The 72,089-nt window shown below is 44.0% G+C and overlaps 2 protein-coding genes across 3 annotated transcripts; both read left to right on the forward strand.

The window, feature by feature from the left end:
• The first annotated feature begins 6,630 nt into the window (after positions 1 to 6,630).
• On the forward strand, positions 6,631 to 24,385 carry LOC124009860 (cathepsin Z). Its single transcript, XM_046322066.1, has 6 exons — positions 6,631 to 6,784; positions 18,305 to 18,468; positions 18,859 to 19,038; positions 21,008 to 21,155; positions 21,484 to 21,649; positions 23,908 to 24,385. Exons 1-6 carry the CDS (start codon positions 6,645 to 6,647, stop codon positions 24,019 to 24,021), a joined length of 912 nt encoding a protein of 303 aa, XP_046178022.1. The 5' UTR covers positions 6,631 to 6,644; the 3' UTR covers positions 24,022 to 24,385.
• A 5,129-nt stretch (positions 24,386 to 29,514) lies between these two features.
• Positions 29,515 to 54,943, forward strand: LOC124009878 (metallophosphoesterase 1-like). Of its 2 annotated transcripts, none has more exons than XM_046322097.1 (9): positions 29,515 to 31,147; positions 31,398 to 31,506; positions 33,193 to 33,296; positions 37,449 to 37,529; positions 40,064 to 40,175; positions 42,271 to 42,348; positions 49,733 to 49,855; positions 53,028 to 53,168; positions 53,658 to 54,943. In XM_046322097.1, the coding sequence occupies exons 1-9, from the start codon at positions 30,891 to 30,893 to the stop codon at positions 53,844 to 53,846; spliced, it is 1,194 nt and encodes a 397-aa protein (XP_046178053.1). In that variant the 5' UTR covers positions 29,515 to 30,890; the 3' UTR covers positions 53,847 to 54,943. The 2 variants fall into 2 exon arrangements, with proteins under 2 accessions (XP_046178053.1, XP_046178052.1); XM_046322096.1 differs by having other exon boundaries at positions 53,675 to 54,943.
• The last annotated feature ends 17,146 nt before the right edge of the window (positions 54,944 to 72,089 follow it).

A 72,089-nucleotide genomic window follows, 5' to 3' on the forward strand; every position in this document is an offset into this window, starting at 1 on the left:
TCTCAACTAGCCTACCTGGTTAAATAAAGGTGTTCTCAACTAGCCTACCTGGTTAAATAAAGGTGTTCTCAACTAGCCTACCTGGTGAAATAAAGGTGTTCTCAACTAGCCTACCTGGTTAAATAAAGGTGTTCTCAACTAGCCTACCTGGTGAAATAAAGGTGTTCTCAACTAGCCTACCTGGTTAAATAAAGGTGTTCTCAACTAGCCTACCTGGTTAAATAAAGGTGTTCTCAACTAGCCTACCTGGTTAAATAAAGGTGTTCTCAACTAGCCTACCTGGTGAAATAAAGGTGTTCTCAACTAGCCTACCTGGTGAAATAAAGGTGTTCTCAACTAGCCTACCTGGTGAAATAAAGGTGTTCTCAACTAGCCTACCTGGTTAAATAAAGGTGTTCTCAACTAGCCTACCTGGTTAAATAAAGGTGTTCTCAACTAGCCTACCTGGTTAAATAAAGGTGTTCTCAACTAGCCTACCTGGTGAAATAAAGGTGTTCTCAACTAGCCTACCTGGTTAAATAAAGGTGTTCTCAACTAGCCTACCTGGTGAAATAAAGGTGTTCTCAACTAGCCTACCTGGTTAAATAAAGGTGTTCTCAACTAGCCTACCTGGTTAAATAAAGGTGTTCTCAACTAGCCTACCTGGTGAAATAAAGGTGTTCTCAACTAGCCTACCTGGTTAAATAAAGGTGTTCTCAACTAGCCTACCTGGTTAAATAAAGGTGTTCTCAACTAGCCTACCTGGTGAAATAAAGGTGTTCTCAACTAGCCTACCTGGTGAAATAAAGGTGTTCTCAACTAGCCTACCTGGTGAAATAAAGGTGTTCTCAACTAGCCTACCTGGTTAAATAAAGGTGTTCTCAACTAGCCTACCTGGTTAAATAAAGGTGTTCTCAACTGGCCTACCTGGTGAAATAAAGGTGTTCTCAACTAGCCTACCTGGTTAAATAAAGGTGTTCTCAACTAGCCTACCTGGTTAAATAAAGGTGTTCTCAACTAGCCTACCTGGTTAAATAAAGGTGTTCTCAACTAGCCTACCTGATGAAATAAAGGTGTTCTCAACTAGCCTACCTGGTTAAATAAAGGTGTTCTCAACTAGCCTACCTGGTTAAATAAAGGTGTTCTCAACTAGCCTACCTGGTTAAATAAAGGTGTTCTCAACTAAATCTAATCTGGTTTTATTTGTCACATACACATGGTTAAAGATGTTAATAGCCTACCTGGTGAAATGCTTGTTCTCAACTAGCCTACCTGGTGAAATAAAAGTAATCTAACTAGCCTACCTGGTGAAATAGCCTACCTGGTGAAATAAAGTTCTCAAAACCTACCTGGTTAAATAAAGGTGTTCTCAAACTAGCCTACCTGGTTAAATAAATGAGTGTTCTCAACTAGCCTACCTGGTTAAATACAGGTGTTCTCAACCAGCCTACCTATGTAGACAAAGTAAACTCAACTAGCCTACCTGGTAAATAAAGGTGTTCTCAACATGTGTACCTGGTGAAATAAAGGTGTTCTATATACATATGTATACCTGGTGAAATAAAGGTGTTCTCAACTAGCCTAAGGTAATTGTTTAAACTGGCCTACCTGGTTAAATAAAGGTGTTCTCAACTAGCCTACCTGGTTAAATAAATGGCTGGAGTTAGGTCAGTGTCAAATGACAGTGTGTTCTCAACAGCCACCAATGGTTAAATAAAGGTGTTCTCAACAGCCTGACCTGGTTAAATAAAGGTGTTCTCAACTAGCCTACCTGGCTTTGAAATAAAGGTGTTCTCAACTAGCCTACCTGGTGAATAAAGGTGTTCTCAACTAGCCTAGTGGTTAAAGGTGGTTGATGTCCTTGATGATCTCTTAACTAGCCTACCTGGTAAATAAAGTGGTGTTCTGGACTAGCCTACCTGGTGAAATAAAGGTGTTCTCAACTAGCCTACCTGGTGAAATAAAGGTGTTCTCAACTAGCCTACCTGGTGAAATAAAGCCCAACCAGGATGCTCTGTTCTCAACTAGCCTACCTGGTAAATAAAGGTGTTCTCAACTAGCCTACCTGGTTAAATAAAGGTGTTCTCAACTAGCCTACCTGGTTAAATAAAGGTGTTCTCAACTAGCCTACCTGGTGAAATAAAGGTGTTCTCAACTAGCCTACCTGGTTAAATAAAGGTGTTCTCAACTAGCCTACCTGGTTAAATAAAGGTGTTCTCAACTAGCCTACCTGGTTAAATAAATCATCTCAACTAGCCTTGTTGGTTAAATAAAGGTGTTTTCTCAACACCTACAATAATAAAGGTGTTCTCAACTAGCCTCCCTGGTAAATAAAGGTGTTCTCAACTAGCCTACCTGGTGAAATAAAGGTGTTCTCAACTAGCCTACTTGATGAAATAAAGGTGTTCTCAACTACGCTACCTGGTTAAATAAGGAGGTGTTCTCAACTAGCCTACCTGGTTAAATAAAGGTGTTCTCAACTATCCTACCTGGGGAATAAAGGTGTTCTCAACTAGCCTACCTGGTGAAATAAAGGTGTTCTCAGTTAGCCTACCTGGTGAGATAAAGGTGTTCTCAACTAGCCTACCTGGTGAAATAAAGGTGTTCTCAACTAGCCTACCTGGTTAAATAAAGGTGTTCTCAACATAGGTAAATTCCTCAACTGTCCAGGTGAAATAAAGGTGTTCTCAACTAGCCTACCTGGTTGAAATAAAGGTGTTCTCAACTGGCCTACCTGGTTAAATAAATTGGTGTTCTCAACTAGCCTACCTGGTTAAATAAAGGTGTTCTCAACTGGCCTACCTGGTGACTAAAGGTGTTCTCAACTGGCCTCTCAAATAACTTCATGATGACTCAACTGAGCCTACCTGGTTAAATAAAGGTGTTCTCAGTTACCTTAGCCTACCTGGTTACAGGAAAATGGTGTTCTCAACATAGCCTACCTGGTTAAATAAAGGTGTTCTCAACTAGCCTACCTGATGAAATAAAGGTGTTCTCAACTAGCCTACCTGGTTAAATAAAGGTGTTCTCAACTAGCCTACCTGGTTAAATAAAGGTGTTCTCAACTAGCCTACCTGGTTAAATAAAGGTGTTCTCAACTAGCCTACCTGGTTAAATAAAGGTGTTCTCAACTGGCCTACCTGGTTAAATAAAGGTGTTCTCAACTAGCCTACCTGGTTAAATAAAGGTGTTCTCAACTAGCCTACCTGGTTAAATAAAGGTGTTCTCAACTAGCCTACCTGGTTAAATAAAGGTGTTCTCAACTAGCCTACCTGGTTAAATAAAGGTTAAATACAATAAAGCAGCTATTGGCAAAGTTATTGGGGAAAAGAGCCACGTGTTCATGTTGACATGGCTTTTCCTATACATCAGGAGATGGACCAACATTAGAAGATGGAGGACAGTACAACCCACAGTAATAACACTATTGACCACTGAGTGAACCGTGCCCTATAATGTTCCTGTAGTGCTTGTTAGCGACCTGATGCAAATGTACCTAATGCATGTTTTTTTTTAAATGTCATTAACAGAGACAGCCAATGTGCTTCCAAGACTCAGCAACAAAAACAAGCATACATCCCAAATTGCACCCTATTCCCTATATAGTGAACTACTTTGGACCAGAACCCAATAGAAACCCCAGTCAAAAGTAGTGCACTATATAGGGAATAGGGTGCCATAGGGCTCTGGTCTAAAGTAGTGCACTATGTAGGGACTAGGGTTCCATAGGGCTCCTGTCTAAAGTAGTGCACTATGTAGGGAATAGGGTGCCATAGGGCTCTGGTCTAAAGTAGTGCACTATGTAGGGACTAGGGTTCCATAGGGCTCCTGTCTAAAGTAGTGCACTATGTAGGGAATAGGGTTCCATAGGGCTCTGGTCTAAAGTATTGCACTACATAGGGAATAGGGGTGCGATTCGGGACGCAAATCCCAAAGCCTTAATGGGAGTAGATGAGTTGAGGCTCCCATTTACCTACAGCCATAAGAGCTTTGTAATAGCCATATTAGCTGTGTGTTATCCATGCAAACCTCACACTGATAACTTCTATTGGATTAACTGGTACCTTGATTATCCAGGCAATGGAACAGAATACGGCTAATGGTGTATGACATTCTCAACATCAAGCTTGATGGAAATCATTAAAAAAAAACTTTTCTGCTGAGTTATCAAGAATCTGTATGATTCTAAGCGTTCACACAAGTTGTGTTTGGAGAAGGAGTGTGTGTTTAACTGGCCTGCTGGATCGTTGTACTGCTGGTGAAAGAGGGATATTGCAAATGTAATGATTGTTTCCGAGTCAACGTTATCAATGTCAGCTAAACAGTGCCCCCTAATGGTGCTGTAATAAATTACAGTTAGAAGGCCGAGTCCCGTCAATGTTTTCCTCTTCTGGCCTCGGAGAAAGACTGTAGGTGATCTGACCTTATCTCAATGAAACTAAACTGTAGTCTATAATGTTATGATGATGATGATTACAGAAACAGGTGCTAGGCAGGTAGCCTAGTGCTTAACGCGTTGGGCCAGTAACCAGAAGGTTTCTACATCGAATCCCAGACCTGACAATGTAAAAAAAGAAAGCTGTCATTCTGCCTCTGAGCAAGGCAGTTGACCCACTCTGGTAGGCCGTCATTGTAAATAACAATTTGTTCTTGCCTAGGTTTTTTTTTAAAGTACAAAGAAAAAAGAGAAGCAGGTTTAGAAAAAGGACCCAGTTGTCATACTTGAGTAACTGATAAGATACCTTCATAGAAAAGGGAAAGTCATCCGGTAAAATACTACTTATCTAAAAGTATTTGGTTTTAAATATAAGTATCAAAAGTAAAAGTATAAATCATTTCCAAATCAGACGGCACCCTTTTCTTGTTAATTTATATATTTATGGTTAGCCAGGGGCACACTGGGCACACTCCAACACTCAGACATCATTTACAAATAGAGCACTTGGGTTTAGTGAGTCCTCCAGATCAGAGGCTAGTAGGGATGACCAGGGATGTTCTCTGTTTAGTGAGTCCTCCAGATCAGAGGCAGTAGGGATGACCAGGGATGTTCTCTGTTTAGTGAGTCCTCCAGATCAGAGGCTAGTAGGGATGACCAGGGATGTTCTCTGTTTAGTGAGTCCTCCAGATCAGAGGCAGTAGGGATGACCAGGGATGTTCTCTGTTTAGTGAGTCCTCCAGATCAGAGGCAGGGATGACCAGGGATGTTCTCTGTTTACCTCCAGTTCGGGATGTTCTCTGTTTAGTGAGTCCTTCCTCTCTCCAGATCAATCAATCATTTAGGTTCATCTTTTCCCCTGATTAGAGTCCCTATTTCTTCCCTTGTTTTCCGGATCCTTGTCTATTGTTCACCGTGCTGTGTCTGTGTATCGCCCTGTCGTGTCCAGCCTTATCTTTTCCCTGTCTTTTCCTGAGAGTCCTATTTCTTCCCTTGTCGTGTTTCAGATGTGTTTCTGCGTGGAGAGCAGGTGTCTGAGATTCAAGTTGACCAGTCTGTTCTCGTCATTACGATGGAATTATGTCTTATGTTTAGTGAGTCCTCCAGATCAGGGATGGGTCAGTAGGGATGACCAGGGATGTTCTCTGTTTAGTGAGTCCTCCAGATCGGAGGTTAGTATGTTCCTCCAGATCAGAGGCAGTAGGGATGACCAGGGATTTAGTGAGTCCTCCAGATCAGAGGGATGACAGGGATAGGGATGACCAGGGATGTTCTCTGTTTAGTGAGTCCTCCAGATCAGAGGCAGTAGGGATGACCAGGGATGTTCTCTGTTTAGTGAGTCCTCCAGATCAGAGGCAGTAGGGATGACCAGGGATGTTCTCTGTTTAGAGTCCTCCAGATCAGCGGCAGTCCAGGGATGTTGTTTAGTGAGTCCTCCAGATCAGAGGCAGTAGGGATGACCAGGGATGTTCTCTGTTTAGTGAGTCCTCCAGATCAGAGGCAGTAGGGATGTCCAGGGATGTTCTCTGTTTACCTCCAGGGAGGTTAGTAGGGATGACTGTTCTGTTTAGTGAGTCTGCCAGATCAGAGGCAGTAGGGATGACCAGGGATGTTCTCTGTTTAGTGAGTCCTCCAGATCAGAGGCAGTAGGGATGACCAGGGATGTTCTCTGTTTAGTGAGTCCTCCAGATCAGAGGCAGTAGGGATGACCAGGGATGTTCTCTGTTTAGTGAGTCTGCCAGATCAGAGGCAGTAGGGATGACCAGGGATGTTCTCTGTTTAGTGAGTCTGCCAGATCAGAGGCAGTAGGGATGACCAGTGATGTTCTCTTCATAAGTGTGTGAATTGGACCATTTTCCTATCCTGCTAAGCATTCAAAACTTAACGAGTACTTTTGGGTGTCAGGGAAAATGTATTGAGTAAAAAGTACATAATTTTAATTATGAAAGTAGTGAAGTAAAAGTAAAAGTAGTCAATAAATATAAATAGTAATATAAAGTGCATATACCCCAAAAACGATTTAAGTAGTACATTGAAGTATTTTTACTTAAGTACTTTACACCACTGTACACAAGCAATGAATGAACATTGTAAAAGTCTACTGAACGGTAATAGCACAGAAATAACACCGGAATAAGATTATTTACAAGCCGTGACGCTAGGTGGCACCCGTTCGCCTTTACAGCATAGACGCGCATTAAACATATCAACGAAGAAGAAGTACAGCAACATGGCGTCAGCTGTCACAGTGTTTATGTTGTCATGTTTGTCCAACGTATTATTTATTTTGGAAGCAGTGGACAACGATTTCCTGAGTACGTTAGGCGCATGCTACAAACCTATCCGGGACGGTAGACCTACATCTGTCAAGTAAGTGGTCGTTGATCAGAGATATTTTTAGAAGAAAATCACCGAAATGATTTTCTCAGTCGACTACTGTGAAGTTACATAAGGGAGTGAATGTTATTCATAGTAAGAGTTACATTGAGAAAATCGTACCCATTCAATTAAAATGAATGGCCATCCCTTTAGCAAAATATACACTGAACAAAAATATAAATGCAAAATGCAGTGTTGGTCCCATGTTTCATGAGCTGAAGTTATAGATCACAGAAATTATCAATGTGCACAAATGTGTTTTTACATCCTAGTTAGTGAGCATTTCTCCTTTGCCAAGATAATTCATCCACTTGACAAGTGTGGCATATCAAGAAGCTGATTAAACAGCATGATCATTACACAGGTGCACCTTGTGCTGGGGACATTAAAAGGCCACTCTAAAATCTGCAGTTTTGTCACACAAAACAATGCCACAGATGTCAAAATGTTTGAGGGAGCGTGCAATTGGCATGCTGACTGCAGGAATGTCCACCAGAGCTGTTGCCAGAGAATTTAATGTTCATTACTCTGCCATATGCCGCCTCCAACCGCCCTCCCAACCACAGACCACGTGTAACCACGCCAGCTAAGGGCCCTCATTTACCAACGTTGCGTAGAAAAGCTTCTAAATTAACTTGTACAAAGAAAATGTAGAATGTTCGCAAGTACAAAAAAAGATGCTCGTACGCTTGGATTTACACATACCTGTAAGTATTTTTGCCTTGATAAATCAGACGCGTTCTAAAACACAGTGTAAGTACACGTGAAGTCTCATTTACATAAAAAACTGCCCTAAATGACCATTTATGGTCACAAACCTTCCCTTTAAATCTGCAAGAAATGTCAGTAGTTTCTGTCCTCCAACCAAGAAGAAGAAATCAAAGAAGACAAAGAAAAACAACTTTTCGGACGCGGAAATAGAACCTTTGATCACCAAAGTGGAAGCAAAACAAGCCAAACGTTTTGGAGCCCTCAGCAATGGCTTGTCAAATAAGAGACCAAATATTACTTGGGAGCAGGTTAAGAGCTGTGGGAAATTCTGCCTCATCTGAGTGCAGAACAGTTAATGAAATTAAAAAGAAATGGTTTGATTTGAAAATGTAAAACAAAATTATGATATAAATACAACAGAAGAAGAGCAGAGAGACTCCTCACTGTCTGCTATGGACCAGCCTACTGTCTGCTATGGACCAGCACACTGTCTGCTATGGACCAGCACGCTGTCTGCTATGGACCAGCCCACTGTCTGCTATGGACCAGCACGCTGTCTGCTATGGACCAGCACACTGTCTGCTATGGACCAGCCCACTGTCTGCTATGGACCAGCACGCTGTCTGCTATGGACCAGCACGCTGTCTGCTATGGACCAGCACGCTGGACCAGCACACTGTCTGCAATGGACCAGCCCACTGGACCAGCCCACTGTCTGCTATGGACCAGCACGCTGTCTGCTATGGACCAGCACACTGTCTGCTATGGACCAGCCCACTGTCTGCTATGGACCAGCACACTGTCTGCTATGGACCAGCCCACTGTCTGCTATGGACCAGCACACTGTCTGCTATGGACCAGCACACTGTCTGCTATGGACCAGCACACTGTCTGCTATGGACCAGCCCACTGTCTGCTATGGACCAGCACACTGTCTGCTATGGACCAGCCCACTGTCTGCTATGGACCAGCCCACTGTCTGCTATGGACCAGCACATTGGCACCGTAATTGGAGAGACCTCAGTGTCTGGCATCATTTGTGATGGTGATACTGAGGACCCTCTCCCAGACCCTGAAGGTATACCAGACACACCAACGGATGGTAACTCAAGCTTTATTTTCACAACCATATTCAGACATGGACCAAATCTAAATATTTTTAATTGACAGTAAATATAACATATACACATATATATATATATATACATACAGTGGGGAGAACAAGTATTTGATACACTGCTGATTTTGCAGGTTTCCCTACTTACAAAGCATGTAGAGGTCTGTCATTTTTATCATAGGTACACTTCAACTGTTAGAGACGGAATCTAAAACAAAAATCAAGAAAATCACATTGTATAATATTTAAGTAATTAATGTGCATTTTAGGCAGGCAATATTCGGCTCCTGATTGGTTGTGAAATGCCAGACCGATCCGCAATCTCCCGTTGGAATGTTCCAGTGGCCAAAAATCCCAAGGTGGAGAGGACTTGGGTATGCACTGGGATGGTACGTTTCATCTCCTTTTCTAAGACTGGAGAGAGTTTGGTTGCAGAGATACAATAAAATAAAATATGTCTTGGTAAACTAAGTCTACTAATAAGCCAATGCATCGCTCTCTGCAAAGATACATCTCATTGAAAAGAAGCTCCCTGCACAATGCAGCTTGTGCCAGATCCTCCACCAAGTCACAATGCAGCTTGTGCCAGATCCTCCACTAAGTCACAATGCAGCTTGTGCCAGATCCTCCACCAAGTCACAATGCCTCATGATGCAGCTGGGTCAGATCCTCCACCAAGTCACAATGCCTCATGATGCAGCTGGGCTCAGATCCTCCACCAAGTCACAATCACAATGCCTCATGATGCAGCTGGGCTCAGATCCTCCACCAAGTCACAATGCCTCATGATGCAGCTGGGTCAGATCCTCCACCAAGTCACAATGCCTCATGATGCAGCTGGGTCAGATCCTCCACCAAGTCACAATGCCTCATGATGCAGCTGGGTCAGATCCTCCACCAAGTCACAATGCCTCATGATGCAGCTGGGTGCAGCCTCCACCAAGTCATAATGCCTCATGATGCAGCTGGGTCAGATCCTCCACCAAGTCACAATGCCTCATGATGCAGCTGGGTCAGATCCTCCACCAAGTCACAATGCCTCATGATGCAGCTGGGTCAGATCCTCCACCAAGTCACAATGCCTCATGATGCCTCAGATGCACAATGCTGGGCAGATCCTCCACCAAGTCACAATGCCTCATGATGCAGATCCTCCACCAAGTCACAATGCCTCATGATGCAGCTGGGTCAGATCCTCCACCAAGTCACAATGCCTCATGATGCAGCTGGGTCAGATCCTCCACCAAGTCACAATGCCTCATGATGCAGCTGGGCCAGATCCTCCACCAAGTCACAATGCCTCATGATGCAGCTGGGTCAGATCCTCCACCAAGTCATAATGCCTCATGATGCAGCTGGGTCAGATCCTCCACCAAGTCACAATGCCTCATGATGCAGCTGGGCCAGATCCTCCACCAAGTCACAATGCCTCATGATGCAGCTGGGCCAGATCCTCCACCAAGTCATAATGCCTCATGATGCTGGGTCAGATCCTCCACCAAGTCACAATGCCTCATGATGCAGCAGATCCTCCACCAAATGTCATGATGCAGCTGGGTCAGATCTCCATGATGCCTCATGATGCTGGGTCAGATCCTCCACCAAGTCATAATGCCTCATGATGCAGCTGGGTCAGATCCTCCACCAAGTCATAATGCCTCATGATGCAGCAGATCCTCCACCAAGGCCTCATGATGCAGATCCTCCACCAAGTCATAATGCCTCATGATGCAGCTGGGTCAGATCCTCCACCAAGTCACAATGCCTCATGATGCAGCTGGGTCAGATCCTCCACCAAGTCACAATGCCTCATGATGCAGCTGGGTCAGATCCTCCACCAAGTCACAATGCCTCAGTGTTGCATTTTTATATCATTTAACAGGTTTAACTCAATTTCCTCCAACCTTACATACCACTCTCTTTCTAATTCACTTTTATTATTCAATTAGGCTTAAATGGTTTCATGTTTATAGAATTCGATAGAAAACTATTAGTAGTTTTAAAATAAATAAAATATATAAAATAAATACATGAATCAATTATGCATGTATTATATTTTTCCTTCGTAGTTTTATGATTTGGTCCAGTATGTCAATCATTTCTCTATTTTGGTGGATGGTATTTCACTATGCAGTTAGGCTTTTCACCCACAAGGTGCTGTGCGTACGCAGGGTCGAGAGGTGTGCTTCAATTTACACACATTCTCAAGTAGAAGTACACATTGCTAAATCATAACACTTTGCTTAGAAAGGATCGCACGCAGCATAAGTTTACCAACGACTTCTGTTCGTAGGCAACATGGATAAATGAGGTCCCAGGGCCTCCACTTCCTGCTTCTTCACCTGATCGTCTGAGACCAGTCACCCCGACAGCTGATTAAATTGAGGAGTTTTTCGGTCTGTAATAAAGCCCTTTTGTGGGGGAAAATGATTTCTAATTGGCTGGGAGAATGCCTTCCCAGGCCCACCTATGGCTGCGCCCCTGCCCAGTTATGTGAAATCCATAGATTAGGGCCAAATTAATTCATTATATGAACTGTAACTCAGTAAAATCGTTGAAATTGGCGCATGTTGCGTTTTTACATTTTTGTTTCAGCAAACGACCTGAACGCTTGAAAAAAAGAAAATAAGAAAAGTGCCCCTCCCCTATAAATAAAACAGGAAGTGGATAACATGTCTGCCGTTTACCCTCAACAGAGCCTTTGATATGCCATTTTATAAACTGTTCTTCCTCTTGTAATCATTACAAAGCAGGACTTTTGATCAGGGCTGCTGGCCAGAGGGTTGTGGGTTCACACCACAGAGGACAAGAGTAGGAGTGGGGTGTAGGAGTGGAGAGTAGAAGTAGGAGTAGGGGTGGAGTAGGAGTGGAGAGTAGGAGTGGGGTAGGAGTGGAGGTAGGAGTGGAGAGTAGGAGTGGAGAGTAGGAGTGGGGTGTAGGAGTGGAGAGTAGGAGTGGAGAGTAGGAGTGGAGAGGAGTGGAGGTAGGAGTGGAGAGTAGGAGTGGGGTGTAGGAGTGGAGAGTAGAGTGGAGTAGGAGTGGAGAGTAGGAGTGGGGTGTAGGAGTGGAGAGTAGGAGTGGGGTGTAGGAGTGGAGAGAGGAGTGGGGTGTAGGAGTGGAGAGGAGTGGAGAGTAGGGAGAGTAGGAGTGGGGTGTAGGAGTGGAGAGTAGGAGTGGAGTGTAGGAGTGGAGGTAGGAGTGGAAAGATCTTTATAGTAAAATCATCGTATTTGCAGATCCAATAAAAAAATGGCCTTTATTTCTTGCAAGTCTACATAATTTAACATATTAGCAGAATATATTTTAATACAAATTACCTCAATTCCAGGCTAAGAATGGACCGAGAGATAGTCCTATGTGTTCATCTTATCATGTTTCTCCAATGACAAATCACGGTGTCTTGTTTGAAACAAAACTGTCCCTGTTTGAAAATCATTTTTATCTGAGACGTCATTAGGAATCTGACCATGGTACTTTCAAAAGTAGGGCCTACCTTTCCACCCCAGACAGAGTAGGACCTACCTTTCCACCCCAGACAGAGTAGGCCTACCTTTCCACCCCAGACAGAGTAGGCCTACCTTTCCATCCCAGACAGAGTAGGACCTACCTTTCCACCCCAGACAGAGTAGGGCCTACCTTTCCACCCCAGACAGAGTAGGCCTACCGACCCCAGGCTTTATCTAGTGGCTACTCTTCTTCTGTGGTTTAACCCAACAGAGGAGGTCACACGTGTTTCCCCAAAAGCTGTCTGGGTTTAAACATATTCTATTGGACAGAAAGTTAATGGCGTAATCAGTTGATAGTGACAGAATTCGATTACTTCTCAAGCAAAGACCATTTTTTTGTCTCCTCAGCTATCGAAGGTTGTAGTTCAGCCTCAATGTCAAATAAACTAAACAATGATATTCCCTTATGCATCCCAGACAGAGTCTTTCCCAGCTTCACTATATATACAGCAGTATGATGACTAACTACACTATATATACAGCAGTATGATGACTAACTACACTATATATACAGCAGTATGTAGACTAACTACACTATATATACAGCAGTATGATGACTAACTACACTATATATACAGCAGTATGATGACTAACTACACTATATATACAGCAGTATGATGACTAACTACACTATATATACAGCAGTATGATGACTAACTACACTATATATACAGCAGTATGTAGACTAACTACACTATATATACAGCAGTATGTAGACTAACTACACTATATATACAGCAGTATGATGCCTAACTTTCACTATATATACAGCAGTATGATGACTAACTACACTATATATACAGCAGTATGATGACTAACTACACTATATATACAGCAGTATGATGACTAACTACACTATATATACAGCAGTATGTAGACTAACTACACTATATATACAGCAGTATGATGACTAACTACACTATATATACAGCAGTATGATGACTAACTACACTATATATACAGCAGTATGATGACTAACTACACTATCTATGTAGACTAACTACACTATATATACAGCAGAATGTAGACTAACTACATTATATATACAGCAGTATGTGGACACCCCTTCAAATGAGTGGATTCAAATATTTCAGCCACACCTGTTGCTGACAGGCCCTGTCCCGCTTCAGCATGACAATGCCCCCGTGCACAAAGCGAGGTCCATACTGAAATGGTTTGTCGAGATCAGTGTGGAAGACCATTGAATGGCCTGCATAGAGCCCTGACCTCAACCCCATCGGACACCTTTGGGATGAATTGGAATGCTGACTGTGAGCCAGTCCTCATCACCCAACATCGGTGTCCGACCTCACTAATGCTCTTGTGGCTGAATGGAAGCAAGTCCCCGCAGCAATGTTCCTACATCTAGTGAAAGCCTTCCCAGAAGAGTGGAGGCTGTTATAGCAGCAATGTTCCAACATCTAGTGGAAAACCTTCCCAGAAGAGTGGAGGCTGTTATAGCAGCAATGTTCCAACATCTAGTGGAAAGTCTTCCCAGAAGAGTGGAGGCTGTTATAGCAGCAATGTACCAACATTGTCATGTTTTGTCATTGATTATCATGTCTTGTCCCTGTGCTTCCCCTTCTATTCCCATTCCCTCTGCTGGTCTTATTAGGTTCTTTCCCTCTTTCTATCCCTCTCTCTCCCCCTCCCTCTCTCACTCTCTAGCTCTCTCTTCTCTCTGATCGTTCCTTCCTGCTCCCAGCTGTTCCTATTCCCCTAATCAATCATTTAGTCTTCCCACACCTGTTCCCGATCCTTTTCCCTGATTAGAGTCCCTATTTCTCTCCTTGTTTTCCGTTCCTGCCCTGTCGGATCCTTGTCTATAATTCACCGTGCTGTGTCTATGTATTGCCCTGTCGTGTCGTGTTTCCCTCAGATGCTGCGTGGTGAGCAGGTGTCTGAGTCTGCTAGGTTCAAGTGCCTTCCCGAGGCAACCTGCAGTTCTTGATCAAGTCTCCAGTCTGTTCTCGTCTTTACGAGTAGTATTATGCCTTTTGTTTTGTAAAGTATCTTTACTGGATTAAAAACTCTGTTTTCGCCAAGTCGCTTTTGGGTCCTCATTCACCTGCATAACAAACATCTAGTGGAAAGCCTTCCCAGAAGAGTGGAGGCTGTTATAGCAGCAATGTTCCAACATCTAGTGGAAAGTCTTCCCAGAATAGTGGAGGCTGTTATAGCAGCAATGTACCAACATCTAGTGGAAAGCCTTCCCAGAAGAGTGGAGGCTGTTATAGCAGCAATGTTCCTACATCTAGTGGAAAGCCTTCCCAGAAGAGTGGAGGCTGTTATAGCAGCAATGTTCCAACATCTAGTGGAAAGCCTTCCCAGAAGAGTGGAGGCTGTTATAGCAGCAATGTTCCAACATCTAGTGGAAAGTCTTCCCAGAATAGTGGAGACTGTTATAGCAGCAATGTACCAACATCTAGTGGAAAGCCTTCCCAGAAGAGTGGAGGCTGTTATAGCAGCAAAGGGGGGATCAACTCCATATTAATGCCCATGATTTTGGAATAAGATGTTCTACGAACAGGTGTCCACATACAGTCCTGGTTTTAACTTAACAGCCCTTCACTGACACAGAGGAAGGCTATTTAAAGAGTGTATGGTGGGTGGAGGAAATTACCTACAAATCTATGGATATAGCAGTTTATAGCCTAATGTCTGTCTATCAGGTAGGTCCCACCTCTTATTTCTTAAATAGGAAGACATAGGCTCCAACACAAAGCCCTCTTGATGTTAGTAGAGTCTAATTCAAATGAAGATGTTTTAAATGAATTGTACCTACTGGAATTTGCCTACTTTCAGCACCGTGAGCTGTCCATTTCTGATTGATTGTGGCAGCTACTGCTTCAAGTTTCAGAACCACAATGTCAGTTACTAGAATCTGTCTTAATGTGAGGTCAATAACTCAATAACCCAAGTGCATGTTTTGGGACTAGGCCTAATCAAACATTATTTTCAGATGAAGCCTTCGACTCTCCTCCTGAACTACCACTGTAGACCTATACAGCACAGTCATTGGTTAATAAGGAGCACACAAAAAAACAACGTTTTTATCAGGAAGAGCAGAGCAGGCTGGGGATCAGGGTTGGAATATCCATGTCAGTGTGTGATGCAGCCTAGTTTTATTCACACCATCTCAGCAGCACAAAAACACTCAGGAAGGAAGTACATTTTCATAGATGTATAACTTTGCTATGTGCTTCTACGAGAATGTACTTTGTTCTGCCTGCTGTATAACCTGCTGTATAACCTGCTGTATAACCTGCTGTATAACCTGCTGTATAACTATAACCTGCTGTATAACCTGCTGTATAACCTGCTGTATAACCTGCTGTATAACCTGCTGTATAACCTGCTGTATAACCTGCTGTATAACTATAACCTGCTGTATAACCTGCTATGGATATAGCAGTTTATAGCCTAATGTATGTATAACCTGCTGTATAACCTGCTGTATAACCTGCTGTATAACTATAACCTGCTGTATAACCTGCTGTATAACTATAACCTGCTGTATAACCTGCTGTATAACCTGCTGTATAACCTGCTGTATAACCTGCTGTATAACTTGCTGTATAATTGATTGCTGTATAACCTGCTGTATAACCTGCTGTATAACTAGAACCTGTCTGCTGTATAACTATAACCTGCTGTATAACCTGCTGTATAACTATAACCTGCTGTATAACCTGCTGTATAACCTAACCTGCTGTATAACCTGCTGTATAACTATAACCTGCTGTATAACCTGCTGTATAACCCTGCTGTATAACCTGCTGTATAACCTGCTGTATAACCTGCTGTATAACCTGCTGTATAACCTGCTGTATAACTATAACCTGCTGTATAACCTGCTGTATAACCTGCTGTATAACCTGCTGTATAACCTGCTGTATAACTTTTCATAACCTGCTGTATAACTGCTGTATAACTATAACCTGCTGTATAACCTGCTGTATAACTATAACCTGCTGTATAACCTGCTGTATAACCTGCTGTATAACCTGCTGTATAACCTGCTGTATAACCTGCTGTATAACCTGCTGTATAACCTGCTGTATAACCTGCTGTATAACCTGCTGTATAACTATAACCTGCTGTATAACCTGCTGTATAACCCTGCTGTATAACCTGCTGTATAACTATAACCTGCTGTATAACCTGCTGTATAACCTGCTGTATAACCTGCTGTATAACCTGCTGTATAACCTGCTGTATAACTATAACCTGCTGTATAACCTGCTGTATAACCTGCTGTATAACCTGCTGTATAACCTGCTGTATAACCTGCTGTATAACTATAACCTGCTGTATAACCTGCTGTATAACTATAACCTGCTGTATAACCTGCTGTATAACCTGCTGTATAACCTGCTGTATAACCTGCTGTATAACCTGCTGTATAACTATAACCTGCTGTATAACTATAACCTGCTGTATAACTATAACCTGCTGTATAACCTGCTGTATAACCTGCTGTATAACCTGCTGTATAACTATAACCTGCTGTATAACCTGCTGTATAACCTGCTGTATAACTATAACCTGCTGTATAACCTGCTGTATAACTGCTGTATAACCTGCTGTATAACCTGCTGTATAACTGTATAACTATAACCTGCTGTATAACCTGCTGTATAACCTGCTGTATAACCTGCTGTATAACCTGCTGTATAACCTAACCTGCTGTATAACCTGCTGTATAACCTGCTGTATAACCTGCTGTATAACCTGCTGTATAACTATAACCTGCTGTATAACCTGCTGTATAACTATAACCTGCTGTATAACCTGCTGTATAACCTGCTGTATAACCTAACCTGCTGTATAACCTGCTGTATAACTATAACCTGCTGTATAACTATAACCTGCTGTATAACTATAACCTGCTGTATAACCTGCTGTATAACTATAACCTGCTGTATAACCTGCTGTATAACCTAACCTGCTAACTATAACCTGCTGTATAACCTGCTGTATAACTATAACCTGCTGTATAACCTGCTGTATAACCTGCTGTATAACTATAACCTGCTGTATAACTATAACCTGCTGTATAACCTGCTGTATAACTATAACCTGCTGTATAACCTGCTGTATAACCTGCTGTATAACTATAACCTGCTGTATAACCTGCTGTATAACTATAACCTGCTGTATAACCTGCTGTATAACCTGCTGTATAACTATAACCTGCTGTATAACCTGCTGTATAACTATAACCTGCTGTATAACCTGCTGTATAACCTGCTGTATAACTATAACCTGCTGTATAACTATAACCTGCTGTATAACCTGCTGTATAACCTGCTGTATAACCTGCTGTATAACCTGCTGTATAACCTGCTGTATAACCTGCTGTATAACCTGCTGTATAACCTGCTGTATAACCTGCTGTATAACCCTGCTGTATAACCTGCTGTATAACTATAACCTGCTGTATAACCTGCTGTATAACTATAACCTGCTGTATAACTATAACCTGCTGTATAACCTGCTGTATAACCTGCTGTATAACCTGCTGTATAACTGCTGTATAACCTGCTGTATAACTATAACCTGCTGTATAACCTGCTGTATAACTATAACCTGCTGTATAACCTGCTGTATAACCTGCTGTATAACCTGCTGTATAACCTGCTGTATAACTATAACCTGCTGTATAACCTGCTGTATAACCTGCTGTATAACTATAACCTGCTGTATAACCTGCTGTATAACCTGCTGTATAACCTGCTGTATAACCTGCTGTATAACCTGCTGTATAACCTGCTGTATAACCTGCTGTATAACCTGCTGTATAACCTGCTGTATAACCTGCTGTATAGCCCACAGGCTATGGATCATTTTATTGAGACCACACTGAATAGCCTGTAAGCTCATTTGATATTATCTGACGTCAATATCTAGCCTAATAATGAGCAACTCATTCTAAAACACTAAGAAATATTGGAATGTCATCATCATTACAAATGACATGACCCTCCCCTGTGTTAAAACAAATACTAAACACAAAGCATGCCCCCTCCCCCATTTCCCTCCAGGTTACCAACCTGTAAATAATGATCCCTCCTAAACAGTGTTTTAGTAACAAAATATCATTATTTTGAATCTGTATCTCTATAAATAGTGCAGGAAATGGAGATACATGCTGTTGTTCTTGTCATTTCCCAGGACATATCCCCGACCACATGAATACCTTGATGTGTCTGAGCTACCAGCAGTTTGGGACTGGAGAAACATTGAGGGGAAAAACTATGCCAGCATCACGAGGAACCAACACATTCCACAGTACTGCGGCTCGTGCTGGGCCATGGGATCTAGCAGTGCAATTGCCGGTAATTTCTCCTCCACAATGTTATACAATGTTGCCAATAATACACATTTGACCATTTCTGGACTGATATAACTCACTAACTTGTTACAATGTAACAATGAACTTAATATGAACTATTAACTAGTTACAATGTAACAACATTGTAACAATGATCTTAACGTGAACAATTAACGTGTTACAAATGTAACAAATCACAAGCTGTCATTATTGTTACAAATGTAACAAATCACAAGCTGTCATTATTGTTACAAATGTAACAAATCACAAGCTGTCATTATTGTTACAAATGTCACTCCGTATTATGTTTTTACAGGCTAACCTTGTGATAAAAGTGATCTAATAAACTTATTTACAGTCATACATTTGTTCACGTTTGTTGTCCCCCCCCCAGACCGTATCAACATCAAGCGTGGTGGTACGTGGCCATCAGCCTATCTGTCTGTCCAGAACGTGATAGACTGTGGCCATGCTGGGTCCTGCTACGGAGGAGACCACACAGGGGTGTACCAATACGCTCACCAGAAGGGCATCCCCGACGAGACATGCAACAACTATCAGGCTAAGAACCAAAGTAGGGCCGATAACATGGCTTTTAACATTTTGGTCACCTGATTTGGGTGACAAGAGATTAGTTTTTCTAACTATTTTTCTGTACACATTAGTTTAAAGCCGTGCACTATGGGGGATAGGGTGCATGGATTGTTACATTAGTTTAAAGCCGTGCACTATGGGGGATAGGGTGCATGGATTGTTACATTAGTTTAAAGCCGTGCACTATGGGGGATAGGGTGCATGGATTGTTACATTAGTTTAAAGATGGGGGATAGGGTGCATGGATTGTTACATTAGTTTAAAGCCGTGCACTATGGGGGATAGGGTGCATGGATTGTTACATTAGTTTAAAGCCGTGCACTATGGGGGATAGGGTGCATGGATTGTTACATTAGTTTAAAGCCGTGCACTATGGGGGATAGGGTGCATGGATTGTTACATTTGAATTTTGTCTCATAGCATCATCACTCACCCTTGTGAGCTCTCTCAACCAGTGAGCTCTATGTTCTACAGAGTGTGAGCTCTGTGAGCTCTATGTTCTACAGAGTTGATCTCTCTCAACCAGTGAGCTCTATGTTCTACAGAGTGTGAGCTCTCTCAACCAGTGAGCTCTATGTTCTACAGAGTGTGAGCTCTCTCAACCAGTGAGCTCTATGTTCTACAGAGTGTGAGCTCTCTCAACCAGTGAGCTCTATGTTCTACAGAGTGTGAGCTGTTCAACCAGTGAGCTCTATGTTCTACAGAGTGTGAGCTCTCTCAACCAGTGAGCTCTATGTTCTACAGAGTGTGAGCTCTCTCAACCAGTGAGCAAGAGTGTGATCTCAACCAGTGAGCTCTATGTTCTACAGAGTGTGAGCTCTCTCAACCAGTGAGCTCTATGTTCTACAGAGTGTGAGCTCTCTCAACCAGTGAGCTCTATGTTCTACAGAGTGTGAGCTCTCTCAACCAGTGAGCTCTGTTCTACAGAGTGTGATTTCTCTCAACCAGTGAGCTCTATGTTCTACAGAGTGTGATCTCTCAAAACCAGTGAGCTCTATGTTCTACAGAGTGTGATCTCTCTCAACCAGTGAGCTCTATGTTCTACAGAGTGTGAGCTGTTCAACCAGTGAGCTCTATGTTCTACAGAGTGTGAGCTGTTCAACCAGTGAGCTCTATGTTCTACAGAGTGTGAGCTGTTCAACCAGTGAGCTCTATGTTCTACAGAGTGTGAGCTCTCTCAACCAGTGAGCTCTATGTTCTACAGAGTGTGAGCTCTCTCAACCAGTGAGCTCTGTTCTACAGAGTGTGAGCTCTCTCAACCAGTGAGCTCTATGTTCTACAGAGTGTGAGCTCTCTCAACCAGTGAGCTCTATGTTCTACAGAGTGTGAGCTCTCTCAACCAGTGAGCTCTATGTTCTACAGAGTGTGAGCTCTCTCAACCAGTGAGCTCTGTTCTACAGAGTGTGATTTCTCTCAACCAGTGAGCTCTGTTCTACAGAGTGTGATCTCTCAAAACCAGTGAGCTCTATGTTCTACAGAGTGTGATCTCTCTCAACCAGTGAGCTCTATGTTCTACAGAGTGTGAGCTGTTCAACCAGTGAGCTCTATGTTCTACAGAGTGTGAGCTCTCTCAACCAGTGAGCTCTGTTCTACAGAGTGTGATCTCTCTCAACCAGTGAGCTCTGTTCTACAGAGTGTGATCTCTCTCAACCAGTGAGCTCTATGTTCTACAGAGTGTGAGCTCTCTCAACCAGTGAGCTCTGTTCTACAGAGTGTGATCTCTCTCAACCAGTGAGCTCTGTTCTACAGAGTGTGATCTCTCTCAACCAGTGAGCTCTATGTTCTACAGAGTGTGATCTCTCTCAACCAGTGAGCTCTATGTTCTACAGAGTGTGATCTCTCTCAACCAGTGAGCTCTATGTTCTACAGAGTGTGAGCTCTCTCAACCAGTGAGCTCTATGTTCTACAGAGTGTGAGCTCTCTCAACCAGTGAGCTCTATGTTCTACAGAGTGTGAGCTGTTCAACCAGTGTGGGACGTGTTCCTCTGATGCGTGTGCTGTGGTGCAGAACTACACCCTGTGGAAGGTAGGAGACTACGGGGAGGTGTCAGGACGAAACCAGATGAAGGCTGAGATATACACCAACGGGCCAATCAGGTGAGATCTGTGTTCTTTGGTTCGTCATGTAAACATTTCTCTCAGTCTGAAGAACAAAATCACAAGTAAAAGTTCTTTATTTTAATTTTAATTAATTAAAATAATCAAGAAGTAGAAAATAGGATTTTCACATTTTTTTTGAATCTCAAAATAATACAATCTTTTTGATATCAACAAAATGCCCTTTTTTTAGCCTTGAGTGTTGAAATGTATAACGTTAGCAATACGTACATGTAATACATGTAGTAAAATGTCCTTTGTAACTTGTGTTCTTGCTTTTGATAAACCTCATTCTCACGTTGTGGCTGTTGTTCCGTCCTCTGCTCAGCTGCGGTGTGATGGCTACGAAGGGCCTGGAGGCGTATCGTGGTGGTGTGTTTGCCGAGTTCCACCCCTTGTCTCTAATGAACCATATCATCTCAGTAGCAGGCTGGGGGGTGGCGGAGGACGGGACAGAGTACTGGGTGGTCCGCAACTCCTGGGGAGAACCTTGGGTTAGTCTCTCTTGTACAATACATTCATTATTGGACTTGTATGGAATATTTACTCATTGAAAGACTGGACAACATACACAATATGTACAAAAGTATGTGGACACCCCTTCAAATGAGTGGATTCGGGTATTTCAGCCTCACCCGTTGCTGACAGGTATATCATTTTGAGCACACAGCCATGCAATCTCCATAGACAACCCCTGGCAGTAGAATGGTCTTACTGCAGAGCTCAGTGACTTTCAACGTCCCAGAAAAGATGTCTGGGTTTAAGCGTGTTCTATTGTACAGAAAGTGAATAGCTTATAAGCAAGATGGCGCCGACAGTCATGGCAGCTCTGCTTCCAGCTCCTAAGCAGTAATTCGTTGTTTTTTTTTGTGCTCCATAACACTCGCTCTGGAATAACATTGGACCACTGCTACTCAACTTTTCGAAATGCCAAGGCAATTACTTTCCCCAAGTAAAGTCAAAAGATGTTTTGTCTCGTCGGCTATAGAAGGTTTTAGTTCAGCCTCGGAATGTAAAAGAAACTTAACAATGACGTTAAGTTTGGTGGAGGAGAAATAATGGTCTGGGGCTGTTTTTCATGGTTCAGGCTCGGCCCCTTAGTTCAAGTGAAATATTAACGCTACAGCATACAATTACATTCTAGACGATTCTGTGACTCCAACTTTGTGGCAACAGTTTGGGGAAGGCTCTTTCCTGTTTCAGCATGAACAATGCCCCCGTGCACAAAGTGAGGTTCCTACAGAAATGGTTTGTTGAGATCAGTGTGAAGGGATTTGAATGGCCTGCACAGAGCCCTGACCTCATCCCCATCGAACACCTTTGGGATGAATTGGAACACCGACTGCGAGTCAGGCCTTAATTACTCAACATCAGAGCCCGACCTCACAAATGCTCTTGTGGCTGAATGGAAGCAAGTCCCTGCATCAATGTTCCAACATGTAGTGGAAAGCCTTCCCAGAAGAGTGGAGGCTGTTATAGCAGCAAGAACATCTAGTGGAAAGCCTTCCCAGAAGACTGGAGGCTGTTATAGCAGTTCCAACATCTAGTGGAAAGCATTCCCAGAAGAGTGGAGGCTGTTATAGCATCAATGTTCCCAGAAGAGTGGAGGCATCTGTTCCTACATCTGGAAAGCATTCCCAGAAGAGTGGAGGCTGTTATAGCAGCAATGTTCCAACATCTAGTGGAAAGCCTTCCCAGAAGAGTGGAGGCTGTTATAGCAGCAATGTTCCAACATCTAGTGGAAAGAGTGGAGGCTGTTATAGCAGCAATTCCCATGAAAAGAGAAGAGTGGAGGCTGTTATAGCAGCAATGTTCTAGTGGAAAGCCTTCCCAGAAGAGTAGAGGCTGTTATCTCAATGTTCCAACATCTAGTGGAAAGCCTTCCCAGAAGAGGCTGGAGGTTCCTGTGGAAAGCCTATAGCAGCAATGTTCCTACATCTAGTGGAAAGCCTTCCCAGAAGAGTGGAGGCTGTTATAGCAGCAATGTCAGAACATCTAGTGGAAAGCCTTCCCAGAAGAGTGGAGGCTGTTATAGCAGCAATGTTCCAACATCTAGTGGAAAGCCTTCCCAGAAGAGTGGAGGCTGTTATAGCAGCAATGTTCCTACATCTAGTAGAAAGCCTTCCCAGAAGAGTGGAGGCTGTTATAGCAGCAATGTTCCAACATCTAGTGGAAAGCCTTCTCAGAAGAGTGGAGGCTGTTATAGCAGCAAAGGGGGGAACAACTCCATATTAATACCCATGATTTTGGAATGTGATGTTCCTTCTGTAGCTCAGTTGGTAGAGCATGGCGCTTGTAGGGGTAGTCCACCACCCATACTGAATGTATGGTGACTGTATGCTTTGGATAAAAGTGTATGGCATATATTATTATTATTATGTTCGACGAGCAGGTGTCCACATTCTGTTGGTCATGTAGTTTATGAGCTTCCCTTTCTGTTGTTCCTGTTTTGGATGATTTTATAGGACCAAACTGTGTCTTGTACTCATCTATACATCGATGATGTAAACATGGGGCGGCAGCGTAGCCTAGTGGTTAGATCGTTGGACTAGTAACCGGAAGGTTGCGAGTTCAAACCCCCAAGCTGACAAGGTACAGCTGTCGTTCTGCCCCTGAACAGGCAGTTAACCCACTGTTCCCAGGCTGTCATTGAAAATAAGAATGTGTTCTTAACTGACTTGCCTGGTTAAATAAAGGTCAAATTAAAAATTAAAAATGGAGGGTAACGGTGTTTTGTTTTGGGTTTCTGCAGGGAGAGTACGGCTGGGCGAGGATCGTAACCAGTGCTTATAAAGGAGGGAAAGGTAACTGGTACAACCTGGCCATAGAGAAGAGCTGTGCTTACGGAGACCCCATCGTTACGTAGAGGACAAGAGGAAACAATCATAACCATAACCATCAGCCGACTGACCTGATCACTGAATATTAATACTGGAGAATACCGTCTTAGAGTCAAGATGCTGATCTAGGATCAGTTTAGCCTATTAGATTGTAGTGAATAAGAACTTCATGGACAGAGAGGGTCTGATCCGAGATCAGCACTCCTACTGTGAGACGCTTTGTGAATATAGGACCTGGACGCTACCTCGTCCTTCATTCGTAGCGCCTCTCCTCCTCTCCTACCTCCTTCTCTCCTCCTCACCTACCTCCTCTCTCCTCCTCTCCTACCTCCGCTCTCCTCCTCCTCTCCCAACTCCTCTCTCCTGCTCTCTCCTCCTCTCCCAACTCCTCATCTCCTCCTCTCCTCTCCTACCTCCTCCTCATCTCCTCTTCTCCTACCTCGTCCTTCATTAGTAGCCTCTCTCCTCCTCCTCTCCTACCTCATCCTTCATTAGTAGCCTCTCTCCTCCTCCTCTCCTCCTCTCCTACCTCCTCATCTCCTCCTCTACTACCTTGTCCTTCATTAGTAGCCTCTCCTACCTCCTTCTCTCCTCCTCCTCTCCTACCTCCTTCTCTCCTCCTCCTCTCCTACCTCCTTCTCTCCTCCTCCTCTCCTACCTCCTTCTCTCCTCCTCCTCTCCTACCTCCTTCTCTCCTCCTCCTCTCCTACCTCCTTCTCTCCTCCTCCTCTCCTACCTCCTTCTCTCCTCCTCCTCTCCTACCTCCTTCTCTCCTCCTCCTCTCCTACCTCCTTCTCTCCTCCTCCTCTCTCCTCCTCTCCTACCTCTTCCTCTCTCACCTCTTCCTCTCTCCTACCTCCTTCTCTCCTCCTCTCCTACCTCCTCCTCTCTCCTCCTCTCCTACCTCCTCCTCTCCTACCTCTTCCTCTCTCCTCCTCTCCTACCTCCTTCTCTCTCCTCCTCTACTACCCCCTCCTCTCTCCTCCCCTCTCCTCCTCTACTACCTCCTCTCTCCTCCCCTCTCCTCCTCTACTACCTCCTCCTCTCTCCTGCCCTCTCCTCCTCTACCTCCTCCTCTCTCCTCCTCTCCTACCTCCTCCTCTCTCCTCCTCTACTACCTCCTCCTCTCTCCTCCTCTACTACCTCCTCCTCTACTACCTCCTTCTCTCCTCCTCTCCTACCTCCTCTCCCAACTCCTCTCTCCTGCTCTCTCCTCCTTCTCTCCCAACTCCTCCTCATCTCCTCCTCATCTCCTCTCCTTCTCTCCTCATCTCCTCCTCTCCTACCTCGTCCTTCATTAGTAGCCTCTCCCCGCCTCCTCTCCTACCTCCTCATCTCCTCCTCTCCTACCTCAAATCAAATCAAATCAAATTTATTTATATAGCCCTTCGTACATCAGCTGATATCTCAAAGTGCTGTACAGAAACCCAGCCTAAAACCCCAAACAGCAAACAATGCAGGTGTAAAAGCACGGTGGCTAGGAAAAACTCCCTAGAAAGGCCAAAACCTAGGAAGAAACCTAGAGAGGAACCGGGCTATGTGGGGTGGCCAGTCCTCTTCTGGCTGTGCCGGGTAGAGATTATAACAGAACATGACCAAGATGTTCAAATGTTCATAAATGACCAGCATGGTCAAATAATAATAAGGCAGAACAGTTGAAACTGGAGCAGCAGCACAGTCAGGTGGACTGGGGACAGCAAGGAGCCATCATGTCAGGTAGTCCTGGGGCACGGTCCTAGGGCTCAGGTCCTCCGAGAGAGAGAAAGAAAGAGAGAATTAGAGAGAGCATATGTGGGGTGGCCAGTCCTCTTCTGGCTGTGCCGGGTGGAGATTATAACAGAACGTGGCCAAGATGTTCAAATGTTCATAAATGACCAGCATGGTTGAATAATAGTAAGGCAGAACAGTTGAAACTGGAGCAGGAGCATGGCCAGGTGGACTGGGGACAGCAAGGAGTCCTCATGTCAGGTAGTCCTGGGACATGGTCCTAGGGCCCAGGCCAGTTGAAACTGGAGCAGCAGCATGGCCAGGTGGACTGGGGACAGCAAGGAGTCATCATGTCAGGTAGTCCTGGGGCATGGTCCTAGGGCTCAGGTCCTCCGAGAGAGAGAAAGAAAGAGAGAAGGAGAGAATTAGAGAACGCACACTTAGATTCACACAGGACACCTGAATAGGACAGGAGAAGTACTCCAGATAAACAAACTGACCCTAGCCCCCCGACACATAAACTACTGCAGCATAAATACTGGAGGCTGAGACAGGAGGGGTCAGGAGACACTGTGGCCCCATCTGAGGACACCCCCGGACAGGGCCAAACAGGAAGGATATAACCCCACCCACTTTGCCAAAGCACAGCCCCCACACTACCTCATCCTTCATTAGTAGCCTCTCCTAGCTCATTCTCTCCTCCTCTCCTAACTCCTCCTCTCTCCTCCTCCTCTACCTCCTCCTCCCCTCCTCTACTACCTCCTCCTCTATCCTCATCCACCTCCTCCTCTCCTACCCCCTCCTACCTCCTCCTCCTCCTCTACTACCTCGCCCTCTCTCCTCCTCCTCTCCCTTCTACCCTGGCCAGGGAGAGAGATGGATGGATAGACACATCTAAGATGGTTTTCTATCATTTATAGGTCAGGGTTTGTATTCCTAAAGCAACTGAGTAGGGGTGCTGATCTAGGATCAGTGTAGCCTTTTAGATTGTAGTGAATAAGAACTACATGGACAGAGAGGATCTGATCTGAGATCAGCACTCCTACTGTGAGACGCTTTGTAAATAGGGGCAGTTCTCTGTAACTAATCGCTAACTTTCCACTGATATTAGGAGTTTAATCTGAACATTTGTTTCCCAGGCCATGGCTTTCAGCTCACTCAAGGTCCTGCGACGGTCTCCTTTCAACTCAATGTTTCAGTCTTGTGACAAAACACAACGACACAATAATTCTGTACAGGGCTATTTTAACTGGTGTTAATTAATTAACAAATGTCTTTGAAAAGAATAAACAATGATTTTATTTTTTTTCTCCTGCATTTGGTTTGTAGTTTGTAGATCAAAACATGGCTCTAAACTAACCCGGTTTAAGCTGGTAATTGTACCTTAAAGCTGTTCATGGTTCAGGAAAGGTTCGGATGATAATCTGGTTAGTTACATTACACTCCTGATCTTTTCTTAGATTGGATAGTTTGCCAATCTGAGATTCCAGTCCTGATGGTCAAATCCCAGATACAAACTAATCTCTACAGGCGAGGCAGTTGCCGTTAGTTTAGTAAATTAGATAGCCGCTCTAAAGACGTTAATCTTGTTTAAAGGCCCAGTTCAATCAAAAACATATATATATTTTTTAAAATATATATACTTCCACACTATGAGGTTGGAATGATACTGTGGAATGAAGGAAATGTTATTTTAGAGTAAGAGTTGTTTTGAAATGGCAGCCTGTTTTCTGTGGGATGAAGGAAATGATGACAATGTTATTTTAGAGTAAGAGTTGTTTTGAAATGGCAGCCTGTTTTCTGTGGGATGAAGGAAATGATGACAATGTTATTTTAGAGTAAGAGTTGTTTTGAAATGGCAGCCTGTTTTCTGTGGGATGAAGGAAATGATGACAATGTTATTTTAGAGTAAGAGTTGTTTTGAAATGGCAGCCTGTTTTCTGTGGGATGAAGGAAATGATGACAATGTTATTTTAGAGTAAGAGTTGTTTTGAAATGGCAGCCTGTTTTCTGTGGGATGAAGGAAATGATGACCATGTTATTTTAGAGTAAGAGTTGTTTTGAAATGGCAGCCTGTTTTCTGTGGGATGAAGGAAATGATGACAATGTTATTTTAGAGTAAGAGTTGTTTTGAAATGGCAGCCTGTTTTCTGTGGGATGAAGGAAATGATGACAGTGTTATTTTAGAGTAAGAGTTGTTTTGAAAAGGCTGCTTGAAATGGCAGCCTGTTTTCTGTGGGATGGAGTTGTAATTTGTTTGTCTCCCATCACAATAACATCACAGCAGTACAGCAGTACAGCAGTACAGTAGTACAGCAGTACAGTAGTACAGCAGTACAGTAGTACAGTAGTACAGTAGTACAGTAGTACAGCAGTACAGCAGTACAGTAGTACAGTAGTACAGTAGTACAGCAGTACAGCAGTACAGTAGTACAGCAGTACAGTAGTACAGTAGTACAGTAGTACAGCAGTACAGCAGTACAGCAGTACAGCAGTACAGCAGTACCGCAGTACAGTAGTACAGTAGTACAGTAGTACAGTAGTACAGCAGTACAGCAGTACAGTAGTACAGTAGTACAGCAGTACAGTAGTACAGTAGTACAGCAGTACAGCAGTACAGCAGTACAGTAGTACAGCAGTACAGTAGTACAGCAGTACAGCAGTACAGTAGTACAGCAGTACAGTAGTACAGTAGTACAGTAGTACAGCAGTACAGTAGTACAGCAGTACAGTAGTACAGCAGTACAGCAGTACAGTAGTACAGTAGTACAGTATGCCTTAACTGCTCACCAATCATGTCACGTTGCGTAAGCATTGCCAAATACTTATACACTTACATTATTCAATCATTTCATCCCAACTGCTCGCGTACGTCAACAGAGATTAGCGTAACCAGGGGCTAAAATAGAACTCGGTTCTATTTGAACCGAACTATTGGACCAGAACGTGGTTCTATTTAAACAGAATGTGGTTCTATTGGAACAGAACTTAGTTCTATTTGAGCGGAACTATTGGACCAGAACATGGTTCTATAGGAACAGAACTTGGTTCTATTTGAACCGAACTATTGGACCAGAACGTGGTTCTATTGGAACAGAACTTGGTTCTATTTGAACCGAACTATTGGACCAGAACGTGGTTCTATTGGAACAGAACTTGGTTCTATTTGAACCGAACTATTGGACCAGAACGTGGTTCTATTGGACCAGAACGTGGTTCTATTGGAACAGAACGTGGTTCTATTGGAACAGAACGTGGTTCTATTGGACCAGAACCTGGTTCTATTGGACCAGAACCTGGTTCTATTGGACCAGAACCTGGTTCTATTTGACCAGAACCTGGTTCTATTTGACCAGAACCTGGTTCTATTTGAGATGCTGCAACAAACCCGAAGGTGCACAGCTATGGGGCAATGGGGTTGGCTTAGACTGTTGAACACATGTCAACTTTATTTAGTCTCCAATGTTGATTGAAAAAAATAAATTTGCACAATGATGTTATCTCTCAAATACATCGTAACAGTTGTTGGTTAGCTAGCTAGCTAAATGACATGAAATCCATCCAAACACCTCAAGATAAAGATAAAACGAGCTGAAACGAGCTACTTGTGATTCACCTCATGGCAGTTTCTTGTTCGTTGTTGGTAGCTGTCTGGCCATCCAGACTCACGACAACACACGGACTCCTGCCCCCATTGAAGCGTACGCATTGTTTTCCTGGTCCACCATGTGGGGGGGTTCACCATGTGGGGGGTTCACCATGTGGGGGGGTTCACCATGTGGGGGGGTCCACCATGTGGGGGGGTCCACCAACTTCCCTTCTAACTTCCCTTTTATCTGTGGAATAATTGTTGGGAGTAGAGATTAATAAGGGAAACTAACTTCCCTTTTATCTGTGGAATAATTGTTGGGAGTAGAGATTAATAAGGGAAACTAACTTCCCTTTTATCTGTGGAATAATTGTTGGGAGTAGAGATTAATAAAGGAAACTAACTTCCCTTTTATCTGTGGAATAATTGTTGGGAGTAGAGAAACACACGATTTTGTATAATTCAAAAATGGGTCAATTCTATAATAAATCCAGCTAAAAAGACGTATAATTTCAGGTCAAATAAAAACACCATGTTTATCTCCCAGGACAAATGAGCTAGAAACAGCCAGCTAGCTAAATGTCCATGAATGTTTCATGTGTTTATACATGTCCCCCCCCCAAAAAATGAATATAGTTGATTCACAGTTTTGGTATTTTAACTTGCACGTCATGAGGATAGAACAAATCAACACGCAGCACGATGGGGGGTGACGCAGAGCAGAGCCAGTTTGGTCAGCGTGTTACATTAGGCCCATATTGACTATACAGTTTGCACTAGAACGTATCATTGGCCTGCACAGTAACGGCCTCAGTGTGTTTAACTCAAAACCTTTGTGTATTGACCAAAAATGAACTGAAGTATGTGTGAACTATATTATTGTAACGACCCTGGGTTTATAATGATTATTCTATCGTTATTATTAGTTAGTTTATAGTTAGTTATTATTAGTTTATAATTATCCTACTATCAAGGAGTCGTTATGACCATTTTATTTTTATCTTTATTTAACTAGGCAGGTCAGTTAAGAACAAATTCTTATTTTCAATGACAGCCAAGGAACAGTGGGTTAACTGCCTGTTCAGGGGCAGAACGACAGATTTGTACCTTGTCAGCTCGGGGATTCGAACTTGCAACCTTTCGGTTACTAGTCCAACGCTCTAACCACTTAGACCAGTGTGGGAGAAACACATCCTCAGGAATTACATAAGAAACTATATTACTGAATGAGCCCTGGTGATAATGCCATTTAAAAGACCGCAGAATCCACAAAGTCTCCCATCAATTATGTCTCCGGAAGTGGTGAAAATATACCCTTTAAAGAGCACCCCCCAGAACTCAACCGCTCACCAATCGACCGCTTGATTGGAGGAGATAAGGCTATCCGCCGCGATCGGATCTTTGAATTAAAAAAAAAAATATATATATATATATTATAGGCCTATACGGTATTTATATTACATTTTGCACAATGCGATGATAACGTCACGCAGGCATTGCTATTTAGGTTTGAAGATAAAAAAAGACGATGCCTGGTGAAGCGCGGCTCCATCAGTGCGCCTCTATTGCAGGTCATCTGAAAACAACAATAGATATATCATGTCGTGTTTGAGCGTCGCATGCAGCGCTGTTATTGTCCTGTTCGGAGCGGTTTGCAGCGTTTTCATATTCTGTGAGTATCTGATTTATTACGCCGCGATATTACAGTGTGGTTGGCCAGGGATCGACCATGGTGCCCCGGCGAGTGAGAGGAGCGCAGACGGCCAACCAGAGCCGGAGGTTCTCCGCGCTATGGTGCTGTCAGACACGCACCTCCTCGGCGCTGTCGGAGGGCACTGGTTCGACAAACTGCGAAGGTAATTCATCCTCATAAATCTATATTTTGTTATGCATTTTATTTTATTGTGAAACAACAACAACAACAAAAAGTATGTTTTGCATAGTTTTTAGGGACCGCATGACGCTCGGTGTCAGCCTATATCCACGCTGTCTCTAAGCAGATTACAGCAGTTCAGTCGTCAGCAATAACAACAGGCAAGGGTAATGCATGGTGCGCTGGGCTGACGGATGATTGACTGATGTGTGGTCTGTCTCTGTGCAACCCAGGGAATGGCAGATGGAACAAGCTTTCCAGACCGCCCTGGCCCTGCTCCGACCCGAGGTCGTCTTTATACTGGGGGATGTGTTCGATGAGGGGAAATGGAGCTCTCCGAAGGTATGTAGCCATAACAAGCACCTTGTAGGTCTACTGCAGTGAATTTGGTGGTGTGTGTGGGGGTGGGGGTGGGGTGGGGGGGATTCGAAACCTACAACTCTTAGTCCTAGCCATTACGCAAAGAGGACCAAACACTTTGATGTTAATTCTCGCAACGCTAAATATAATAATATAATAATAATATATGCCATTTACCAGACGCTTTTATCCAAAGCGACTTACAGTCATGTGTGCATACATTCTAAGTATGGGTGGTCCCGGAAATCGAACCCACTACCCTGGCGTTACAAGCGCCATGCTCTACCAACTGAGCTACAGAAGGACCACTACGCTAGGCATCTTTCTGTAATGGTCATAGACCTAAAATATTTAGGTCAGAAACACTATTACATGTATCTGTAATGGTGTATATATCTGCTATATTTATAACTATTGTTCTACTCTATTCTACTTCATGTATTAATATATATATATATATATATATATATATATATATATATATATATATATATATATATATATATATATATATATATATATATATATATATATATATATATATACAGTTGAAGTCGGAAGATTACATACTTAGGTTGGAGTCATTAAAACTTGTTTTTCAACCACTCCACAAATGTCTTGTTAACAAACTATAGTTCTGGCAAGTCGGTTAGGACATCTACTTTGTGCATGACACAAGTAATTATTCCAACAATTGTTTACAGACAGATTATTTCACTTATAATTCACTGTATCACAATTCCAGTGGGTCAGAAGTTTACATACACTAAGTTGACTGTGCCTTTAAACAGCTTGGAAAATTCCAGAAAATGATGTCATGGCTTTAGAAGCTTCTGATAGGCTAATTGACATAATTTGAGTCAATTGGAGGTGTACCTGTGGATGCATTTCAAGGCCTGCCTTCAAACTCAGTGCCTCTTTGTTTAACATCATGGGAAAATCCAATGAAATCAGCCAAGACCTCAGAAAAATAATTGTAGACCTCCACAAGTCTGGTTCATCTTTGGGAGCAATTTCCAAATGCCTGAAGGTACCACGTTCATCTGTACAAACAATAGTACGCAAGTATAAACACCATGGGACCACACAGCCTTCATACCGATCAGGAAGGAGACGCGTTTTGTCTGCTAGAGATTAATGTACTTTGGTGCAAATCAACCTTGTGAAGATGCTGGAGGAAACCGGTACAAAAGTATCTATATCCACAGTAAAACAAGTCCTATATCAACATAACCTGAAAGGCCGCTCAGCAAGGAAGAAGCCACTGCTCCAAAACCACCATAAAAAAAGATAGACTACAGTTTGCAACTGCACATGGGGACAAAGATTCACCCAACTTGTTGTGGGAAGCTTGTGGAAGGCTACCCAAAATGTTTGACCCAAGTTAAACAATTTAAAGACAATGCTACCAAATACTAATTGAGTGTAATGTAAACTTCTGACCCACTGGGAATGTGATGAAAGAAATCAAATAAATCATTCTCTCTACTATTATTCTGACATTTCACATTCTTAAAATAAAGTGGTGATCCTAACTGACCTAAGACAGGGAATTTTTACTTTAAATGTCAGGAATTGTGAAAAACGGAGTTGAAATGTATTTGGCTAAGGTGTATGTAAACTTCCCAACTTCAACTGTACCATGGGTTTTATTTCCCAACGTTACAGAACTGGGAGGATGATGTCTGTCGCTTCCAGAAGATGTTTAGACATCCCAGTGACACAGAGCTGGTAGTTCTGGTTGGAAACCACGACATCGGCTTCCACTACGAGTAGGTGAACATCCACCATGAACTGATGGCACATTATACTGTAGAATCTATACTGATGGCACATTATACTGTAGAATCTATACTGATGGCACATTATACTGTAGAATCTATACTGATGGCACATTATACTGTGGAATCTAGACTGATGGCACATTATACTGTAGAATCTAGACTGATGGCACATTATACTGTAGAATCTAGACTGATGGCACATTATACTGTAGAATCTATACTGATGGCACATTATACTGATGGCACATTATACTGTAGAATCTATACTGATGGCACATTATACTGTAGAATCTATACTGATGGCACATTATACTGTAGAATCTAGACTGATGGCACATTATACTGTAGAATCTAGACTGATGGCACATTATACTGATGGCACATTATACTGTGGAATCTAGACTGATGGCACATTATACTGTAGAATCTATACTGATGGCACATTATACTGTAGAATCTAGACTGATGGCACATTATACTGTAGAATCTATACTGATGGCACATTATACTGTAGAATCTAGACTGATGGCACATTATACTGTAGAATCTAGACTGATGGCACATTATACTGTAGAATCTAGACTGATGGCACATTATACTGTAGAATCTATACTGATGGCACATTATACTGTAGAATCTATACTGATGGCACATTATACTGATGGCACATTATACTGTAGAATCTATACTGATGGCACATTATACTGTAGAATCTAGACTGATGGCACATTATACTGTAGAATCTAGACTGATGGCACATTATACTGTAGAATCTAGACTGATGGCACATTATACTGTAGAATCTATACTGATGGCACATTATACAGTAGAATCTATACTGATGGCACATTATACTGATGGCACATTATACTGTAGAATCTAGACTGATGGCACATTATACTGTAGAATCTAGACTGATGGCACATTATACTGTAGAATCTAGACTGATGGCACATTATACTGTAGCCCAAGTTGCCATGGCTATACTGTAAACCTGAATTATGAATGTTATGTCAAGTCAATGAGGCCTTTTCAAAATCTATGTTTTTGCCTTCTCGTTTGCGGATTACGAAAAGGCCAAAGCATAATGTGGAATAGTGAAATAATTCAATGTATAGACCTAGTACCGTACGGTAACCTCTATGTTACGTGAACATTCTAGTACCGTACGGTAACCTCTATGTTACGTGAACATTCTAGTACCGTACGGTAACCTCTGTTACGTGAACATTCTAGTAACGTACGGTAACCTCTGTTACGTGAACATTCTAGTAACGTACGGTAACCTTTGTTACGTGAACATTCTAGTACCGTACGGTAGCCTCTCTGTTACGTGAACATTCTAGTACCGTACGGTAACCTCTCTGTTACGAGAACATTCTAGTACCGTACAGCAGCCTCTCTGTTACGTGAACATTCTAGTACCGTACGGCAGCCTCTCTGTTACGTGAACATTCCGGTACCGTACGGTAACCTCTCTGTTACGTGAACATTCTAGTACCGTACGGCAGCCTCTCTGTTTCGTGAACATTCCTGTACGGTAACCTCTCTGTTACGTGAACATTCCGGTACGGTAACCTCTCTGTTACGTGAACATTCCGGTACGGTAACCTCTCTGTTACGTGAACATTCCGGTACCGTACGGTAACCTCTCTGTTACGTGAACATTCCGGTACCGTACGGTAACCTCTCTGTTACGTGAACATTCCAGTACCATACGGTAACCTCTCTGTTTCGTCAACATTCCGGTACCGTATGGTATCCTCTCTGTTACGTGAACATTTCGGTACCGTACGGTAATCTCTCTGTTACGTGAACATTCCGGTACGGTAACCTCTGTTTCGTGAACATTCAGGTACCGTACGGTAACCTCTCTGTTACGTGAACATTCTAGTACCGTACGGCAGCCTCTCTGTTACGTGAACATTCCGGTACGGTAATCTCTCTGTTACGTGAACATTCTAGTACCGTAAGGCTGCCTCTCTGTTACGTGAACATTCCGGTACGGTAACCTCTCTGTTACGTGAACATTCCGGTACGGTAAACTCTCTGTTACGTGAACATTCCGGTACGGTAACCTCTCTGTTACGTGAACATTCCGGTAGGGTAACCTCTCTGTTACATGAACATTCCGGTACGGCAGCCTCTCTGTTATGTGAACATTCCGGTACGGCAGCCTCTCTGTTGCGTGAACATTCCGGTACGGTAACCTCTCTGTTACGTGAACATTCCGGTACGGTAACCTCTCTGTTACGCGAACATTCCGGTACGGTAACCTCTCTGTTACGTGAACATTCTGGTACGGTAACCTCTGTTACGTGAACATTCTAGTACCGTATGGTAAACTCTCTGTTACGTGAACATTCTAGTACCGTAAGGCTGCCTCTCTGTTACGTGAACATTCCGGTACGGTAACCTCTCTGTTACGTGAACATTCCGGTACGGTAACCTCTCTGTTACGTGAACATTCCGGTACTGTGACCTCTGTTACGTGAACATTCTAGTACCGTATGGTAACCTCTCTGTTACGTGAACATTCTAGTACCGTAAGGCTGCCTCTCTGTTACGTGAACATTCCGGTACGGTAACCTCTGTTTTGTGAACATTCCGGTAGGGTAACCTCTCTGTTACGTGAACATTCCGGTAGGGTAACCTCTCTGTTACGTGAACATTCCGGTACGGTAACCTCTCTGTTACGTGAACATTCCGGTACGGTAACCTCTCTGTTACATTCCGGTAGGGTAACCTCTCTGTTACGTGAACATTCCGGTATGGTAACCTCTCTGTTACGTGAACATTCCGGTACGGTAACCTCTCTGTTACGTGAACATTCCGGTACCATACGGTAACCTCTCTATTACGTGCACAATCCGGTACCGTACGGTAACCTCTCTGTTACGTGAATATTCCGGTACCGTACGGCAGCCTCTCTGTTACGTGAATATTCCGGTACGGTAACCTCTCTGTTACGTGAACATTCCGGTACGGTAACCTCTCTGTTACGTGAACATTCCGGTACGGTAACCTCTCTGTTACGTGAACATTCCGGTACGGTTACGTAACCTCTCTGTTACGTGAACATTCCGGTACGGTAACCTCTCTGTTACGTGAACATTCCGGTACGGTAACCTCTCTGTTACGTGAACATTCCGGTACGGTAACCTCTCTGTTACGTGAACATTCCGGTACGGTAACCTCTCTGTTACGTGAACATTCCGGTACGGTAACCTCTCTGTTACGTGAACATTCCGGTACGGTAACCTCTCTGTTACGTGAACATTCCGGTACGGTAACCTCTCTGTTACGTGAACATTCCGGTACGGTAACCTCTCTGTTACGTGAACATTCCGGTAGGGTAACCTCTCTGTTACGTTAACATTCCGGTAGGGTAACCTCTCTGTTACGTGAACATTCCGGTACGGTAACCTCTCTGTTACGTGAACATTCCGGTACGGTAACCTCTCTGTTACGTGAACATTCCGGTACGGTAACCTCTCTGTTACGTGAACATTCCGGTACGGTAACCTCTCTGTTACGTGAACATTCCGGTACGGTAACCTCTCTGTTACGTGAACATTCCGGTAGGGTAACCTCTCTGTTACGTTAACATTCCGGTAGGGTAACCTCTCTGTTACGTTAACATTCCGGTACGGTAACCTCTCTGTTACGTGAACATTCCGGTACGGTAACCTCTCTGTTACGTGAACATTCCGGTAGGGTAACCTCTCTGTTACGTGAACATTCCGGTACGGTAACCTCTCTGTTACGTGAACATTCCGGTACGGTAACCTCTCTGTTACGTGAACATTCCGGTACGGTAACCTCTCTGTTACGTGAACATTCCGGTACGGTAACCTCTCTGTTACGTGAACATTCCGGTAGGGTAACCTCTCTGTTACGTTAACATTCCGGTAGGGTAACCTCTCTGTTACGTGAACATTCCGGTACGGTAACCTCTCTGTTACGTGAACATTCCGGTAGGGTAACCTCTCTGTTACGTGAACATTCCGGTAGGGTAACCTCTCTGTTACATGAACATTCCGGTAGGGTAACCTCTCTGTTACGTGAACATTCCGGTACGGTAACCTCTCTGTTACGTGGACTGAAGTCTAACTGTCTTGGTTCTTTGTCCTCCTGAAGAATGGACTGGTTCAAGTTACAGCGCTTTGAGAAGGCCTTCAATACCACCTCCACCAGAATGGTCACCAAGAAAGGAGTGAAGTAAGTCACTGTGCTGTTTGACCTCCTTATGTAAATCTCTTTCCATCTCTACCCTGTTTCTCTTATCTCTGTCTCGCTTGTTCCCCTCTGTCTTCCTTTCACTCTATCATCTCTACCCTGTTTCTCTTATCTCTGTCTCGCTTGTTCCCCTCTCTTCCTCTCACTCACTCTATCATCTCTACCCTGTTTCTCTTATCTCTGTCTCGCTTGTTCCCCTCTGTCTTCCTTTCACTCTATCATCTCTACCCTGTTTCTCTTATCTCTGTCTCGCTTGTTCCCCTCTCTTCCTCTCACTCACTCTATCATCTCTACCCTGTCTCTCTTATCTCTGTCTCGCTTGTTCCCCTCTGTCTTCCTTTCACTCTATCATCTCTACCCTGTTTCTCTTATCTCTGTCTCGCTTGTTCCCCTCTCTTCCTCTCACTCACTCTATCATCTCTACCCTGTTTCTCTTATCTCTGTCTCGCTTGTTCCCCTCTCTTCCTCTCACTCACTCTATCATCTCTACCCTGTTTATCTTATCTCTGTCTCGCTTGTTCCCCTCTGTCTTCCTTTCACTCTATCATCTCTACCCTGTTTCTCTTATCTCTGTCTCTTATCTCTGTCTTGTTCCCCTCTCTTCCTTTCCTCTCACTCACTCTATCATCTCTACCCTGTTTCTCTTATCTCTGTCTCGCTTGTTCCCCTCTCTTCCTCTCACTCACTCTATCATCTCTACCCTGTTTATCTTATCTCTGTCTCGCTTGTTCCCCTCTCTTCCTCTCACTCACTCTATCATCTCTACCCTGTTTCTCTTATCTCTGTCTCGCTTGTTCCCCTCTCTTCCTCTCACTCACTCTATCATCTCTACCCTGTTTATCTTATCTCTGTCTCGCTTGTTCCCCTCTCTCTTCCTCTCACTCACTCTATCATCTCTACCCTGTTTATCTTATCTCTGTCTCGCTTGTTCCCCTCTGTCTTCCTTTCACTCTATCATCTCTACCCTGTTTCTCTTATCTCTGTCTCGCTTGTTCCCCTCTGTCTTCCTTTCACTCTATCATCTCTACCCTGTCTCTCTTATCTCTGTCTCGCTTGTTCCCCTCTGTCTTCCTTTCACTCTATCATCTCTACCCTGTTTCTCTTATCTCTGTCTCGCTTGTTCCCCTCTCTTCCTCTCACTCACTCTATCATCTCTACCCTGTTTCTCTTATCTCTGTCTCGCTTGTTCCCCTCTCTTCCTCTCACTCACTCTATCATCTCTACCCTGTTTATCTTATCTCTGTCTCGCTTGTTCCCCTCTGTCTTCCTTTCACTCTATCATCTCTACCCTGTTTCTCTTATCTCTGTCTCGCTTGTTCCCCTCTCTTCCTCTCACTCACTCTATCATCTCTACCCTGTCTCTCTTATCTCTGTCTCGCTTGTTCCCCTCTCTCTTCCTCTCACTCACTCTATCATCTCTACCCTGTTTATCTTATCTCTGTCTCGCTTGTTCCCCTCTCTCTTCCTCTCTTTCCCTCTGTCTCTTTCTCTCTCCATCCCCACTCTATCATCTCTATCATCTCTATCATCTCTGTCTTGCTTGCTCCCTTCTCTCTCGCTCTACCTCTCTCTTCCTCTCTGTCCCTCTGTCTCTTCCTCTCTCTCCCTCTCTCGGTGTGTCTTTCTTGCTTGTTCCCCTCTATCTCTTCCTCTCTTTCCCTCTGTCTCTCTCTATTCAACCCCCAGCCTGTATGTATTCTGTGAGACCCCAAGGTGTTGTCTCTCTACTGTATAAACCCCAAGGTGTTGTCTCTCTACTGTATAAACCCCAAGGTGTTGTCTCTCTACTGTATAAACCCCAAGGTGTTGTCTCTCTACTGTATAAACCCTAAGGTGTTGTATCTCTACTGTATAAACCCCAAGGTGTTGTCTCTCTACTGTATAAACCCCAAGGTGTTGTCTCTCTACTGTATAAACCCCAAGGTGTTGTCTCTCTACTGTATAAACCCTAAGGTGTTGTCTCTCTACTGTATAAACCCCAAGGTGTTGTCTCTCTACTGTATAAACCCCAAGGTGTTGTCTCTCTACTGTATAAACCCTAAGGTGTTGTCTCTCTACTGTATAAACCCTAAGGTGTTGTCTCTCTACTGTATAAACCCTAAGGTGTTGTCTCTCTACTGTATAAACCCTAAGGTGTTGTCTCTCTACTGTATAAACCGCAAGGTGTTGTCTCTCTACTGTATAAACCCCAAGGTGTTGTCTCTCTACTGTATAAACCCTAAGGTGTTGTCTCTCTACTGTATAAACCCTAAGGTGTTGTCTCTCTACTGTATAAACCCTATGGTGTTGTCTCTCTACTGTATAAACCCTAAGGTGTTGTCTCTCTACTGTATAAACCCTAAGGTGTTGTCTCTCTACTGTATAAACCCCAAGGTGTTGTCTCTCTACTGTATAAACCCCAAGGTGTTGTCTCTCTACTGTATAAACCCCAAGGTGTTGTCTCTCTACTGTATAAACCCCAAGGTGTTGTCACTCTACTGGTGAACAGGTTTGTGTCTCTCGTTTTTTTTCTCTAGCTTTCTGTTGGTCAACAGCGTGGCGTTGCATGGTGACGGTTGTCCTATCTGCCAATCAGTGGAGAAACAGCTTCACACACTGTCCAGGGACCTCAACTGTTCACTACTACAGGTGAGTCTTCTACCACCCACACACACCCACACCAAGAGTCCAGGGACCTAAACTATTCCCAGTGAGTGCCCTCTACAACTCAGACATTTAAAGGAGTTAAAGCTGGAGTCTATATATGCCATTTAGCGGACGCTTTTATCCAAAGCGACTTACAGTCATGTGTGCATACATTCTACGTATGGGTGGTCCCGGGAATCGAACCCACTACCCTGGCGTTACAAGCGCCATGCTCTACCAACTGAGCTACAGAAGGACGTTACGACTTTCCTGAAGTGGATCCTTTGTTCGTACCCCCTCAGGGAAACTGAACTTATTCCAGAAGCTCCAAGACTCCGCTGGCGGAGAAGAGGTATTCGGAGTGGACTTCTAGTCCGACTCAGGAGGCGCGCACACCATCCACCGCTTCCGAGTGTATTACTCGCTAATGTTCAGTCTCTGGATCATAAAGTAGACAAGCTCAGGGCGAGGATCTCCTTCCAGAGAGACATCAGGGATTGTAACATACTCTGTTTCATGAGAGCGTGGCTCTCTCTGGACAAACTGTCCCTATCGAAACAGCCAGCTGGGATCTCAGTACATCGCACAGACAGGAATAATGAACTCTCTGGGAAGAAGAAAGGGGCAAAGATAACTGAAGAACCAAGAAAGAAAAGATAACTGAACTAAATGACTTTCGTCCCGTAGCACTCACTTCTGTCATCATGAAGTGCTCCGAGAGGCTAGTCAAGGATCATATCACATCCACCTTACCTGACACCCTAGAACCACTCCAATTTGTTTACCGCCCCATTCAACACCATAGAACCCTCCAAACTCGTCATCAAGCTCAAGACCCTGGGTCTCGACCCTGAACCTGTGCAACTGGGTACTGGACTTCCTGACGGGCCGCCCCCAGGTGGTGAGGGTAGTAACATCTCCACTTCGCTGATCCTCAACACTAGGAAGTGTTCTCAGCCCCCTCCTGTACTCCCTGTTCACCCATGACTGCGTGGCCAACCACGCCTCCAACTTAATCATTAAGTTTGCAGATGATACAACAGTAGTAGGCTTGATTACCAACAATGACGAGACAGTTTACAGGGAGAAGGTGAGGTTCTTTACTCAACCCTGCACCTTAGAGACTGCACCACCTGGTTACTCAACCCTGCACCTTAGAGACTGCACCACCCGGGTAATCAACCCTGCACCTTAGAGACTGCACCACCTGGGTACTCAACCCTGCACCTTAGAGACTGCACCACCCGGGTAATCAACCCTGCACCTTAGAGACTGCACCACCTGGGTACTCAACCCTGCAACTTAGAGACTGCACCACCCGGGTAATCAACCCTGCACCTTAGAGACTGCACCACCTGGTTACTCAACCCTGCACCTTAGAGGCTGCTGCTCTATATATATAGACATGGAAACACTTGTCACTTTAATAATGTTTACATACTATTTCACTCATAATTACATTACAGCCTTATTCTTAAATTAATTTAAAACATGTTTTTCTTCAATCTACACACAATAACCCATCATGACAAAGATAAAACAGGTTTTCCTAATTTATTCTAAATTAAAAACTTAAATACTTTATGTACATAAGTATTCAGACACTTCGATATGAGACTCTAAATTGAGCTCAGGTGCATCCTGTTTCCATTGATCATCCTTGAGATGTTTCTACAACTTAATTGGAGTCCAGCTGTGGTAAATTCTATTGATTGGACATGATTTGGAAAGGCACACGCCTGTCTATATTAGGGCACACAGTGTATGTCCGAGCAAAAAACCAAGCCATGAGGTAGAAGAAATTGTCCGTAGAGCTCAGAGACAGGATTGTGTCGAGGCACAGATCTGAGGAAGGGTAACAAAAAATGTCTGCAGCATTGAAGGTCCCCAAGAACACAGTGACCTCCATCATTCTTAAATGGAGGAAGTTTGGAACCACCAAGACTCTTCTTAGAGCTGGCCACCCGGACAAACTGAGCAATCGGGAGACAAGGGCCTTGGAAAATATTGCACGGCCGATAAAACAGCATGTATATTGCGACTGTATGTACCACAATGCTCCTCTCCTCTGTTTCACTAATGTTTTATTATCTGCCAGAATTCTGAGTCCAGCATTATAAGAGAATACTGCCAAGATGCGTGGAACTATCCTTCTACAACACCTATCATCCTGCAGGTAGATGCAATCTTTATTACATAGTAAAAACCAATACACTGCTACATAGTAACAACCACTACACTGTTACATAGTAATAACCACTACACTGTTACATAGTAATAACCACTACACTGTTACATAGTAACGACCACTACACTGTTACATAGTAACAACCACTACACTGTTACATAGTAATAACCCCTGTTACATAGTAATAACCACTACACTGTTACATAGTAATAACCTCTGTCACGTAGTAATAACCACTACACTGTTACATAGTAACAACCGCTACACTGTTACATAGTAATAACCCCTGTTACATAGTAATAACCACTACACTGTTACATAGTAATAACCCCTGTCACGTAGTAATAACCACTACACTGCTACATAGTAACAACCACTACACTGTTACATAGTAATAACCACTACACTGTTAAATAGTAACAACCACTACACTGCTACATAGTAATAACCACTACACTGTTACATAGTAACGACCACTACACTGTTACATAGTAATAACCCCTGTTACATAGTAATGACCACTACACTGTTATATAGTAATAACCACTACACTGTTACATAGTAACGACCACTACACTGTTACATAGTAACAACCACTACACTGTTATATAGTAATAACCCCTGTTACATAGTAATAACCACTACACTGTTACATAGTAACAACCACTACACTGTTACATAGTAATAACCACTACACTGTTACATAGTAATAACCACTACACTGTTACATAGTAATAACCACTACACTGTTACATAGTAATAACCACTACACTGTTACATAGTAATAACCACGACACTGTTACATAGTAATAACCCCTGTTACATAGTAGTAACCACTACACTGTTACATAGTAACAACCACTACACTGTTACATAGTAATAACCACTACACTGTTACATAGTAACAACCACTACACTGTTATATAGTAATAACCACTACACTGTTATATAGTAATAACCACTACACTGTTATATAGTAATAACCCCTGTTACATAGTAATAACCACTACACTGTTACATAGTAATAACCCCTGTTACATAGTAATAACCACTACACTGTTACATAGTAATAACCACTACACTGTTACATAGTAACAACCACTACACTGTTACATAGTAACAACCACTACACTGTTACATAGTAATAACCCCTGTTACATAGTAATAACCCCTACACTGTTACATAGTAACAACCACTACACTGTTACATAGTAACAACCACTACACTGTTATATAGTAATAACCCCTGTTACATAGTAATAACCACTACACTGTTACATAGTAACAACCACTACACTGTTACATAGTAATAACCACTATACTGTTACATAGTAACAACCACTACACTGTTATATAGTAATAACCCCTGTTACATAGTAATAACCATTACACTGTTACATAGTAATAACCACTACACTGTTATATAGTAATAACCACTACACTGTTACATAGTAATAACCACTACACTGTTACATAGTAATAACCACTACACTGTTACATAGTAATAACCACTACACTGTTACATAGTAACAACCACTACACTGTTACATAGTAACAACCACTACACTGTTATATAGTAATAACCCCTGTTACATAGTAATAACCATTACACTGTTACATAGTAATAACCACTACACTGTTATATAGTAATAACCACTACACTGTTATATAGTAATAACCCCTGTTACATAGTAACGACCACTACACTGTTACATAGTAACAACCACTACACTGTTATATAGTAATAACCCCTGTTACATAGTAATAACCACTACACTGTTATATAGTAATAACCACTACACTGTTATATAGTAATAACCCCTGTTACATAGTAATAACCACTACACTGTTATATAGTAATAACCACTACACTGTTACATAGTAATAACCACTACACTGTTACATAGTAACAACCACTACACTGTTATATAGTAATAACCCCTGTTACATAGTAACGACCACTACACTGTTACATAGTAACAACCACTACACTGTTATATAGTAATAACCCCTGTTACATAGTAACGACCACTACACTGTTACATAGTAATAACCACTACACTGTTATAGTAATAACCCCTGTTACATAGTAACGACCACTACACTGTTACATAGTAACAACCACTACACTGTTATATAGTAATAACCCCTGTTACATAGTAATAACCACTACACTGTTATATAGTAATAACCACTACACTGTTATATAGTAATAACCCCTGTTACATAGTAATAACCACTACACTGTTATATAGTAATAACCCCTGTTACATAGTAACGACCACTACACTGTTACATAGTAATAACCACTACACTGTTATATAGTAATAACCCCTGTTACATAGTAACGACCACTACACTGTTACATAGTAACAACCACTACACTGTTATATAGTAATAACCCCTGTTACATAGTAATAACCACTACACTGTTATATAGTAATAACCACTACACTGTTATATAGTAATAACCCCTGTTACATAGTAATAACCACTACACTGTTATATAGTAATAACCACTACACTGTTACATAGTAACGACCACTACACTGTTACATAGTAATAACCACTACACTGTTATATAGTAATAACCCCTGTTACATAGTAACGACCACTACACTGTTACATAGTAACGACCACTACACTGTTACATAGTAACAACCACTACACTGTTACATAGTAATAACCCCTGTTACATAGTAATAACCACTACACTGTTACATAGTAATAACCTCTGTCACGTAGTAATAACCACTACACTGTTACATAGTAACAACCACTACACTGTTACATAGTAATAACCCCTGTCACGTAGTAATAACCACTACACTGCTACATAGTAACAACCACTACACTGTTACATAGTAATAACCACTACACTGTTAAATAGTAACAACCACTACACTGCTACATAGTAATAACCACTACACTGTTATATAGTAATAACCACTACACTGTTACATAGTAATAACCCTGTTACATAGTAATGACCACTACACTGTTATATAGTAATAACCACTACACTGTTACATAGTAACGACCACTACACTGTTACATAGTAACAACCACTACACTGTTATATAGTAATAACCCCTGTTACATAGTAATAACCACTACACTGTTACATAGTAACAACCACTACACTGTTACATAGTAATAACCACTACACTGTTACATAGTAATAACCACTACACTGTTACATAGTAATAACCACTACACTGTTACATAGTAATAACCACTACACTGTTACATAGTAATAACCACGACACTGTTACATAGTAATAACCCCTGTTACATAGTAATAACCACTACACTGTTACATAGTAACAACCACTACACTGTTACATAGTAATAACCACTACACTGTTACATAGTAACAACCACTACACTGTTATATAGTAATAACCACTACACTGTTATATAGTAATAACCACTACACTGTTATATAGTAATAACCCCTGTTACATAGTAATAACCACTACACTGTTACATAGTAATAACCCCTGTTACATAGTAATAACCACTACACTGTTACATAGTAATAACCACTACACTGTTACATAGTAACAACCCCTACACTGTTACATAGTAACAACCACTACACTGTTACATAGTAACAACCACTACACTGTTATATAGTAATAACCCCTGTTACATAGTAATAACCACTACACTGTTACATAGTTACAACCACTACACTGTTACATAGTAATAACCACTATACTGTTACATAGTAACAACCACTACACTGTTACATAGTAACAACCACTACACTGTTACATAGTAATAACCACTACACTGTTACATAGTAATAACCACTACACTGTTACATAGTAATAACCACTACACTGTTACATAGTAACAACCACTACACTGTTACATAGTAACAACCACTACACTGTTACATAGTAATAACCCCTGTTACATAGTAATAACCATTACACTGTTACATAGTAATAACCACTACACTGTTATATAGTAATAACCCCTGTTACATAGTAACGACCACTACACTGTTACATAGTAACAACCACTACACTGTTATATAGTAATAACCCCTGTTACATAGTAATAACCACTACACTGTTATATAGTAATAACCACTACACTGTTATATAGTAATAACCCCTGTTACATAGTAATAACCACTACACTGTTATATAGTAATAACCACTACACTGTTACATAGTAATAACCACTACACTGTTACATAGTAACAACCACTACACTGTTATATAGTAATAACCCCTGTTACATAGTAACGACCACTACACTGTTACATAGTAACAACCACTACACTGTTATATAGTAATAACCCCTGTTACATAGTAACGACCACTACACTGTTACATAGTAATAACCACTACACTGTTATAGTAATAACCCCTGTTACATAGTAACGACCACTACACTGTTACATAGTAACAACCACTACACTGTTATATAGTAATAACCCCTGTTACATAGTAATAACCACTACACTGTTATATAGTAATAACCACTACACTGTTATATAGTAATAACCCCTGTTACATAGTAATAACCACTACACTGTTATATAGTAATAACCCCTGTTACATAGTAACGACCACTACACTGTTACATAGTAATAACCACTACACTGTTATATAGTAATAACCCCTGTTACATAGTAACGACCACTACACTGTTACATAGTAACAACCACTACACTGTTATATAGTAATAACCCCTGTTACATAGTAATAACCACTACACTGTTATATAGTAATAACCACTACACTGTTATATAGTAATAACCCCTGTTACATAGTAATAACCACACACTGTTATATAGTAATAACCACTACACTGTTACATAGTAATAACCACTACACTGTTACATAGTAATAACCACTACACTGTTACATAGTAACAACCACTACACTGTTATATAGTAATAACCCCTGTTACATAGTAACGACCACTACACTGTTACATAGTAACAACCACTACACTGTTATATAGTAATAACCCCTGTTACATAGTAACGACCACTACACTGTTACATAGTAATAACCACTACACTGTTATATAGTAATAACCCCTGTTACATAGTAACGACCACTACACTGTTACATAGTAATAACCACTACACTGTTATAGTAATAACCCCTGTTACATAGTAATAACCACTACACTGTTACATAGTAATAACCCCTGTTACATAGTAATAACCACTACACTGTTACATGGTAATAACCACTACACTGTTACATAGTAACAACCACTACACTGTTACATAGTAACAACCACTACACTGTTACATAGTAACAGCCACTACACTGTTACATAGTAATAACCACTACACTGTTACATAGTAACAACCACTACACTGCTACATAGTAATAACCACTACACTGCTACATAGTAATAACCACTACACTGTTACATAGTAACAACCACTACACTGTTACATAGTAACAACCACTACACTGTTACATGGTAATAACCACTACACTGTTACATAGTAACAACCACTACACTGTTACATAGTAACAACCACTACACTGTTACATTGTAACAACCACTACACTGTTACATGGTAATAACCACTACACTGTTACATAGTAACAACCACTACACTGTTACATAGTAACAACCACTACACTGTTACATAGTAACAACCACTACACTGCTACATAGTAACAACCACTACACTGTTATATAGTAATAACACCTGTTACATAGTAACGACCACTACACTGTTACATAGTAACAACCCCTGTTACATAGTAATAACCACTACACTGTTACATAGTAATAACCCCTGTTACATAGTAATAACCCCTACACTGTTACATAGTAACAACCCCTGTTACATAGTAATAACCCCTACACTGTTACATAGTAATAACCCCTACACTGTTACATAGTAATAACCCCTGTTACATAGTAATAACCCCTGTTACATAGTAATAACCCCTGTTACATAGTAACAACCCCTGTTACATAGTAACAACCCCTGTTACATAGTAACAACCCCTGTTACATAGTAACAACCCCTGTTACATAGTAACAACCCCTGTTACATAGTAACAACCCCTGTTACATAGTAACAACCCCTGTTACATAGTAATAACCCCTACACTGTTACATAGTAACAACCCCTGTTACATAGTAATAACCCCTGTTACATAGTAATAACCACTACACTGTTACATAGTAACAACCACTACACTGTTACATAGTAATAACCCCTGTTACATAGTAATAACCCCTGTTACATAGTAATAACCACTACACTGTTACATAGTAATAACCCCTGTTACATAGTAATAACCCCTACACTGTTACATAGTAACAACCACTACACTGTTATAGTAATAACCACTACACTGTTACATAGTAATAACCCCTGTTACATAGTAATAACCCCTACACTGTTACATAGTAACAACCACTACACTGTTACATAGTAACAACCACTACACTGTTACATAGTAACAACCACTACACTGCTACATAGTAACAACCACTACACTGTTACATAGTAATAACCACTACACTGTTACATAGTAATAACCACTACACTGTTACATAGTAATAACCCCTGTTACATAGTAATAACCACTACACTGTTACATAGTAATAACCACTACACTGTTACATAGTAATAACCCCTGTTACATAGTAATAACCACTACACTGTTACATAGTAATAACCACTACACTGTTACATAGTAATAACCACTACACTGTTACATAGTAATAACCACTACACTGTTACATAGTAATAACCACTACACTGTTACATAGTAATAACCACTACACTGTTACATAGTAACAACCACTACACTGTTATATAGTAATAACCACTACACTGTTACATAGTAACAACCACTACACTGTTACATAGTAATAACCCCTACACTGTTATATGTTCATGCCCCTAAAGTGAGGAGAGTTAGTGTCCTGCTTCAAGAGATAAAGTGAGGAGAGTTAGTGTCCTGCTTCAAGAGATAAAGTGAGAGTTAGTGTCCTGCTTCAAGAGATAAAGTGAGAGTTAGTGTCCTGCTTCAAGAGATAAAGTGAGAGTTAGTGTCCTGCTTCAAGAGATAAAGTGAGAGTTAGTGTCCTGCTTCAAGAGATAAAGAGAGGAGAGTTCGTGTCCTGCTTTCAAGAGATAAAGTGAGGAGAGTTAGTGTCCTGCTTCAAGAGATAAAGAGAGTTTGTGTCCTGCTTTCAAGAGATAAAGAGAGTTCGTGTCCTGCTTTCAAGACGCTGCAGTTGTTTCTCATTTTCAAATGTATCTGGAACTTGTGACTTCGTCTTTTGTATTTTTCTGTACTATTTCATGTACCTGTTGGAAAGCCAGGTATTCAACAGCTTTTCCTGTCTGTTTCTCCCTCAGCATTACCCTCTGTACCGGGTGAGTGATGCGGGCTGTACGGGTCGAGATGCTGCTCCTCCTGAAGAGCGCCACCTGCTGTTCAGAGAGAAGTACGACGTGCTGTCTCAGGAGGCCTCTCACAGGGTACGTGGACCACTGATAGACTGGTCCCAGATCAGTTTGTGCTCTTGCCAACCTCCATTGCTGTCATTATGAAGCCCAACGTGTTTTGAATAATAACTGACAGGGAGATGACATGACAACACGGACAGACTGGCAGCCACTATGGTCATCATGTTTTTAGTTTTTATTTAATGAGGCAAGTCAGTTAAGAACAAATTCTTATTTACAATGACGGCCCTAGGAACAGTGGATTTTTACCTTGTCAACTTGGGGATTCAATCCAGCAACCTTTCGGTTACTGGCCCAACGCTCTAACCTCTAGTCTACCTGCCTCTAACCACTAGTCTACCTGCCTCTAACCACTAGTCTACCTGCCACCCCTCTAGTCTACCTGCCTCCCCTCTAGTCTACCTGCCTCCCCTCTAGTCTACCTGCCTCCCCTCTAGTCTACCTGCCTCCCCTCTAGTCTACCTGCCTCTAACCACTAATCTACCTGCCTCCCCTCTAGTCTACCTGCCTCCCCTCTAGTCTACCTGCCTCTAACCACTAATCTACCTGCCGCCCCTCTAGTCTACCTGCCGCCCCTCTAGTCTACCTGCCTCTAACCACTAGTCTACCTGCCTCTAACCACTAGTCTACCTGCCTCCCCTCTAGTCTACCTGCCTCCCCTCTAGTCTACCTGCCTCCCCTCTAGTCTACCTGCCTCCCCTCTAGTCTACTTGCCTCCCCTCTAGTCTACCTGCCTCCCCTCTAGTCTACCTGCCTCCCCTCTAGTCTACCTGCCACCCCTCTAGTCTACCTGCCTCTAACCACTAGTCTACCTGCCTCTAACCACTAGTCTACCTGCCACCCCTCTAGTCTACCTGCCTCTAACCACTAGTCTACCTGCCTCCCCTCTAGTCTACCTGCCTCTAACCACTAGTCTACCTGCCGCCCCTCTAGTCTACCTGCCTCTAACCACTAGTCTACCTGCCTCTAACCACTAGTCTACCTGCCACCCCTCTAGTCTACCTGCCTCTAACCACTAGTCTACCTGCCTCCCCTCTAGTCTACCTGCCTCCCCTCTAGTCTACCTGCCTCTAACCACTAGTCTACCTGCCTCTAACCACTAGTCTACCTGCCTCTAACCACTAGGCTACCTGCCACCCCTCTAGTCTACCTGCCTCTAACCACTAGTCTACCTGCCTCCCTCTAGTCTACCTGCCTCTAACCACTAGTCTACCTGCCTCCCCTCTAGTCTACCTGCCTCCCCCCACTAGTCTACCTGCCTCCCCTCTAGTCTACCTGCCTCTAACCACTAGTCTACCTGCCTCCCCTCTAGTCTACCTGCCTCCCCTCTAGTCTACCTGCCACCCCTCTAGTCTACCTGCCTCCCCTCTAGTCTACCTGCCTCTAACCACTAGTCTACCTGCCTCCCCTCTAGTTTACCTGCCTCCCCTCTAGTCTACCTGCCTCCCCTCTAGTCTACCTGCCTCCCCTCTAGTCTACCTGCCTCCCCTCTAGTCTACCTGCCCCTAACCACTAGTCTACCTGCCTCTAACCACTAGGCTACCTGCCTCTAACCACTAGGCTACCTGCCTCCCCTCTAGTCTACCTGCCCCTAACCACTAGGCTACCTGCCTCTAACTACTAGGCTACCTGCCTCTAACCACTAGGCTACCTGCCTCTAACCACTAGGGTACCTGCCTCTAACCACTAGGGTACCTGCATCTAACCACTAGGGTACCTGCCTCTAACTACTAGGGTACCTGCCACCCCACTAGGGTACCTGCCTCTAACTACTAGGGTACCTGCCACCCCACTAGGGTACCTGCCTCTAACTACTAGTCTACCTGCCTCTAACTACTAGGCTACCTGCCTCTAACTACTAGGCTACCTGCCTCTAACTACTAGTCTACCTGCCTCTAACTACTAGGCTACCTGCCTCTAACCACTAGGCTACCTGCCGCTTTCAACATCTATAATGTGGCCAGTGGTCATCATGCAGCTCTCTGTGACCTCTTTGACCTCTCTTACTTATGGGCGTCTTAGTTATCCAGTAAATTATTATTTTGTTGAGGGCCACCCGGTACTATAGGATGTACACTGCATTCAGAAAGTATTCAGGCCACTGGACTTTTTCCACATGTTGTTACGTTACAGCCTTATTCTAAAATCGATTAAATCGTTTTTTCCCCCTCATCAATCTACTCACAATACCCCATAATGACATCACAATACCCCATAATGACATCACAATACCCCATAATGACATCACAAAATCCCATAATGACATCACAATACCCCATAATGACAAAAAAACATTTTTTTTAGACATTTTTGAAAATGTATTTCAAAAATATAGAAATATCACATTTACATAAGTATTCAGACCCTTTACTCAGTACTTTGTTGAAGAACCTTTGGCAGCGACTTCAGCCTCGAGTCTTCTTGGGTGTGACGCTACAAGCTAGGAACCTCCCATTCTTCTCTGCAGATCCTGTCAAGCTCTGTCAGGTTGGATGGGGAGTGTTGCTGCACAGCTATTTTCAGGTATCTCCGGACATGTTCGATTGGGTTCAAGTCCGGGCTCTGGCTGGGCCACTCACCTGCATTGTCTTGGCTGTGTGCTGAGGGTTGTTGTCCTATTGGAAGGTGACCCTTCATTTTCTGGTACCCTTCCCCAGATCTCTGCCTCGACACAATCCTGTCTCGGAGCTCTAAGGACAATTCCTTCGACCTCATTTCTTGGTTTTTGCTCTGACATGCACCTTGTCAAGTGTGGGACCTTATATAGACAGGTGTGTGCCTTTCCAAATCATGTCCAATCAATTGAATTTACCCCAGGTGGACTCCAATCAAGTTCTAGAAACATCTCAAGGATGATCAATGGAAACAGGATGCACCTGAGCTCAATTTTGAGTCTTCTAGTTAAGGGTCTGAATATTTATGTAAATAAGGTATTTCAGTTTTTAAATTTTTAATGACAAAATATCTAGAAACCTGTTTTCTCTTTGTCATTATGGGGTATTGTGTGTAGATTGATGAGGGGGGGGGATAACTTGATCTATTTTAGAACGTAACAAAATGTGGAAAAAGGGAAGGGGTCTGAATACTTTCTGAATGTAAAGTCAGATTTTCATCCAGTGATCTAAACCTCGATACAGGAACTGGTTATCAAGAGTGTTTGATTGGTTCTCACCCTCCTTCCCAGCTGCTGCAGTGGTTTAAGCCCCGCCTAGTTCTCAGTGGCCACACCCACAGTGGTTGTCAGGTTCTCCATGACAACAAGTACCCAGAGATCAGTGTACCGTCCTTCAACTGGAGGAACCGCAACAACCCCAGTTTCATACTGGTAAGTCACTAACTAACTAACAAATTAACTAATTATACCTACTGTACCGCAACTCTAATAATGCCTTGGTACCTCTTAGCCTGATCCCACATCAGTTTGTGCCTCAGCCATCTCCTTTAATCCCAGGATGTACACACACATCTCTACCTCTACCTCTCTCTCTCCTCTCCCTCTGTCACCCCTCTCTTTCGTCCCCCTCCGTCACCCCCCTCCCTCTCTCTCTCCTCCCCCTCCGTCACACCGCTCTCCATCACCCCCCTCTCTCTCTCTCCTCCCCCATCACTCTCTCTCCTCTCCCTCCGTCACCCCTCTCTCTCTATCCATCTGTCACCCCCTATCTTCTCCCCCTCTCTCTCTCCGTCACCCCTCCCTCTCTCCGTCACCCCTCTCTTTCTCTCCGTCACCCCTCTCTTTCTCTCCGTCACCCCCCTCTCTCTCTCCGTCACCCCCCTCTCTCTCTCCGTCACCCCTCTCTCTCTCCTCTCCAAGGGTTCGTTCTCCTCCAGTGGTTATGGCCTGTCAAAGTGTTTCCTTCCAGAGGAGAGTACAGTGATAGCCCTCTACTGCTCTACAGGAGCCAGCCTCCTCTTCCTCCTCCCTCTGGTCCACTGCCTGTGGATGCGAGGCCTTCTCCGGTGCCTCATCCTCTGTCCAATCAGCAAACACAAGTTTCTCTGACGGTCTCAGGTAGAGGTTGTCCCTGACTGCTGAATGATACAGGGTGAGATATGGGCTACATCCCATCTCAAATGGCACCCTATTCCCTATTAAGTGCACTACTTTTACCCAGGTTAGCACCATAGGTGCTCTGGTAAGAAGTAGTGTACTACGTAGGGAATAGGGCGCAACTTGGGACGTAGCCACGCTGTCCTCCCACCAAAAGCAGGGGTGGCTGGTGCTCCTGCCCTGGGAGGCTGCCGTGGGTCTGTAGGGTTGTGCTCCACCACAGCACTGACTGACATGTTCATGTGAACACAGGACCAAGTCTTGCTGTTTTGCTGACAGGTTTGTTAGAGTAGGGCTGAAACAAAAGCCTGCACGCCCAGTAGCCTTCCAAAAGGAAAATTGGTCATCCTATTGGGAGGTAAAGTAATCTGACTCTAGATCTGTAGTTAAGGAAAGCCTCTACCTGGAGAGAACCTGTGTGACCCCCCCCCCCTCCCCCACACAGAGACATGGACGTTTTGAAATTCTGTATTTTTCTTTCTTTAAAGCTGTGAAATTCCACATTCCAAAAAGAACAAAGAACAGAGTTCAGGATAGAGAACAGGGGTCAAGATGGAGAATAGAGGTCAGGACAGAGAACAGGGGTCAGGATAGAGAACAGTGGGTCAGGACAGAGAACAGGGGTCAGGACAGAGAACAGAGGTCAGGACAGAGAACAGGGGTCAAGACAGAGAACAGGGGTCAGGACAGAGAACAGAGGTCAGGACAGAGAACAGGGGTCAAGATGGAGAATAGAGGTCAGGACAGTGGATCAGGATAGAGAACAGTGGGTCAGGACAGAGAACAGGGGTCAGGACAGAGAACAGAGGTCAGGACAGAGAACAGGGGTCAGGACAGAGAACAGGGGTCAGGACAGAGAACAGGGGTCAGGACAGAGAACAGGGGTCAGGATAGAGAACAGTGGGTCAGGATAGAGAACAGTGGGTCAGGACAGAGAACAGAGGATCAGGACAGAGAACAGAGGATCAGGACAGAGAACAGAGGATCAGGACAGAGAACAGGGGTCAGGACAGAGAACAGAGGTCAGGACAGAGAACAGAGGTCAGGACAGAGAACAGGGGTCAGGACAGAGAACAGGGGTCAGGACAGAGAACAGAGGTCAGGACAGAGAACAGAGGTCAGGACAGAGAACAGAGGTCAGGACAGAGAACAGGGGTCAGGACAGTGGATCAGGACAGAGAACAGAGGTCAGGACAGAGAACAGAGGTCAGGACAGAGAACAGGGGTCAGGACAGTGAACAGGGGTCAGGACAGAGAACAGGGGTCAGGACAGTGAACAGGGGTCAGGACAGAGAACAGAGGTCAGGACAGAGAACAGGGGTCAGGACAGAGAACAGGGGTCAGGACAGTGAACAGGGGTCAGGACAGTGAACAGGGGTCAGGACAGAGAACAGGGGTCAGGACAGTGAACAGGGGTCAGGACAGAGAACAGAGGATCAGGACAGAGAACAGAGGATCAGGACAGAGAACAGAGGATCAGGACAGAGAACAGGGGTCAGGACAGAGAACAGAGGATCAGGACAGAGAACAGAGGATCAGGACAGAGAACAGAGGATCAGGACAGAGAACAGAGGATCAGGACAGAGAACAGAGGATCAGGACAGAGAACAGAGGATCAGGACAGAGAACAGAGGATCAGGACAGAGAACAGAGGATCAGGACAGAGAACAGAGGATCAGGACAGAGAACAGAGGATCAGGACAGAGAACAGAGGATCAGGACAGAGAACAGAGGATCAGGACAGAGAACAGAGGATCAGGACAGAGAACAGAGGATCAGGACAGAGAACAGAGGATCAGGACAGAGAACAGAGGATCAGGACAGAGAACAGAGGATCAGGACAGAGAACAGAGGATCAGGACAGAGAACAGGGGTCAGGACAGAGAACAGAGGATCAGGACAGAGAACAGGGGTCAGGATAGAGAACAGAGGATCAGGACAGAGAACAGAGGATCAGGACAGAGAACAGAGGATCAGGACAGAGAACAGAGGATCAGGACAGAGAACAGACAACCTGACCCACTATCCTGACAACGCCAGAGGCCCGAGCCAGTGTTTTCATACCCTCACCTTGTACAGAGAGTACTGGTCGTTGTCCTTGTTCTGGCGTTCGGAAATGGACCATTCAACTACGATGAAGGACAACTTCACTGTCAGTCATCGAGATGTTCCTCTCGTCGCACCAGGAAGTAAGGTTTACTGTCTCCCATCTTCCTCTGTGTGGCCCGAACCATAAAGCAACTCAGAGGAGGAGTGCTGATCTAGGATCAGGCTGTTCCTGTCCAGGTCATCTTTAGAGAGGAGGAGTGCTGATCTAGGATCAGGCTTGTTCCTGTCCAGGTCATCTTTAGAGAGGAGGAGTGCTGATCTAGGATCAGGCTGTTCCTGTCCAGGTCATCTTTAGAGAGGAGGAGTGCTGATCTAGGATCAGGCTGTTCCTGTCCAGGTCATCTTTAGAGAGGAGGAGTGCTGATCTAGGATCAGGCTGTTCCTGTCCAGGTCATCTTTAGAGAGGAGGAGTGCTGATCTAGGATCAGGCTTGTTCCTGTCCAGGTCATCTTTAGGGAGGAGGAGTGCTGATCTAGGATCAGGCTGTTCCTGTCCAGGTCATCTTTATAGAGGAGGAGTGCTGATCCAGGATCAGGCTGTTCCTGTCCAGATCATCTTTATAGAGGAGGAGTGCTGATCTAGGATCAGGCTGTTCCTGTCCAGGTCATCTTTATAGAGGAGGAGTGCTGATCTAGGATCAGGCTGTTCCTGTCCAGGTCATCTTTATAGAGGAGGAGTGCTGATCTAGGATCAGGCTGTTCCTGTCCAGGTCATCTTTAGGGAGGAGTGCTGATCTAGGATCAGGCTGTTCCTGTCCAGGTCATCTTTAGGGAGGAGTGCTGATCTAGGATCAGGCTGTTCCTGTCCAGGTCATCTTTATAGAGGAGGAGTGCTGATCTAGGATCAGGCTGTTCCTGTCCAGGTCATCTTTAGGGGCTCCCGAGTGGCGCAGCGGTCTAAGGCACTGCATCTCAGTGCTTGAGGCGTCACTACAGACCCCCGGTTAGATTCCAGGCTGTATCACAACCGGCCGTGATTTGGAGACCCGTAAGGCGGCGCACAATTGGCCCCAGCGTCGTCCCGGGTTTGGCCCCGGGGGGCAGGCCGTCATTGTAAATAAGAATTTGTTCTTAACTGACTTACCAAGTTAAATATTATTATTTAAAAATAAAAAAAATCTTGTTCAAAGACTAACCCGATTCTAGATCAGCAGTCCTCCTCTATAAAGATGATCTGGACAGGAACAGCCTGATTCTAGATCAGCAGTCCTCCTCTATAAAGATGATCTGGACAGGAACAGCCTGATTCTAGATCAGCAGTCCTCCTCTATAAAGATGACCGGAACAGCCTGATTCTAGATCAGCAGTCCTCCTCTATAAAGATGATCTGGACAGGAACAGCCTGATTCTAGATCAGCAGTCCTCCTCTATAAAGATGACCGGAACAGCCTGATCCTAGATCAGCAGTCCTCCTCTCTAAAGATGACCTGGACAGCCTGATTCTAGATCAGCAGTCCTCCTCTATAAAGATGACCTGGACAGCCTGATTCTAGATCAGCAGTCCTCCTCTATAAAGATGACCGGAACAGGAACAGCCTGATTCTAGATCAGCAGTCCTCCTCTATAAAGATGACCTGGACAGGGAGGCTTTGTGCGTAACGGGTCCTGATCTCTATGATATATACTGATACCAGAAGTGCATGTCTTCAAGCAGCATTTAATGTATTAAAGACACACGTCGCTCTGACAGCGGTAAATGGACTTTTATATTTGATTTATTTATTTATTATATTGTTGTTTTTCATTCTTTTTGTTCTCCTCCTGTATGCAAATGTATGTAAATATATTTAAATGCATGATGTAAATAAACCAATAAAGTAAATTATGTCAACAGTTTCTAGAGTTCCGGTGGATTTTGTTGTGAGTGTTGAACGCTGCGGAAGAACCCAGAGGTAGTCATCTTTTCTGTTACGGTGGGTTGATAACCAGTTAACTAGTTGACCAGGAACTAAATAGCCCACCCATTTTCACCTACCTCATCCCCATACTGTTTTTATTTATTTACTTTTCTGCTCTTTTGCACACCAGTATCTCTACCTGTACATGACCATCTGATCATTTATCACTCCAGTGTTAATCTGCAATATTGTAATTTTTCGCCTACCTCCTCATGCCTTTTGCACACAATGAATATAGACTCCCCCTTTTTTTCTACTGTGTTATTGACTTGTTAATTGTTTACTCCATGTGTAACTCTGTGTTGTCTGTTCACACTGCTATGCTTTATCTTGGCCAGGTCGCAGTTGTAAATGAGAACTTGTTCTCAACTTGACTACCTGGTTAAATAAAGGTGTTCTCAACTAGCCTACCTGGTTAAATAAAGGTGTTCTCAACTTGACTACCTGGTTAAATAAAGGTGTTCTCAACTAGCCTACCTGGTTAAATAAAGGTGTTCTCAACTAGCCTACCTGGTTAAATAAAGGTGTTCTCAACTTGACTACCTGGTTAAATAAAGGTGTTCTCAACTTGACTACCTGGTTAAATAAAGGTGTTCTCAACTAGCCTACCTGGTTAAATAAAGGTGTTCTCAACTAGCCTACCTGGTTAAATAAAGGTGAAATAAAAATAAATAAAATAAATAACAGTAACTAGGCCTGAACTGTTTTCTGAGGTTTAAATCGCGATCGGCTATTTTAGTGACACAGTCATTTAGTGAAGAAAAGTGCAACACGATTAGGTTGTTGTTGTTGTTGTTGTTGTTGTTGTTGTTGTTGTTGTTGTTGTTGTTGTTGTTGTTGTTGTTGTTGTTGTTGTTGTTGTTGTTGTTGTTGTTGTTGTTGTTGTTGTTGTTGTTGTTGTTGTTGTTGAAAAAAAAGGTGGAAAGTAGCCTGGTAACCATAGCGACCTATTTATGAAAAAGTATCACCATCTATACCAACAGATGACGTGACTTACCAAAAACAGATGTGTTTAAAGGGGCCAGCTGCTTCCACCTAGACCACACTATAACTCAGCATAGCAGAATTACAACATAACTGACTAGAGAAAACAGTCACACAATGAACACTGGCTGGGCTCTGAAAGGGAACCCATAGGACCCTAGTCTAAAGTAGTGCACTATGTAGGGAATAGGGTTCCATAGGACTCTGGTCTAAAGTAGTGCACTATGTAGGGAATAGGGTTCTATAGGACCCTAGTCTAAAGTAGTGCACTATGTAGGGAATAGGGTTCTATAGGACTCTGGTCTAAAGTAGTGCACTATATATAGGGAATAGGGTTCTATAGGACTCTAGTCTAAAGTAGTGCACTATATAGGGAATAGGGTTCTATAGGACTCTAGTCTAAAGTAGTGCACTATATAGGGAATAGGGTTCTATAGGACTCTAGTCTAAAGTAGTGCACTATATAGGGAATAGGGTTCTATAGGACTCTAGTCTAAAGTAGTGCACTATATAGGGAATAGGGTTCTATAGGACTCTAGTCTAAAGTAGTGCACTATATAGGGAATAGGGTTCTATAGGACTCTAGTCTAAAGTAGTGCACTATATAGGGAATAGGGTTCTATAAGACTCTGGTCTAAAGTAGTGCACTATGTAGGGAATAGGGTTCTATAGGACTCTGGTCTAAAGTAGTGCACTATATAGGGAATAGGGCCCCATAGGACTCTGGTCTAAAGTAGTGCACTATGTAGGGAATAGGGTTCTATAGGACTCTGGTCTAAAGTAGTGCACTATATATAGGGAATAGGGTTCTATAGGACTCTGGTCTAAAGTAGTGCACTATATATAGGGAATAGGGTTCTATAGGACTCTGGTCTAAAGTAGTGCACTATATAGGGAATAGGGTTCTATAGGACTCTGGTCTAAAGTAGTGCACTATGTAGGGAATAGGGTTCTATAGGACTCTGGTCTAAAGTAGTGCACTATATATAGGGAATAGGGTTCTATAGGACTCTGGTCTAAAGTAGTGCACTATATAGGGAATAGGGTTCTATAGGACTCTGGTCTAAAGTAGTGCACTATATAGGGAACAGGGTTCTATAGGACTCTGGTCTAAAGTAGTGCACTATATATAGGGAATAGGGTGCCATAGGGCTCTGGTCTAAACTAGTGCACTACATAGGGAATAGGGTTCTATAGGACTCTGGTCTAAAGTAGTGCACTATATAGGGAATAGGGTTCTATAGGACTCTGGTCTAAAGTAGTGCACTATATAGGGAATAGGGTTCCATAGGACTCTGGTCTAAAGTAGTGCACTATGTAGGGAATAGGGTTCTATAGGACTCTGGTCTAAAGTAGTGCACTATGTAGAGAATAGGGTTCTATAGGACTCTGGTCTAAAGTAGTGCACTATGTAGTGAATAGGGTTCCATAGGACTCTGGTCTAAAGTAGTGCACTATATAGGGAATAGGGCCCCATAGGACTCTGGTCTAAAGTAGTGCACTATGTAGCGAATAGGGTTCCATAGGACTCTGGTCTAAAGTAGTGCACTATGTAGTGAATAGGGTTCTATAATAGGGTTCCATTGGTGATCTTGTCTTGTTGGGTGCTGCTGAGCCATGTCGGAACGCATCAGGGCTCTTCATATCCTTCCTCCTCTCCCTTCTTTAACATGCAGACTTACACTCGACGTACAGAACATTAGGAACACCTTCCTAATATTGAGTTGCACCCCCCCCTCGTGCCCTCAGAACAGCCTCACTTCGTCGGGGGCATGGGACTCTACAAGGTGTTGAAAGGTTTACACAGGGATGCTGGTCCATGTTGACTCCGATGCTTCCACAGGGATGCTGGTCCATGTTGACTCCGATGCTTCCACAGGGATGCTGGTCCATGTTGACTCCGATGCTTCCACAGGGATGCTGGTCCATGTTGACTCCGATGCTTCCACAGGGATGCTGGTCCATGTTGACTCCGATGCTTTCACAGGGATGCTGGTCCATGTTGACTCCGATGCTTCCACAGGGATGCTGGTCCATGTTGACTCCGATGCTTCCACAGGGATGCTGGTCCATGTTGACTCCGATGCTTCCACAGGGATGCTGGTCCATGTTGACTCCGATGCTTCCACAGGGATGCTGGTCCATGTTGACTCCAATGCTTCCACAGGGATGCTGGTCCATGTTGACTCCGATGCTTCCACAGGGATGCTGGTTCATGTTGACTCCAATGCTTCCACAGGGATGCTGGTCCATGTTGACTCCAATGCTTCCACAGGGATGCTGGTCCATGTTGACTCCAATCTTTCCACAGGGATGCTGGTCCATGTTGACTCCAATGCTTCCACAGGGATGTTGGTCCATGTTGACTCCAATGCTTCCCACAGTTGTTGGCTGGATGTCCTTTGGATGGTGGACCATTCTGGATACACACAAGAAACTGTTGAGTGTGGAAAAACCCAGCAGCGTTGCAGTTCTTGACACAAACCGGTGCGCCTGGCTCCTACTACTGTACCCCGTTCAAAGGCACTTTTAATGTATTGTCTTGCCCATTCACCCTCTGTTTGGCACACGTACACAATCCATGTCTCAATTGTCTCAAGGCTTAAAAATCATTTTTTAACCTGTCTCCTCCACTTCATCTACACTGATTGAAGTGGATTTAACAAGTGACATCAATAAGGGATCATAACTTTCACGGTGTTCCTAATGTTTTGAACAGTCAATGGAGACTACAGTATTACCTAGTCAGTCTGTGTCATGGTGTTCCTAATGTTTTGAACAGTCAATGGAGACTACAGTATTACCTAGTCAGTCTGTGTCATGGTGTTCCTAATGTTTTGAACAGTCAATGGAGACTACAGTATTACCTAGTCAGTCTGTGTCATGGTGTTCCTAATGTTTTGAACAGTCAATGGAGACTACAGTATTACCTAGTCAGTCTGTGTCATGGTGTTCCTAATGTTTTGAACAGTCAATGGAGACTACAGTATTACCTAGTCAGTCTGTGTCATGGTGTTCCTAATGTTTTGAACAGTCAATGGAGACTACAGTATTACCTAGTCAGTCTATGTCATGGTGTTCATAATGTTTTGAACAGTCAATGAAGACTACAGTATTACCTAGTCAGTCTGTGTTCATAATGTTTTGAACAGTCAATGGAGACTACAGTATTACCTAGTCAGTCTGTGTTCATAATGTTTTGAACAGTCAATGGAGACTACAGTATTACCTGGTCAGTCTGTGTTCCTAATGTTTTGAACAGTCAATGGAGACTACAGTATTACCTGGTCAGTGTATGTCATGGTGTTCCTAATGTTCTGTACAGCACTTTGAGATATCAGCTGATGTACGAAGGGCTATATAAATAAATTTGATTTGATTTGATTTGATTTTGAACAGTCAATGAAGACTACAGTATTACCTAGTCAGTCTGTGTTCATAATGTTTTGAACAGTCAATGGAGACTACAGTATTACCTAGTCAGTCTGTGTTCATAATGTTTTGAACAGTCAATGGAGACTACCAGTCTCACCAGTCTGATCTGTCTCACCAGTCTGATCTGTCGTCTCACCAGTCTGATCTGTCGTCTCACCAGTCTGATCTGTCGTCTCACCAGTCTGATCTGTCGTCTCACCAGTCTGATCTGTCGTCTCACCAGTCTGATCTGTCGTCTCACCAGTCTGATCTGTCGTCTCACCAGTCTGATCTGTCGTCTCACCAGTCTGATCTGTCGTCTCACCAGTCTGATCTGTCGTCTCACCAGTCTGATCTGTCGTCTCACCAGTCTGATCTGTCGTCTCACCAGTCTGATCTGTCTCACCAGTCTGATCTGTCGTCTCACCAGTCTGATCTGTCTCACCAGTCTGATCTGTCTCACCAGTCTGATCTGTCTCCGCTGCATGTGCTTCTATAGACAGGGTTGTTGACATCAAGCTGTACAGCGCAGGTCAAGGGGTCAGGAAACATACATCCCAGCTCAATGTACAGGTACAGACATAATCAAGGCACAACGATCTACAAGTAGATTTGTTTCTTTCAATAAAGTAGTTGTACAAAATACTATTACATTTTACAGTCTGTACAGGATAAATCAAGAAGCCTTGTTCAGTTCAGTACAAGTTTTTAAACTAACAAAAAACAACGAAAACAATAATAAAAGGAATAGATTCTGTCTCCCCCCGCCCCTCTGTCTATCCAGCCCCCGCCCCTCTGTCTATCCAGCCCCGCCCCTCTGTCTATCCAGCCCCCGCCCCTCTGTCTATCCAGCCCCCGCCCCTCTGTCTATCCAGCCCCCGCCCTCTGTCTATCCAGCCCCCGCCCCTCTGTCTATCCAGCCACCGCCCCTCTGTCTATCCAGCCACCGCCCCTCTGTCTATCCAGCTACAATCCCGTTACTACATCCTCCACGTTACCATTACTACATCCTCCATGTTACCATTACTACATCCTCCACGTTACTACATCCTCCACGTTACTACATCCTCCACATTACCATTACTACATCCTCCACGTTACTACATCCTCCACGTTACTACATCCTCCACCGTTACTACATCCTCCACCGTTACTACATCCTCCACGTTACCGTTACTACATCCTCCACGTTACCATTACTACATCCTCCACCGTTACTACATCCTCCATGTTACCATTACTACATCCTCCACGTTACTACATCCTCCACATTACTACATCCTCCATGTTACCATTACTACATCCTCCACCGTTACTACATCCTCCACGTTACCGTTACTACATCCTCCATGTTACTACATCCTCAACGTTACCATTACTACATCCTCCACAGTTACTACATCCTCCATGTTACCATTACTACATCCTCCACCGTTACTACATCCTCCACCGTTACTACATCCTCCACCGTCACTACATCCTCCACCGTTACTATTACTACATCCTCCACCGTTACTATTACTACATCCTCCACCGTTACTACATCCTCCACCGTTACTACATCCTCCACCGTTACTACATCCTCCACCGTTACTACATCCTCCACGTTACCATTACTACATCCTCCACCGTTACTACATCCTCCATGTTACCATTACTACATCCTCCACCGTTACTACATCCTCCACCGTCACTACATCCTCCACCGTCACTACATCCTCCACCGTCACTACATCCTCCACCGTTACTATTACTACATCCTCCACCGTTACTATTACTACATCCTCCACCGTCACATACATCCTCCACGTTACCACATCCTCCACAGTTACTACATCCTCCACCGTCACTACATCCTCCACCGTTACTATTACTACATCCTCCACCGTCACTACATCCTCCACCGTCACTACATCCTCCACGTTACCATTACTACATCCTCCACCGTTACTACATCCTCCACCGTCACTACATCCTCCACCGTCACTACATCCTCCACCGTCACTACATCCTCCACCGTTACTACATCCTCCACGTTACCGTTACTACATCCTCCACGTTACTACATCCTCCACGTTACCATTACTACATCCTCCACATTACTACATCCTCCATGTTACCATTACTCATCCTCCACCGTTACTACATCCTCCACGTTACCGTTACTACATCCTCCACGTTACTACATCCTCCACGTTACCATTACTACATCCTCCACATTACTACATCCTCCACATTACCATTACTACATCCTCCACCGTTACTACATCCTCCACCGTTACTACATCCTCCACCGTTACTACATCCTCCACGTTACCATTACTACATCCTCCACCGTTACTACATCCTCCATGTTACCATTACTACATCCTCCACCGTCACTACATCCTCGACCGTCACTACATCCTCCACCGTCACTACATCCTCCACCATTACTATTACTACATCCTCCACGTTACTATTATACATCCTCCACCGTTACCATTACTACATCCTCCACGTTACTACATCCTCCATGTTACCATCCTACTACATCCTCCACGTTACCGTTACTACATCCTCCATCCTCCACGTTACTTACATCCTCCACGTTACCATTACTTACATCCTCCACCGTTACATTACTACATCCTCCACATTACTACATCCTCCACCGTACTATCCTCCACCGTCACTACATCCTCCACCGTTACTACATCCTCCACCGTTACTTATCCTCCACCGTTACTACATCCTCCACCGTTACTACATCCTCCACACATCCTCCACCGTCACTACACCTCCACCGTTACTACATCCTCCACCGTTACTACATCCTCCACCGTCACTACATCCTCCACCGTCACTACATCCTCCACCGTTACTACATCCTCCACCATTACTATTACTACATCCTCCACCGTTACTATTACTACATCCTCCACCGTCACATACATCCTCCACGTTACCACATCCTCCACAGTTACTACATCCTCCACCGTCACTACATCCTCCACCGTTACTATTACTACATCCTCCACCGTCACTACATCCTCCACCGTCACTACATCCTCCACGTTACCGTTACTACATCCTCCACCATTACTACATCCTCCACCGTTACTACATCCTCCACCGTTACTACATCCTCCACCGTCACTACATCCTCCACCGTCACTACATCCTCCACCGTCACTACATCCTCCACCGTCACTACATCCTCCACGTTACCGTTACTACATCCTCCACCGTCACTACATCCTCCACGTTACATTACACATCCTCCACATTACTCACTACATCCTCCATGTTACCATTACTACATCCTCCACCGTTACTACATCCTCCACGTTACCGTTACTACATCCTCCACGTTACTACATCCTCCACGTTACCATTACTACATCCTCCACATTACTACATCCTCCACATTACTATTACTACATCCTCCACCGTTACATCCTCCACCGTTACTACATCCTCCACCGTTACTACATCCTCCACGTTACCTACATCCTCCACCGTTACTACATCCTCCACCGTCACTACATCCTCCACACTACATCTCCACCGTCACTACATCCTCCACCGTTACTACATCCTCCACCGTACTACATCCTCCACCGTCACTACATCCTCCACTATTACTTTACTACATCCTCCACCGTTACTATTACTACATCCTCCACCGTCACATACATCCTCCACGTTACCACATCCTCCACAGTTACTACATCCTCCACCGTCACTACATCCTCCACCGTTACTATTACTACATCCTCCACCGTCACTACATCCTCCACGTTACCGTTACTACATCCTCCACGTTACTACATCCTCCACCATTACTACATCCTCCACCGTTACTACATCCTCCACCGTCACTACATCCTCCACCGTCACTACATCCTCCACCGTCACTACATCCTCCACCGTTACTACATCCTCCACCGTCACTACATCCTCCACCGTCACTACATCCTCCACCGTTACTACATCCTCCACCGTCACTACATCCTCCACCGTCACTACATCCTCCACCGTTACTATCCTCCACCGTTATACATCCTCCACCGTCACTACATCCTCCACCGTCACTACATCCTCCACCGTTACTATTACTACATCCTCCACCGTCACTACATCCTCCACCGTTACTATTACTACATCCTCCACCGTTACTATTACTACATCCTCCACCGTCACATACATCCTCCACGTTACCACATCCTCCACAGTTACTACATCCTCCACCGTCACTACATCCTCCACGTTACTACATCCTCCACCGTCACTACATCCTCCACCGTCACTACATCCTCCACCGTCACTACATCCTCCACCGTTACCGTCACTATTTCCTCCACGTTACCATTACTACATCCTCCACCGTTACTACATCCTCCACGTTACTACATCCTCCACCATTACTACATCCTCCACCGTCACTACATCCTCCACGTTACCATTACTACATCCTCCACCATTACTAAATCCTCCACAGTCACTACATCCTCCACTTTATCTTTACTACATCCTCCACGTTACCGTCACTACATCCTCCACCATTACTACATCCTCCACCGTCACTACATCCTCCACGTTACCATTACTATATCCTCCACCGTTACTACATCCTCCACCGTTACTACATCCTCCACGTTACCGTCACTACATCCTCCACCGTCACTACATCCTCCACGTTACTACATCCTACACCGTTACTACATCCTCCACCGTCACTACATCCTCCACGTTACCATTACTACATCCTCCACGTTACTACATCCTCCACCGTCACTACATCCTCCACCGTTACTACATCCTCCACTGTCACTACATCCTCCACCTCCACTGTCACTACATCCTCCACCGTCACTACATCCTCCACCATTACTACATCCTCCACCATTACTACATCCTCCACCATTACTACATCCTCCACCGTCACTACATCCTCCACGTTACTACATCCTCCACCGTTACTACATCCTCCACCGTTACTACATCCTCCACGTTACCATTACTACATCCTCCACCGTTACTACATCCTCCACCGTTACTACATCCTCCACATTACCATTACTACATCCTCCACCGTTACTACATCCTCCACCGTCACTACATCCTCCACCGTTACTACATCCTCCACATTACCATTACTACATCCTCCACCGTTACTACATCCTCCACATTACCATTACTACATCCTCCACGTTACAGTCACTACATCCTCCACCGTCACTACATCCTCCACGTTACCATTACTACATCCTCCACCGTTACTACATCCTCCACGTTACCATTACTACATCCTCCACCGTTACTACATCCTCCATCGTTACTACATCCTCCACGTTACCGTCACTACATCCTCCACCGTCACTACATCCTCCACGTTACTACATCCTCCACCGTTACTACATCCTCCACCGTTACTACATCCTCCACCGTTACTACATCCTCCACCATTACCACATCCTCACCGTTACCACATCCTCCACCGTTACTACATCCTCCACGTTACTACATCCTCCACCGTTACTATTACTACATCCTCCACCGTTACTACATCCTCCACCGTCACTACATCCTCCACCGTCACTACATCTTCCACGTTACCGTTACTACATCCTCCACCGTTACTACATCCTCCACCGTTACTACATCCTCCACCGTTACTACATCCTCCACCGTTACTACATCCTCCACCGTTACTACATCCTCCACCGTTACTACATCCTCCACGTTACTATTACTACATCCTCCACCGTTACTACATCCTCCACCGTCACTACATCCTCCACGTTACCATTACTACATCCTCCACGTTACTACATCCTCCACCGTCACTACATCCTCCACCGTTACTACATCCTCCACCATTACTACATCCTCCACTGTCACTACATCCTCCACTGTCACTACATCCTCCACCGTCACTACATCCTCCACCATTACTACATCCTCCACCATTACTACATCCTCCACCATTACTACATCCTCCACCGTCACTACATCCTCCACGTTACTACATCCTCCACGTTACCGTCACTACATCCTCCACCATTACTACATCCTCCACCATCACTACATCCTCCATGTTACCATTACTACATCCTCCACTGTCACTACATCCTCCACTGTCACTACATCCTCCACCGTCACTACATCCTCCACCATTACTACATCCTCCACCATTACTACATCCTCCACCATTACTACATCCTCCACCGTCACTACATCCTCCACCGTCACTACATCCTCCACGTTACCGTCACTACATCCTCCACCATTACTACATCCTCCACCATCACTACATCCTCCATGTTACCATTACTACATCCTCCACCGTTACTACATCCTCCACGTTACCGTCACTACATCCTCCACCATTACTACATCCTCCACCGTCACTACATCCTCCACGTTACTACATCCTCCACCGTCACTACATCCTCCACCGTCACTACATCCTCCACTTACTACATCCTCCACCGTTACTACATCCTCCACCGTCACTACATCCTCCACCGTTACTACATCCTCCACCGTCACTACATCCTCCACCGTCACTATCCTCCACCGTCACTACATCCTTACCATCACTACATCCTCCACCGTCACTACATCCTCCACCGTCACTACATCCTCCACCGTTACTACATCATTACTACATCCTCCACCGTTACTACATCCTCCACGTTACTACATCCTCCACCGTCACTACATCCTCCACGTTACCGTTACTACATCCTCCACCGTTACTACATCCTCCACCGTCACTACATCCTCCCACCGTTACCGTCACTACATCCTCCACCGTTACTATATCCTCCACCGTCACTACATCCTCCACTACATCCTCCACCCGTTACTACATCCTCCACCGTTACTACATCCTCCACCGTTACCGTCACTACATCCTCCACCGTTTCTACATCCTCCACCGTCACTACATCCTCCACCGTTACTACATCCTCCACCGTCACTACATCCTCCACGTTACCATTACTACATCCTCCACCATTACTACATCCTCCACTTTACCATTACTACATCCTCCACCGTCCTCACTACATCCTCCACCGTTACTACATCCTCCACCGTTACTACATCCTCCACCGTCACTACATCCTCCACGTTACCATTACTACATCCTCCACTGTCACTACATCCTCCACGTTACCATTACTACATCCTCCACCGTTACTACATCCTCCACGTTACCATTACTACATCCTCCACCGTTACTACATCCTCCACGTTACCATTACTACATCCTCCACGTTACTACATCCTCCACGTTACCATCACTACATCCTCCACCGTCACTACATCCTCCACGTTACCTCTACATCCTCCACCGTCTACATCCTCCACCGTCACTACATCCTCCACCGTTACTACATCCTCCACCGTCACTACATCCTCCACCGTCACTACATCCTCCACCGTCACTACATCCTCCATGTTACCATCCTCCACCATTACATCCTCCACCGTTACTACATCCTCCACGTTACTACATCCTCCACCGTTACTACATCCTCCACCGTCACTACATCCTCCACATACATTACTCATCCTCCACCGTTACTACATACATCCTCCACCGTCACCTCCACCGTCACTACATCCTCCGTTACCGTTACCCTCCACCACTACATCCTCCACCGTTACTACATCCTCCACCGTTACTACATCCTCCATGTTACCGTTCCACTACATCCTCCACCGTCACTACATCCCATGTTACCGTACTACATCCTCCACCGTTACATCCTTCCACTCTACATCCTCCACCGTTACCCATTACTACATCCTCCACCGTTACTACATCCTCCACGTTACTACATCCTCCACCGTTACTACATCCTCCACCGTTACTACATCACCCTCCTCCACCGTCCTCTCCACATCCATCCTCCACGTTACCATTACTACATCCTCCACCGTTACTACATCCTCCACGTTACTACATCCTCCACTATTACTACATCCTCCACCGTCACTACATCCTCCACGTTACATACCTCCACCGTTACTAAATCCTCCACAGTCACTACATCCTCCACCGTTTACTACATCCTCCACGTTACCGTTACTACATCCTCCTCCACCATTACTACATCCTCCACCGTCACTACATCCTCCACGTTACCATTACTACATCCTCCACCGTTACTACATCCTCCACGTTACCATTACTACATCCTCCACCGTTACTACATCCTCCACGTTACTACATCCTCCACCGTTACTACATCCTCCACCGTTACTACATCCTCCACCGTTACTACATCCTCCACGTTACATCCTCCACCGTTACTACATCCTCCACCGTCACTACATCCTCCACTATTACTACATCCTCCACTGTCACTACATCCTCCTCCACCGTCACTACATCCTCCACCGTTACTACATCCTCCACCGTTACTACATCCTCCACCATTACTACATCCTCCACCACACTACATCCTCCACCGTCACTACATCCTCCACGTTACCATCCTCCACCGTTACTACATCCTCCACGTTACTACATCCTCCACCGTTACTACATCCTCCACCGTTACTACATCCTCCACCTCCACGTTACTACATCCTCCACATTACCATTACTACATCCTCCACCGTTACTACATCCTCCACCGTCACTACATCCTCCACCGTTACTATTATCCTCCACCGTTACTACATCCTCCACATTACCATTACATCCTCCACGTTACTACATCCTCCACCGTTACTACATCCTCCACGTTACCATTACATCCTCCACCGTTACTACATCCTCCACGTTACCATTACTACATCCTCCACCGTTACTACATCCTCCACCGTTACTACATCCTCCACGTTACGTTACTACATCCTCCACCGTTACTACATCCTCCACGTTACATCCTCCACTACATCCTCCACCGTTACTACATCCTCCACCATTACTACATCCTCCACCGTTACTACATCCTCCACCGTTACTACATCATCCACCGTTACTACATCCTCCACCGTTACTACATCCTCCACCGTCACTACATCCTCCACGTTACACTACATCCTCCACCGTTACTACATCCTCCACCGTTACTACATCCTCCACCGTTACTACATCCTCCACGTTACCATTACTACATCCTCCACCGTTACCCTCCACCGTCACTACATCCTCCTCCACCGTCACTACATCCTCCACGTTACCGTCACTACATCCTCCACCATTACTACATCCTCCACCATCAGTACATCCTCCATGTTACCATTACTACATCCTCCACCGTTACTACATCCTCCACACCGTTACTACATCCTCCACTATTACTACATCCTCCACCGTCACTACATCCTCCACGTTACTACATCCTCCACCGCCACTACATCCTCCACCGTCACTACATCCTCCACCGTTACTACATCCTCCACCGTCACTACATCCTCCACCGTCACTACATCCTCCACCGTTACATCCTCCACCGTCTACATCCTCCACCGTTACTACATCCTCCACCGTCACTACATCCTCCACCGTTACTACATCCTCCACCGTTACTACATCCTCCACTACATCCTCCACCGTTACTACATCCTCCACCGTTACCATCCTCCCCGTTACTACATCCTCCACCGTCACTACATCCTCCACGTTACTACATCCTCCACCATCACTACATCCTCCACCGTTACTACATCCTCCACCGTTACTACATCCTCCACGTTACTACATCCTCACACTACATCCTCCACCGTTACTACATCCTCTTACTACATCCTCCACCGTCACTACATCCTCCACCGTTACTACA

Source organism: Oncorhynchus gorbuscha, linkage group LG22 (genome assembly GCF_021184085.1).
Source record: "Oncorhynchus gorbuscha isolate QuinsamMale2020 ecotype Even-year linkage group LG22, OgorEven_v1.0, whole genome shotgun sequence".
Lineage (NCBI taxonomy): Eukaryota > Metazoa > Chordata > Actinopteri > Salmoniformes > Salmonidae > Oncorhynchus > Oncorhynchus gorbuscha.

Excerpts from the sequence above, each read along its gene's own strand:
- LOC124009860 (XM_046322066.1), top strand. The coding sequence starts at position 6,645 with ATGGCGTCAGCTGTCACAGTGTTTATGTTGTCATGTTTGTCCAACGTA. Across the intron at positions 6,785-18,304 it reads GGTAGACCTACATCTGTCAA|GACATATCCCCGACCACATG; the intron begins GTAAGTGGTCGT and ends GTCATTTCCCAG. Across the intron at positions 18,469-18,858 it reads ATCTAGCAGTGCAATTGCCG|ACCGTATCAACATCAAGCGT; the intron begins GTAATTTCTCCT and ends TCCCCCCCCCAG.
- LOC124009878 (XM_046322096.1), top strand. The coding sequence starts at position 30,891 with ATGTCGTGTTTGAGCGTCGCATGCAGCGCTGTTATTGTCCTGTTCGGA. Across the intron at positions 33,297-37,448 it reads GACATCGGCTTCCACTACGA|AATGGACTGGTTCAAGTTAC; the intron begins GTAGGTGAACAT and ends GTCCTCCTGAAG. Across the intron at positions 42,349-49,732 it reads CAACACCTATCATCCTGCAG|CATTACCCTCTGTACCGGGT; the intron begins GTAGATGCAATC and ends TTTCTCCCTCAG.